Source organism: Engraulis encrasicolus, unplaced genomic scaffold (genome assembly GCF_034702125.1).
Source record: "Engraulis encrasicolus isolate BLACKSEA-1 unplaced genomic scaffold, IST_EnEncr_1.0 scaffold_93_np1212, whole genome shotgun sequence".
Lineage (NCBI taxonomy): Eukaryota > Metazoa > Chordata > Actinopteri > Clupeiformes > Engraulidae > Engraulis > Engraulis encrasicolus.
Genome location: NW_026946291.1, coordinates 144606 through 214859, shown reverse-complemented (window position 1 = coordinate 214859; position 70254 = coordinate 144606). Strand labels below are relative to the sequence as shown.

At 42.8% G+C, this 70254-nt stretch overlaps 3 protein-coding genes, 4 non-coding genes and 2 pseudogenes across 7 annotated transcripts; 6 read left to right on the top strand and 3 right to left on the bottom strand.

Moving 5' to 3' along the window:
- Nucleotides 1-10453: 10453 nt before the first annotated feature.
- LOC134445032 (uncharacterized) lies at nucleotides 10454-11755 on the bottom strand. Its single transcript, XM_063194163.1, has 2 exons — nucleotides 11070-11755; nucleotides 10454-10678 (listed from the first exon to the last, which is right to left on the bottom strand). Exons 1-2 carry the CDS (start codon nucleotides 11604-11606, stop codon nucleotides 10454-10456), a joined length of 762 nt encoding a protein of 253 aa, XP_063050233.1. The 5' UTR covers nucleotides 11607-11755.
- A 3172-nt stretch (nucleotides 11756-14927) lies between these two features.
- LOC134445038 (5S ribosomal RNA) lies at nucleotides 14928-15050 on the top strand (annotated as a pseudogene).
- Nucleotides 15051-15602: 552 nt separating this feature from the next.
- Nucleotides 15603-15721, top strand: LOC134445036 (5S ribosomal RNA). The gene has a single exon (XR_010034166.1). It is a non-coding gene; the product is annotated as a 5S ribosomal RNA (ribosomal RNA).
- A 556-nt stretch (nucleotides 15722-16277) lies between these two features.
- LOC134445037 (5S ribosomal RNA) lies at nucleotides 16278-16396 on the top strand. Its single transcript, XR_010034167.1, has one exon. It is a non-coding gene; the product is annotated as a 5S ribosomal RNA (ribosomal RNA).
- Nucleotides 16397-18037: 1641 nt separating this feature from the next.
- On the top strand, nucleotides 18038-18156 carry LOC134445035 (5S ribosomal RNA). The gene has a single exon (XR_010034165.1). It is a non-coding gene; the product is annotated as a 5S ribosomal RNA (ribosomal RNA).
- A 537-nt stretch (nucleotides 18157-18693) lies between these two features.
- Nucleotides 18694-18812, top strand: LOC134445033 (5S ribosomal RNA). Its single transcript, XR_010034164.1, has one exon. It is a non-coding gene; the product is annotated as a 5S ribosomal RNA (ribosomal RNA).
- A 531-nt stretch (nucleotides 18813-19343) lies between these two features.
- LOC134445034 (5S ribosomal RNA) lies at nucleotides 19344-19457 on the top strand (annotated as a pseudogene).
- Nucleotides 19458-25848: 6391 nt separating this feature from the next.
- On the bottom strand, nucleotides 25849-27128 carry LOC134445031 (uncharacterized). Its single transcript, XM_063194162.1, has 2 exons — nucleotides 26443-27128; nucleotides 25849-26073 (listed from the first exon to the last, which is right to left on the bottom strand). The coding sequence occupies exons 1-2, from the start codon at nucleotides 26977-26979 to the stop codon at nucleotides 25849-25851; spliced, it is 762 nt and encodes a 253-aa protein (XP_063050232.1). The 5' UTR covers nucleotides 26980-27128.
- A 2485-nt stretch (nucleotides 27129-29613) lies between these two features.
- LOC134445026 (glycoprotein-N-acetylgalactosamine 3-beta-galactosyltransferase 1-A-like) lies at nucleotides 29614-40696 on the bottom strand. Its single transcript, XM_063194160.1, has 3 exons — nucleotides 40346-40696; nucleotides 32933-33597; nucleotides 29614-30446 (listed from the first exon to the last, which is right to left on the bottom strand). The coding sequence occupies exons 1-3, from the start codon at nucleotides 40587-40589 to the stop codon at nucleotides 30282-30284; spliced, it is 1074 nt and encodes a 357-aa protein (XP_063050230.1). The 5' UTR covers nucleotides 40590-40696; the 3' UTR covers nucleotides 29614-30281.
- Nucleotides 40697-70254: the final 29558 nt, after the last annotated feature.

The following is a 70254-nucleotide window of genomic DNA, read 5'->3' as shown; positions in this document are numbered from 1 at the left end:
TGGGAAGCCCGGGGAACGGGCCATGACCCCCCCAAGTCCCTATTGCTGATCCCGGGATTAAGCACGATCCTGGGCCACCTGCTGGACGATCCTGGTACTGCAGGTACTTTAAAAATGTTGCAAGATTCTATGGTCGAGTGGGTAGAGCGTTGGTTTACCATTCATGAGATCACAGGTTCGAGCCCCTGTCCAGCAAGTTGAAATCCATACATCAGCAGATGTATAATCCCTTAGACTGTTTGACTGAATAATTGTAGTTGAAAGGTGCAAACCCTTGTGTTCAAATGCAGTTAATTGCAGGGAACTATAATACAGGTAAGTATTCTTATTCATCTTTTTGGACCCTTGATTTCAGGCTAAGTTTTAATTTCAGGTAAGTATAATATTCTTATTCAACTTTTTGGACCCTTGATTTCAGGCTAAGTTTTAATTTCAGGTAAGTATAATATTCTTATTCATCTTTTTGGACCCTTGATTTCAGGCTAAGTTTTAATTTCAGGTAAGTATCGCACTCCAGTTAGATTCAGGTAAGTATAATACAGGTAAGTATTGTTATTCATATTTTTGGACCATTAATTTCAGGTTACGTTTTAATTTCAGGTAAGCATTGCACTCCAACATAGGTTCATGTTACAAAAAGTTACATGATATTTTTAGTCTGTAAAGCAGTTAATAACTGTTAACCCTCCTGTTATCCTTGGGGTCTATTTGACCCCTTTTAATGTTTAACACCTGAAAAATACATGAAGTACATATTTCTTCTGCCTCATCTTTGATGACTTTTCCTAAATAGATGGGATGAATGTGAAAAAAGTGAAATTTCAACAAAAATGTTTTTCCTAAGTGCTGTACACATTTTGGTTACATCCGTGTTCCTTGGGGTCAATTTGACCCCAATTGTTTCAAGTGTATAAAACATGAATGGAACATCCATATTTTGCAAATACATGTTAAAATGTGTTTAGATAATGTGAAATACATGAAAATAAGCTATTTAGCCATGTTTCTTCTGAACATTTTGCTTTTGTTTGGCCCCTGATAACTAAAATATATCAATGACATGGGGGAGGCCTAAAACTAATTCACGGCAACATTTTGGACAGTGGTGGCTATACAGCATTGACATTTTGACAAAATCCACCCACTGAACCTTGTTGTACCTACAGTACCATCATGGCACCCACCATAGCAACCCCCCTACCCCCCAGCCCTGTACCCTAGGAGCTACTTTGTACCATACCACTACACACACACGCTAGCATAAGATGGGTCACATATAGTCAGCATTGCTGTGCATGCTGTTCTGTGCCCAGCATACATAATCATAAGTGATGTTATATTTGAAGAGAAGCTCAATGATTTTGATCCAAATATTGAAATGAACTGTTCTGATGGTGACAAGCCGATGTACTTCTTTAGATGGATGCGATCTCAAGGTTTGTTGCTATGTTGAGAGATATAATGATGCTATTCTTCTCCTCTATTCAGTATGGTGTTCCAAATTGACATAGTTGTCTGCAGCATTGGTTATAAACTGGTGCTACCTGACATAGAGAAGGCAGGAACAGCAACAGCTGTAACTTTTGTGAAGGACATACACATTGACGTCCATACCACAAGTTCTCCAGTGGGCATACATAGTGAATAGAAGTAAACATACAATTTGCTAGCCCTGTTCCTTCAAACATTACCCCACTACCATGAACATGTAATATGTCTACAAGGAACACATGCTCATTTTTGCTTATGCTTTTTTATGCTCCTTATACTTTTTTCCTTCACACTAATTCAAGCGTAGAAATAATGTAGAAAACAATGATTTTCTATGATGTTCCCGAAACTCTTGGTTGGCAATGTATCCATGTTCTTACCTAACTATTATACTTGTGTTATAAATATACATTCAAACATTCAAGACTTAAAAACCCTCTGAAGGTTTGGGAAAATGTCTATTTCTTTTAGGGTCAAATTAACCCATACGGTAATAGACAGATAATATCCTTGATAATCAAATTTGTTTTTTCTTTTCAAATGTTATAAGTAATAGAAATTCATATTTAGGGAGTATATGGAGCCACTAAAATTTCAATAATATGTATCCATATGTTTTTAGACCAATTAATGACATTTTATTGCTATTTTTTCTCATTTTCGCCTAGTCATGGATTAAGTTTTTTTGGTGTGTGGGCTATGTGTGGGGGTGCTAGGATATATTTAAAGGACTTTTTATGTCACCAACAGAGCAATAATACATATCTGAGACATAAACATGTGCCAAAGTGTTGTTTTCTACTGATTTTGTAGACATTTAAGTGGTTGGGGTCAAATTGACCCCAAGGATCACGGATGTTCCAAAATTTGAGGGTAACAGGAGGGTTAAGTATTAATCGAATAAAAAATTACCCTTTTTACACAGTGAGTGTAAAACACTTAATTATGGAATTGTTATGTAAAAAACAGGTAATAAGCAGAGCCATTTTCAAATGCAATGAAAATATTTTATTGACACCACAGGAATGAAACGTGAAATCAAACATGACGTGAAGGATCCCAAATGCTTGATGCAAAAGGTAACAGGTAGATATGAATGAACATTTTATATGAACATTTTGTACGAAACACACGAATTACAATACAACATGTATGAAATGTAAAAACAACACACAAATAAGTTAACCCTTTAATGCATAAGTCATTGGACTCACACTAACGCATAACATGGGTCTAAATAGACCCGCATTCATTTCCAATGTATTTCTGAGCATTAATCATGTATTCTCTCACACAACTTCTAAAACCAATACATTTTTTCCCATAATTCTTCTAAAAGCAATTACATAGGTGGTCCTTAATTCAAAAAAGTATTTTTAAAAATGCTCTTATATTTTTATTTTACAAATAAACATGAATTTGGAATTAAATCACTAATTTCTAGACGTGGACCGAAAATGGCCCACATTCATTTCTAATGGAAGTCTAAATCTTTCACTATAATAACTTCCACAATTAATGTATTTTAATAGCTAATGGATTAAAAGTTGTGATTTTGGCTGTTTTTAATGCACAAAATGGGTGTTATTTTTGTATCTTATATAAATAAACACACAAATAATTTCCCCCATTATTGCAGACATAGCCTAAGTCTGAAGTGTTTCACGTTAGGAAATAAAATATATTTAAAAGGATTCCAGTCAGGAACAAATAAACTGTTTTTGACCACTGTTGACCACTGCTGACATATTGGATTTAAGCATTCCAAGTCATGCATATTTGTGTATAAGAGACGGTGTGATCGGAGGAGCCCAATAGCCTAAATCAGGGAATAATTAATGTGCATAATTATTAGGCAACTTTGCTTTCCTATGGGAAAATATGCCACAAAATACATCTAACAAAATCCAAAAATACTATAAACAATTTTGATGTCTTCCAGATGGGTGTGGCTGTCTTGAAATATTGGTCACATCCGTCTAAACAAAGCCATCAGTGTCACATGACATGAGCTCACAAAGTCACTACCAGATTTAGAAGAATTGAAGATGAAACTACCACAAAAGTATTACCTGCAGAACTGTTCAATTCCAGAACTGAAACCTACATTGATTGTCCACAAGAACATTGTATTCAGCACTCAGAGACATGGCCAAGGTAAAGCAGGCCACAGACCACTCAACAAGAAACTTAAGTCAAGACTGGGTCAAGAAATGTCTTTAGACAGTTTTTTTCAATGGTTTTATGAACTAGTGAAGGTGACTGTTAATGGACCAGGTAGATGAGTCTATGGCTAGATCAGCAATGTGCACACTTACATGAGTTCCTGAGTTCCACTCAAATGCCAGCAAATTACAGCATAAATAACATGGTCTTCAAAAAATGCAAATGTCTTCCTCTCAATGATCCAGCCATGGGCTCATCCACCCTGTCTGTCAAGAGTCACTTTCCCAAGTCCATATAGGCCTAACTTTGAAAACTCTGTCCCCAGGTATTTTTGACCCAGTCTTGACTTAATTAACTTGTCTAGTGTCATCCCTTCTTACCTTGGCCATATCTCTGAGTGCTCAATGCCCTGTTCTTCTGGACACTTGGTGTAGGTTTCTGTTGTGTAATATTATAGGACTTTTCTGTGGTAAAGTGACCAACGTCTTGCCAATTTCACGACAGCCACATCCCTCTAGAAGACTTCAAAATTGTTAATCGACTTTTCAGAGTTTGTTAGATCTATTTTGTGGCCCATTTTCCAAGAAGAAAACAAAGTTGCCTAATAATTATGCACACCTGATTTAAGGTGTTGGGCACCGTCGACCACAGCCCCATATTTTTATACAAATATGCAGGCCTGGAATGCTTAAATCCGATAGGTTTTCAAGTTAATATAGATTCCTGTTGGAAAATAAGCATAAAAAGACAATATGGTCAAAAAACATGTTTGCCTAATAATTCTGTATATAAAAAAATGAATGCGGATCATTTTTGACCCATGTGTGTAAATATCATATAATTGTATAAAAAGATGTCTATTTCAAAGAATAACCATAAAGTATTTGAATTAAGTATTAATGTTGGGAGTTAATACTCCATAAATGACAAAAAGTTGAATTTTTAGTAAAAGAATCAAAATCCTTTCTCAATATGGCTAAGAGACATTAAGCTTGTGATAAAAATTACATAGGAAATGAATGCGGGTCTATTTAGACCCATGTGTCTAAATATCATATAGTTATATAAAATGACTTCTATATCAAAGAATAACCATCAAGTATTTAAAATAAGTATTGATGTTGGGAGTTAATACTCCATAAATGATAAAAAGTTGGACTTTTAGTAAAAGAATCAAAATCCTTTTTCAATATGGCTAAGAGACATTAAGCTTGTGATGAAATTACATAGGAAATGAATGCGGGTCTATTTAGACCCATGTTATGCGTTAAAGGGGTAGTAACCAAAAAAAAGTGGTTTTTCACACGCAAAAAGTTATGATGCATAAAAATAAATTAAGTCATCTAAGGGACAAAAACAAGACAATTGAGGAATTCATGGAGTGCTGAGTAAGAAAATTGTATTCTTACAAAGATATAGAAATTTTAAACTCAGCCGGGTCTATTTAGACCCATGTTATGCGTTAAAGGGTTAATTAAGATTTTAAAACAGTTTCACAGTATTTACATCAATGCCACCACATCATTGTGTGTGTGTCAGTATGGTGTGTGTGTGAGTGAGAGAGAGACAGAGAGAGTATGGTGTGTGTGTGCGTGTGAGTGTGACAGACAGTCATTGCAACCCACAATCCTGGTACTGCAAGATGTTGCAAGATTCTATGACGTGAAGGATCCCAAATGCTTGATGCAAAAGGTAACAGGGTAGGTATGAATGAAACAAGTATATGAACATTTTGTATGATCACATAAATTACATGACAACATGTATGAAATGTAAAAACAACACACAAATAAGTTAAATAAATATATACATTATAAACATTTAAAACGTTTTTGAACAATTTCACAGTATTTACATCATTGTGTGTGTGTGTGTGTGTGTGTGTGTGTGTGTGTGTGTGTGTGTGTGTGTGTGTGTGTGTGCGTGCGTGCGTGTGTGTGTCAGTACAGCAGTCAATGCACTGTGTGATCATAAGGAAAATATACATTTTAAAACATTTTTACAGTATTTACATTGTGTGTGTGTGTGTGTGTGTGTGTGTGTGTGTGTGTGTGTGTGTGTGTGTGTGTGTGTGTGTGTGTGCGTGCGTGTGTGCGTGCGTGCGTGCGTGTGTGTGTCAGTACAGCACTCAATGCACTGTGTGATCATAAGGAAAATATACATTTTAAAACATTTTTACAGTATTTACATTGTGTGTGTGTGTGTGTCAGTATGTGTGTGTGTGTGTGTGTGTGTGTGTGTGTGTGTGTGTGTGTGTGTGTGAGAGTATGGTGTGTGTGTGTGTGTGTGTGTGTGTGTGTGTGTGTGTGTGTGTGTGTGTGTGTGTGTGTGTGTGTGTGTGTGTGTGTGTGTGTGTGTGTGTGTGTGTGTGTGTGTGTCAGTGTGAGTGACAGACAGACAGACAGTCATTGCAGGTTTAGAGGGTGGCTCTCCTCTTCTCCAGCTCCTGGTCCACCACACTTTTAAAATGTTCGTAGCTGGTGAACGATACACCTTCAAAGCCAGGTGTGGTAGACATGTTGGTGGAGGGGCAAAAGGTGAAGATTTTCTGGCTGCTTCCAGCCACCTTGTCTTTAGAAGGGGTGTATTTCTTCCTCTGCCCCCCACACTGTGGCACCTTACAAGCCCCACAAGGCTTATTAGACTTGTTGGGCATCACGGGTTTCACAGCGGGAGGACGAGGTGGGAGGACAGGGAGGAAGACTGGGTTGGTGGATGGCAGCAACCTCACTGATGGAGCCTGCGGTTGGGTTGGCAGCACCAGGAGGACAGGGGCTTTTGCCACGGCAGAGGGCACGAAGGATGCGGTGGCAGGCTTGGGCTGGATACTGCGGTGTGACGGCCCTGGTTGAGAGTCTGGCTGTGGCTCTGGCTGCAGTTGTGGCTCTTCAAAGTCCAACCTGTAAAAAATAAAAGAAAACACACACACGCACACACACACAAGCACAATACTGTGAGTATCATATACTGTAATACAGTGCAATACAGTACAGCTCTCCACAAAAAAATAAACGGATAAAGTAAGTGAAGAGCTTACCTCCGCTTTTCGCCACGCCTTTTGCCAGCGACATGGTGAGGCTCCTGGTACTGCACCTGAGGCCTGTCTGGTGGTGGCAGTGACGACGGCAGGGCAGGGGCATCAGGCATTGGTTGGCCTGACAGGACATCACGGTGAGTCTTGACTCTTGGCCTGACCGTTGCCCTGAAGTTGGCCATCTTCTCTTCCCTCCTGAAAAAGTTGCCGATGGACTTGGCATTGACGTTGGGCAGCGGGATGGCGAGGCTGCCCAGGACCGGGTCGTCCCTCACTCTGTCTGCAATCCTCTTGTATTGACCTTTGATGGACGAGGTCAGCTTGCTGGGAGAGGAGTGGAATTTGCTGCAGGTGGGATGGTGCTGCAGCATCTTTATCAGGAGGTAGAGAAGGCGGCTCTCCTCGGTCACCTGCGCTGCTTGGGGGTACCTCATCCAGCCAAACTTGGTCTTCTGGGCCGCGCTGGTCTCTGGCGTGTCGGCTCCGAGGCAACGGCCAAAGAGGGTGTAGCCCCACCTCGACTCATACTTCTTGGCGAAGTTGGCGCCGGAGCGGTCGTGGTCGTGGAGAGCGGCAGCAGCCGTGGCGATTTGCTGCCTCAGCGCGGCGGGCACGAGGTGGTGGTGGTCGCTGTCGTCTGCCAGCTGGAGGAGAAGCGACGCAAGGGCCTCCACTTCCTCTATCCCAGGCAGATGGAGATGGCGTTGGCTGGCCAGGACATCCTGCAAAGCGGGGTCGTCCTCTTCCTCCACCTGCTCGGCCTGAGTGAGGACCACGTGCTTCTCACAGACGTGGTCTATGGGGTCCTCCTCCGACATGCCTCCGACACCTTCGTCAGCCTGCTCGTCCTCCTCTTCCTCTTCCTCGCCACTCTCCTCAGCAGCAGACTCCCCTTTCCCCTCCTCCTCGTCCTTCCTGCACTGCTCCTCCTCAGCTGAAAAACATTACATTGTGTTGAGTTACATTGTGATTAGTAGCGACGAGCAGACAGTTAGCGGGCAGGTGATTTTCGTATATATTGTTGTGTGATGAAAAATGCTGTACCTTTCTGCGCGTAGTAGTGCCTCGCAGTGAAAGCGGTGGACTGGCACAAGGCATACTCCACGCCGAGCAGCTCCTCCTCGTCCGGGTGGTGGTAGTCAGCAGGGTATGGCAGAGGCGCAGCGAAATTCGGCTCCAAGATGTGCTCCTTGCCGAAGAGCAGCTCCGCCTGGCGATTCATGCGCTGGATCGTCGCAGCGTCCACACAACTGGTCTGACGACCACGCCCTCCGTCCACGCGAAGGGACTCCATCCTGGCGTTCCACTGGACGGCGAAGGCGATCAGGTACACCTGAAACACATTGCATGTAACACATTTCTGGCGTTATTGTAGTTGAAAATGAAAGTTGCTCTTCTTTAAGCATAATGTTGTCTATTTGTACATAACATTCTTGAAAAAATCTAATAAACAAACATTTAGAAAAAAAATAAAGCGTTTTGTTTTCATTACTCACTTGAAATGGCATGATGCCGCATCTGTTAGATGGTATGGCGTGGACTAGATGGGAGTGCAGCCCTTCCAGGGAATTGCTGCCACGCCGGCACCTGTACCTCTGCAGCTTCACGCCATTCAGTGTCACCGTCCTCACTGCCACGTACAGTGGAACACCAGGGGGGTCCTGCAAAACACAACACACAACACAGCACGAGGTTCATGATTACTTTGGCCAATCCAATCTAATCAAAATGTGTCTATACATGGCCATACTTGTATCTGTCTTGACCCATTCACAAATTAACTTGCCTGCATGCATCCCAGGTGTTTGCTCGCCGTCGCCCAATGCGCATCCACGGCGTCTGCGGACTTGAACAGGGGGATGCCGTCGATGTCGAGGCCTGCTGGTCCCTTGAACTCATCAAGGATGGAGTCCACGGTCGCAGCAGTCTCCTGTAACGCACAGGTGGGAAAGGTATAATTAGAAATGTTATTCATATAACACAGCTTTATTACACACGATGCGTTTCTATTACAAACTTATTACAAATAGTTACCTCGACACCCCTCGTGATGCGCCTCACGTAGCTCTTTATCTGCGACGGCTTGAGGAAGGCGAGCATCTGCTGGTCCGTGTGGTTGGCGTACAGTTGCTCGTTGCCCTTCCGCACCGCCTGGACCAAGAGCAACATGTCCCCCTTGTTGTAGGCCAACACCGCCCCCGCCATGGCACTCATGAACACGCCGTACTTGGCGTGGCTCTGCTTTATCACAACAGCATCCCAGCGGTGCAGCCAGTGCCTGATGTCGAGGCGGACCACAGTACCCCTCTTCACCCAGTCACTGAAGAGGGTCTCCAGGAACGATGAGCCACTGTCACTGAAATGACATGGAAAAAAAATAGCATGCATCTACAAAGTATCTATGCAGTAGTGTTTCACTAAAATAACTTGTCATGTGTTATTTAAATTATCTGAATTAATTATTTTAAATATCATTACATTGTGATGAAATATCAGTGTGCTATGGTGGAATTAATTAAATTAAAATGTACCGGCAGCAGTTGTTGTCGGCGTAGATGACTCTCGGGGCTGGAGCGTTGGCACGCTCGAAGCGAGCCACAAGACCCCTGGCCATGCGTGCATAGCAGCTCTCGGACTCAGCTGCCACCACCACCGTCGTCAGGAACTGACCCCACTCGTTCAGGACGCTGGTGAGGTACTGCATCGTGCCCTGGCCCTCCCCGTAGATCTTCTTCAGGATCTGTTATAAAACAGACCAAATCAAAACACACACATTATTACATTATTACAATGTCACTAGTTAAGACACATCTGTATTTTTTTTTTTTTTACCATGACATGATGGCTGCGTGCATACCTTTCTTGTGCCGTCTATGCAGAGGATTTCTCCAGTCATGCTGAGGATCTCGCTGCGGTACACTGGCATCTTCTCCATCTCCATGATGAGGTGTGCTCGCCTCAGCACCCGGGCAGATGGAAGAGGAGACTGGGGAATGGGAGGGGTGTACGTCCCTGCAGGCCTGGCGAAGGCGAGGATGCCCTTCTGCGAGGAGGATGAGGCTGCCGTCGACGAGGAGCCAGCTGTGTGCGCGTCGTACAGGAGAGTCTGGTACAGGTCACGCCGCTCGATGTACCACTCGTCGTGGCCCTGTTTCAGCAGCCGCTGCACCTTGCTCATCGACACGGCGTTGAGGCGGTCGCTCAGCAGAGTCACCACTCCTCTGTCGATGGCGCGCTTCCCACACAGAATGGCGGGGAACATCCGTCTCACGGCAGGGGCGAGGCTCATCAGAACTTTAGGACTGTAGGCCAGCCAAATGTACTGCTGCTGCTGATGGTGGTCTTCCTCCTCCTCGTCGTCGTCCTCCTCCCCCTCGATGTCGCGTGCCACCGACACACGCCTCACCTTCTCGCAGTAGGAGCACTTTAGCTTCTCTGTCAGGAGGGTGTAATAGGATGTCATGCCACACACCTGCCTGGCATAGCTGCCGAAGCCCTTCCTCTCCAGGTACTCCCCAGGCGGCGCAGGGCAGTTGGTGTTGGGGCAGGGAATCATGGCCTTCATCACACCGACGGGGCGCCAGAAGAAGGCAGGCGTGGTGAAGAAGGCGAGCATGCTGGGAACTGCTCCCCTGACGGACACAGGCAGTGGGGGCGGGTGGAACTCCATCTTCTCCTTCAGCAGCTTCCTCTCCACAACGTCACCTTTGGCGTTTTTGTAACGTGATGCCCTCTCAAACAGGCCGTAGGCCTCGTTGGTCTTCATCCATTTGATGTTTGGGAGGGCGATGCCAAGTGCTTGGGCAGATGAGGGTGGCTCCTCCCAGTACCTCTGCCAACCCTCCAGGTGGATGCCGGAGGACACAGAGGGCTGCTCCTGCGATGGTGGCACGGCAGGCTCCTGGCTGGCAGCTGCGGCTGGGGTGAGCTGTGCCACGGTGGTGATGTGGGTGGTGACAGGGACCTGGGACTCATCCAGGAGGTGTTCTGCAAAGCACACACACACACACACACACACACACACACACACACACACACACACACACACACACACACACACAGAATTGAGATGATTATGAGATGATTTTAAATGAATGTAACATAATGACAGAAGTAAAGAAAAACATTATGAGTTTAAGCTGCTCTAGAAGGGATACAATGGTAAGCATAATAACATTACCTGCCACAGCCAATAGCTCGGCATCACTGGCGTAATTGGAGCCATGCTGGGAGAAGGATGCCACAGCTGCGCCTGTCTTTTCCTGAAAAAACAAAAAAAACAAAAAAAAACAACAGTAAGATCCAGACATCATGGTTTTGAAATAGTGTGGATTATCACTCACATGTACATGTACAAATGTTAACCTATTTAACTTACCTTCAGCTTCTTGTCAACTAGACAGGTGACAGAGGGGAAGTTGTGGACATACTCCTGCAGGCGCTCCTTCTGCCACTTCAAGAGGTCATTTAGCTCACCCTGGTGACTATATTCTGCCAGTATCCAGGCCACCCAACCAGCGTCATTCTCCAGCAGCCACCTGAAAGTCTGCCCGGCGTACTTGCCCCAGGTGATGACGAGCTGGCCTCTCCACATCTCTCCCCCTCCGGCCTCTCTGGCAGCAGCCTCTGCCTTCACGGGGTCCAGCCAGGTCGGGTCCACCTTCTTGTTGGGGTTCTCCGCCTCAGCCTTGGCAGCTGCCGTGCACCTCAAGCGGGCCTCTCCCGGTTTGTACAGGGGGATGTTGGGGTACTGGTGCTGCTTGCTGTGCAGGTCCAGCTGGGGTTGGGTAGCGAAGCTCTTCCCACACTCCTCACAGGCATGCTGCTTGGGAAAATGGAGCTTTGTGTGCCGTGTGAGGTTCGACTTGAGAGTGAACTTCTTATTGCACACCTCACATTCATAGAGGCTCTCCATTCTTTCTGGTAATGTAAACACAGGTAATAGGGATCAGTGATGACTGTTCATTTAACTTTCCAACAAGTGACTGTGACAAAACTTTTAAACATGGCTTATTTACAGTCAGTAGTCGTCATATGAATGAGGTCAAAGCAAGACAGCCAAGTTATTTATTTAAACTGGATGACAGTATTTTAGTTACACAACACAGCTGTTACAGTGGTTAGCTTACTGTACAGCGGGCTGTCATTAGTTCAGTCTAGCAACATTTCAAAGCTAGAATTAGTCACCCAATACAGTATTTCATGCAATCACATCCTTTCCCTCAACAGACATAATCTTCACATGATACATGATCGCCTCTTTGATCACGTAGCGAACATAACATCTGGCTACGAGACGCTTTAAAAAGCAGTCGGCGCCTGTCATTCAGTAGCATCATTATGACGAACAAAACAAACCATTACCTCAATCCTGCAACATTTTCAAGCTAGGATAAGTCATCGGATACAATATGTCAAGCGATGACATCCTTTCAACTGAAACAATGTTCATAATATGATACATTATCGGCTCTTTGATCACGTAGCGAACATTGTAACATTAAGCTACGAGGGGCTTCGAGACACTCGGAGACCGTCAGTCAGTAGCGTCATTACAACCAAAAAAACAAACCAACGAATTAAAAACAACATCGTGAAATGTCATGAAACATGTAGCCAACATTTGATAGTGCTGTCAAACATGTTTTTCAGACAAATGTGTTAATCTGCTCATCTGTTTTCATACGTTTTCAGAAGGCTGTCACTAGCTAGTCCCACTGACAGATAAGTGAAGTAGCCGAGGAAACGAACATCATTTTGACATAACATGGGTCATTTCCATCAGATAACAGTGCACCAACCATGTCATTTACATAAATATTGTTAGGTAAAAAGAAAGTTTCTCTTCACGATCACTATTTTACTGACGGCTGTTTACTGACGGCCGCTATTGACATCAATGAAGCGCGCTAACTGAACTTGGTGGCTAAATGTAAACAGCAGTGTTTTTTAAAATCGGCGAATCCAATCACTTGCCAAAATACCTAAATTGTGTTGAAGATAAGAAAATAGTTTACCTCAGGTAACTGGTAAAAGTGAATCCACGTCTTCAAATGTCAAACGATGTCGCTGAATCTGTCGTAATTATTCTGAGGGATCGTAGGCTGACCTGAGAACAGCTTCGGCTGCTGTATGACGAGTCCACAACAGAGGTCTCTGATTGGCCGATAGCTGCTCAACTCTGCACAACAGGGCTCAATGATTGGCTTGCCGTTCCTCAACTTTGCACAACAGGGCTCAACCATTGGTCGGTTGAGCAGGCTTTAGGGACTTGCTGGAGAATTCGCCTGGGAATACCAGGTGCTGTAAGCTTTTCATTTTTCTTGCTGTCACACATTATTAACACTTAGGAACTTTTTATGCGGGACCGAAAGGCAAAAAGACGCATTTTGGACCTTTTTTGCCCCCCCCCCCAGTGGGAGAAAAAAAACCCTAAAGAGATGTTGATTTGTCTTTCTAGAGGCAGTCAGTGGATTTGGTACTTGTACGATGATGTTGAAAGGAAGTTTTGTTGCAATGGTGCAAAAAAAAAAGTCAAAAAGACGTTTTTTGGGGCTTTTTTGCCCCCCCACCCCAAAAAGGTAAGGAGAAAGTATTTTGGGCCTTTTTTTGCCCCCCTCCCCGGGGAAAAAAAAAAAAAAGCTAAGGAGATGTAGAGTTGTCTTTCTAGAGGCAGTCAGTGGATTTGGTACTTCTGACATGCTGTAGAAAGGAAAGGAAGTTTTCATGCAATGAAGAGAAAAAGGTCAAAAAGACGTTTTTCGAGTCCCTATTTTTTGGCACTCTTGTATTTGACATGTGGGCAAAAGACTGTGATTTAAAAGAATCTGGCTCTGGCCTCAGCCTTTGACTTACGGCCCTACCCGCTGAGCAGCCTGATCTCGTATGGATCTCGGAAGCTACAGCAGCGTCGGGCCTGGTTAGTACTTGGATGGGAGAAATCCGCCTGGGAAATACCCGGTGTGTTAAGCTTTTATTTTTTTCTTGCTGTCACACATTATTTACACTTAGGAAATTTTATGCGGGACGGAAAGCAAAAAAGAGCTTTTAGGACCTTTTTTGCCCCCCCACCCGCCCCCGATGGGAGAAAAAAAACACCTAAAAGAGCATGTTGATTTGTCTTTCTAGAGTGCAGTCCAGTGGATTTGGTCATTGTGGCTGATGTCGAAAGGAAGTTTTGTTGCAATGGTGCAAAAAAAAAAAAAAAGTCAAAAAGACGNTTTTTTGCGGCCTTTTTTGCCCCCCCCACCCCAAAAGGTAAGGAGAAAGTATTTTGGGCCTTTTTTAGCCCCCCTCCCCGGGAAAAAAAAAAAAAAAAAAAAAAAAAGTTGAGAGATGAAGAGTTGTCTTTCTAGAGGCAGTCAGTGGATTTGGTACTTCTTGACATGCTGTAGAAAGGAAGTTTATGCAATGAGAGAAAAAGGTCAAAAAGACTTTTTTCGGTCCCTATTTTTGGCACCTTGTATTTGACATGTGGGCAAAAAGACAGTGCTTTAATAAGAATCTGCTCTGGCCTCAGCCTTTGCTTACGGCCATACCACGCTGAGCACGCCCGATTCCTCGTCCGATCTCGGAAGCTAACGGCAGCGTCGTGCCTGGTTAAGTTACTTGGATGGGGAGACCGTGGGAATTTACCAGGTGCTGTAAAGCTTTTCATTTTTTCTTGCTGTCACACATCACACATTATTTACAATTAGGAACTTTTATGCGGGACGGGAAATTCTAAAAGATGCTTTTTGGACAATTTTTTGCCCCCCCCCAGTGGGAGATAAAAAAACAACCCTTGAGATGTTGATTTGTCTTTCTTAGATGGCAGTCAGTAGGTTTTGGTACTTGTCACATCCATTTTTTATGGCATGATGTCGAAAGGAAGGTTTTTTTGTTGCATTGGGTGCAAAAAAAAAATAAAAGTCAAAAAGACGTTTTTTGGGGCCTTTTTTGCCCCCCCACCCCAAAAAGGTAAGGAGAAAGTTATGTTTGGGCTTTTTTTTGCCCCCCTCCCCGGGAAAAAAAAAAAAGAAAAATAGCTAAAGGAGATGTAGAGTGTTGTCTTTTTCTAGAGGGCAGTCAGTGGATTTGGTACTTCTGACATGCTGTAGAAAGGAAGTTTTAATGCAATGAGAGAAAAAAGGTCAAAAAGACGGTTTTTTCGGTCTCCTATTTTTGGCACCTTGTATTTGACATGTGGGCAAAAGGACTGTGCTTTAAAGAAGAATCTGCTCTGGCCTCAGCCTTTGCTTACGGCCATACCCCGCTGAGCACGCCGATCTCGTCTTCGATCTCGGAAGTAAGCAGCGTCGGGCCTGGTTAGTACTTGGATGGGGGGAGACCGGCCTGGGAATACCAGGTGCTGTAAGCTTTTCCATTTTTTCTTGCTGTCACACATTATTTAACTTAGGAACTTTTTATGCGGGACGGAAAGGCAAAAAGACGCTTTTTGGGAAACCTTTTTGTGCCCCCCCCCCTGTGGGAGAAAAAAACCCCTAAAGAGCTGTTGATTTGTCTTTCTAGAGGCAGTCAGTGGATTTGGTACTTGTGGCATGACGTCGAAAGGAAGTTTTGTTGCAATGGTGCAAAAAAATAAAAAAAAAGTCAAAAAGACGTTTTTTGGGCCTTTTTTGCCCCCCCACCCCAAAAAGGTAAGGAGAGAGTATGTTGGGCCTTTTTTTGCCCCCCTCCCCGGGGAAAAAAAAATACAAAAAAAAAGCTAAGCGGGAAGATGTAGAGTTGTCTTTTCTAGAGGCGCAGTCAGTGGATTTGGTACTTCTGACATGCTGTAGAAAACGGAAGTTTTAATGCAATGAGAGAAAAAGGTCAAAAAGACGTTTTTCGGTCCTATTTTTGGCACCTTGTATTGGACATGTGGGCAAAAGACTGTGCTATAAAAGAATCTGCTCTGGCCTCAGCCTTTGCTTACGGCCATACCACGCTGAGCACGCCCGATCTCGTCCGATCTCGGAAGCTAAGCAGCGTCGGGCCTGGTTAGTACTTGGATGGGAGACCGCCTGGGAATACCAGGTGCTGTAAGCTTTTCATTTTTCTTGCTGTCACACATTATTTACACTTAGGAACTTTTTATGCGGGACCGAAAGGCAAAAAGACGCTTTTTGGACCTTTTTTGCCCCCCCCCCCAAGCGGGGGAAAAAAAAACCCTAAAGAGATGTTGATTTGTCTTTCTAGAGGCAGTCAGTGGATTTGGTACTTGTGGCATGATGTCGAAAGGAAGTTTTGTTGCAATGGTGCAAAACAAAACAAAAAAGTCAAAAAGACGTTTTTTGGGGCTTTTTTGCCCCCCCACCCCAAAAAGGTAAGGATAAAGTATTTTGGGCCTTTTTTTGCCGCCCTCCCCGGGAAAAAAAAAAAAAAAAGCTAAGGAGATGTAGAGTTGTCTTTCTAGAGGCAGTCAGTGGATTTGGTACTTCTGACATGCTGTAGAAAGGAAGTTTTAATGCAATGAGAGAAAATAAATTTTAGGGAAAAAAATAAATGTCAAAAAGACGTTTTTCGGTCCTATTTTTGGCACCTTGTATTTGACATGTGGGCAAAAGACTGTGCTTTAAAAGAATCTGCTCTGGCCTCAGCCTTTGCTTACGGCCATACCACTTTGAGAACGCCCGATCTCGTCTGATCTCGGAAGCTAAGCAGGGTCGGGCCTGGTTAGTACTTGGATGGGAGACCGCCTGGGAATACCAGGTGCTGTAAGCCTTTTCATTTTTCTTGCTGTCACACATTATTTACACTTTTGGAAACTTTTTATGAGGGAACCAGGAAAGGCAAAAAGGAAGCGTTTTGGACAATTTTTGCCCCCCCATGTGGGAGAAAAAAAACTCTAGAGATGTTGATTTGGTTTTTCTAGAGGCAGTCAGTGGATTTGGGTACTTGTGGCATGATGCGAATAAGAAAGTTTTGTTGCAATGGTGCAAAAAAAAAAAAAGTCAAAAAGACGTTTTGTGGGCCTTTTTTGCCCCCCCACCCCAAAAAGGTAAGGAGAAAAAGTATTTTGGCTTTTTTTTTGCCCCCCTACCTCCCAGTGGAAAAAAAAAAAAGGTGAGGAGATGTAGAGTTGTGTTTGTAGAGGGAGTGAGTGGATTTGGTACTTCTGACATTACTGTCAGAAAGCGAAGTTTTGTTAATGGTGCAATGAGAGAAAAAAGGTCAAAAAAGACGTTTTTTATGCGGTCCCTATTTTTGGCACCTTGTATTTGACATGTGGGCAAAAGACTTTTTTTTGTGCTTTAAAACAGACGCTATTTTGCTCTTGGCCTTTTTGGCTTACGCCATACCCGCTGAGCGACGCCGGAGAAAAAAAAACCTCGTCCGATCTGGAAAGCTACAGCGTCGATTGAGTTAGTCTTTCTTGGATGGCAGTCAGTGGATTTGGTACTTTTCATTTTACATGCTGTCACACATTATTTAACTTAGGAAGTTTTCATGCAGCTGAGAGAAAAGGTCAAAAAGACGCTTTTTTCGGTCCTATTTTTGGCCCCCCCCCTTGTATTTGACATGTGGGGCAAAAAAACTGATGCTTTAAAGAATCTGCTTGGCCTCAGCCTTTGTCTTTCTAGAGCAGTACCCGCTGGATTTCGTCGATTACTTGTGGCCATTAAGCCGCGTGTCGGGCCTGGTTAGTACTAGGCAGATGGGAGACTCGCCAGGGAATACCAATGGTGGCAAAAAAAAAAAAAAAAAGTAAAAGACGTTTTTTTTTTTTTTTTTTCTTGCTTTTTTTGTTTTTTTTATTTTTTTTTTTTTTTCACACATTATTTACACTTGGGCCTTTTTATGCCCCCCCACCGCCAAAAAATGTAAGGAGAAAGTATTTTGGGCCTTTTTTTGGCCCCACCCCCAGTGGAGAAAAAAAAAAAAAAAAAAAAAGCTAGGTAAGGAGATGTGATTTGTCTTTCTAGAAGGCAGTCGTAGTGGATTTTTTTGGTACTTCTGACATGCTGTAGAAAGGAAGTTTGTATTTTTTAATGCAAAGAGAAAAAAAAAAAAGAAAAAAGGTCAAAAAGACGTTTTTATGGGGCCTTTTTTGCCCCCCCACCCCAAAAAAGGTACAGGAGAAAGTATTTTTGGGGCCTTTTTTTTGCCCCCCCTCCCCGGGAAAAAAAAAAAAAAAAAAAAAAAAAAAAAGGCTTAAGGGAGATGTAGAGTTGTCTTTCTAGAGGCAGTCAGTGGATTTGGTACTTCAGGCTGACATGCTGTAAGAAAGGAAGTTTTACATGCAATGAGAGAAAAAGGTCAAAGAAGACGTTTTTCGTCCTATTTTTGGCACATTGTATTTGACATTGTGGGCAAAAGGAAAGGGACTGTGCTTTAAAAGAATCTGCTCTGGGCCTCGGCTTTGCTTACGGCCATACCACGCTGAGCACGCCCGATCTCGTCCGATCTCGGAAGCTAAGCAGCGTCGGGCCTGGTTAGTACTTGGATGGGAGACCGCCTGGGAATACCAGGTGCTGTAAGCTTTTCATTTTTCTTGCTGTCACACATTATTGACACTTAGGAACTTTTTATGCGGGACCGAAAGGCAAAAAGACGCTTTTTGGACCTTTTTTGCCCCCCCCAAGCGGGGGAAAAAAAACCCTAAAGAGATGTTGATTTGTCTTTCTAGAGGCAGTCAGTGGATTTGGTACTTGTGGCATGATGTCGAAAGGAAGTTTTAATGCAATGGTGCAAAACAAAACAAAAAAGTCAAAAAGACGTTTTTTGGGGCTTTTTTGCCCCCCCACCCCAAAAAGGTAAGGAGAAAGTATTTTGGGCCTTTTTTTGCCCCCCCCCCCGGGGAAAAAAAAAAAAAAAAAAAAAAGCTAAGGAGATGTAGAGTTGTCTTTCTAGAGGCAGTCAGTGGATTTGGTACTTCTGACATGCTGTAGAAAGGAAGTTTTAATGCAATGAGAGAAAAAGGTCAAAAAGACGTTTTTCGGTCCTATTTTTGGCACCTTGTATTTGACATGTGGGCAAAAGACTGTGCTTTAAAAGAATCTGCTCTGGCCTCAGCCTTTGCTTACGGCCATACCACGCTGAGCACGCCCGATCTCGTCCGATCTCGGAAGCTAAGCAGCGTCGGGCCTGGTTAGTACTTGGATGGGAGACCGCCTGGGAATACCAGGTGCTGTAAGCTTTTCATTTTTCTTGCTGTCACACATTATTTACACTTAGGAACTTTTTATGCGGGACCGAAAGGCAAAAAGACGCTTTTTGGACCTTTTTTGCCCCCCCCCAAGCGGGGGAAAAAAAACCCTAAAGAGATGTTGATTTGTCTTTCTAGAGGCAGTCAGTGGATTTGGTACTTGTGGCATGATGTCGAAAGGAAGTTTTGTTGCAATGGTGCAAAAAAAAAAAAAAGTCAAAAAGACGTTTTTTGGGCCTTTTTTGCCCCCCCACCCCAAAAAGGTAAGGAGAAAGTATTTTGGGCCTTTTTTTGCCCCCCTCCCCGGGGAAAAAAAAAAAAAAAAAGCTAAGGAGATGTAGAGTTGTCTTTCTAGAGGCAGTCAGTGGATTTGGTACTTCTGACATGCTGTAGAAAGGAAGTTTTAATGCAATGAGAGAAAAAGGTCAAAAAGACGTTTTTCGGTCCTATTTTTGGCACCTTGTATTTGACATGTGGGCAAAAGACTGTGCTTTAAAAGAATCTGCTCTGGCCTCAGCCTTTGCTTACGGCCATACCACGCTGAGCACGCCCGATCTCGTCCGATCTCGGAAGCTAAGCAGCGTCGGGCCTGGTTAGTACTTGGATGGGAGACCGCCTGGGAATGGGCCATGACCCCCCCAAGTCCCTATTGCTGATCCCGGGATTAAGCACGATCCTGGGCCACCTGCTGGACGATCCTGGTACTGCAGGTACTTTAAAAATGTTGCAACATTCTATGGTCGAGTGGGTAGAGCGTTGGTTTACCATTCATTAGATCACAGGTTCGAACCCCTGTCCACCAAGTTGAAATCCATATATCAGCAGATGTATAATCCCTTAGACTGTTTGACTGGATAATTGTAGTTGAAAGGTGCAAACCCTTGTGTTCAAATGCAGTTAATTGCAGGGAACTGTAATACAGGTAAGTATTCTTATTCATGTTTTTGGACCCTTGATTTCAGGCTAAGTTTTAATTTCAGGTAAGTATAATATTCTTTTTCATCTTTTTGGACCCTTGATTTCAGGCTAAGTTTTAATTTCAGGTAAGTATAATATTCTTATTCCTCTTTTTGGACCCTTGATTTCAGGTAATGTTTTAATTCCAGGTAAGTATCGCACTCCAGTTAATTTCAGGTAAGTATAATAGAGGTAAGTATTGTTATTCATCTTTTTGGACCATTAATTTCAGGTTACGTTTTAATTTCAGGTAAGCATTGCACTCCAACAGGTTCATGTTACAAAAAGTTACCCAATTGGATATTTTTAGTCTGTAAAGCAGTTAATAACTGGTAAATATTAATCGATTAAGCCATGGCAACACATGAATAAAAAATTACCCTTTTTATACAGTGAGTGTAAAACACTTAAATATGGAATTGTTATGTAAAAAACAGGTAATAAGCAGAGACATTTTCAAATGCAATGAAAATATTTTATTGACACCACAGGAATGAATGATTAGACATGAATGAAACAAGTATATGAACATTTTGTACGAAACACACAAATTACAATACAACATGTATGAAATGTAAAAACAACACACAAATAAGTTAATTAAGATTTTAAAACAGTTTCACAGTATTTACATCAATGCCACCACATCATTGTGTGTGTGTGTCAGTATGGTGTGTGTGTGTGTGTGTGTGTGTGTGTGTGTGTGTGTGTGTGTGTGTGTGTGTGTGTGTGTGTGTGTGTGTGTGTGTGTGTGTGTGTGTGTGTGTGTGTGTGTGTGTGTGTGTGTGTGTGTGTGTGTGTGTGTCAGTATGGTGTGTGTGTGTGTGTGTGTGAGTGAGAGAGAGACAGAGAGAGTATGGTGTGTGTGTGAGTGTGAGTGTGAGTGTGACAGACAGTCATTGCAACCCACAATCCTGGTACTGCAAGATGTTGCAAGATTCTATGACGTGAAGGATCCCAAATGCTTGATGCAAAAGGTAACAGGGTAGGTATGAATGAAACAAGTATATGAACATTTTGTATGATCACATAAATTACATGACAACATGTATGAAATGTAAAAACAACACACAAATAAGTTAAATAAATATATACATTATAAACATTTAAAACGTTTTTGAACAATTTCACAGTATTTACATCATTGTGTGTGTGTGTGTGTGTGTGTGTGTGTGTGTGTGTGTGTGTGTGTGTGTGTGCGTGCGTGCGTGTGTGTGTGTCAGTACAGCACTCAATGCACTGTGTGATCATAAGGAAAATATACATTTTAAAACATTTTTACAGTATTTACATTGTGTGTGTGTGTGTGTGTGTGTGTGTGTGTGTGTGTGTGTGTGTGTGTGTGTGTGTGTGTGTGTGTGTGTGTGTGTGTGCGTGTGTGTGTGTGCGTGCGTGTGTGTGTGCGTGTGTCAGTACAGCACCCAATGCACTGTGTGATCATAAGGAAAATATACATTTTAAAACATTTTTACAATATTTACATTGTGTGTGTGTGTGTGTGTCAGTATGTGTGTGTGTGTGTGTGTGTGTGTGTGTGTGTGTGTGTGTGTGTGTGTGTGTGTGTGTGTGTGTGTGTGTGTGTGTGTGTGTGTGTGTGTGTGTGTGTGTGTGTGTGTGTGTGTGTGTGTGTGTGTGTGTGTGTGTGTGTGTGTCAGTCAGTGTGAGTGACAGACAGACAGTCATTGCAGTTTTAGAGGGTGGCTCTCCTCTTCTCCAGCTCCTGGTCCACCACACTTTTAAAGTGTTCATAGCTGGTGTACGTCACACCTTCAAAGCCAGGTGTGGTGGACATGTTGGTGGCGGGGCAAAAAGTGAATATTTTCTGGCTGCTTCCAGCCACCTTGTCCTTGGAAGGGGTGTACTTCTTCCTCTGCCCCCCACACTGTGGCACCTTGCAAGCCCCACAAGGCTTATTAGACTTGTTGGGCATCACAGGTTTCACAGCGGGAGGGCGGGGTGGGAGGACAGGGAGGAAGACTGGGTTGGTGGATGGCAGCAACCTCACTGATGGAGCCTGCGGTTGGGTTGGCAGCACCAGGAGGACAGGTGCCTTTGCCACGGCAGATGGCACGTAAGATGCGGTGGCAGGCTTGGGCTGGATACAGCGGTGTGACGGCCCTGGTTGAGAGTCTGGCTGTGGCTCTGGCTGCAGCTGTGGCTCTTCAAAGTCCAACCTGTAAAAAATAAAAGAAAAAACACACACGCACACACACACACACACACACACACACACACAAGCACAATACTGTGAGTATCATATACTGTAATACAGTCCAATACAGTACAGCTCTCCACAAAAAAATAAACGGATAAAGTAAGTGAAGAGCTTACCTCCGCTTTTCGCCACGCCTTTTGCCAGCGACATGGTGAGGCTCCTGAAACTGCACCTGAGGCCTGTCTGGTGGTGGCAGTGACGACGGCAGGGCAGGGGCATCAGGCATTGGTTGGCCTGACAGGACGTCCCGGTGAGTCTTGACTCTTGGCCTGACGGTTGCCCTGAAGTTGGCCATCTTCTCCTCCCTCCTGAAAAAGTTGCCGATGGACTTGGCATTGATGTTGGGCAGCGGGATGGCGAGGCTGCCCAGGACCGGGTCGTCCCTCACTCTGTCAGCGATCCTCTTGTACTGGCCTTTGATGGACGAGGTCAGCTTGCTGGGAGAGGAGTGGAATTTGCTGCAGGTGGGATGGTGCTGCAGCATCTTAATCAGGAGGTACAGAAGGCGGCTCTCCTCGGTCACCTGCGCTGCTTGGGGGTACCTCATCCAGCCAAACTTGGTCTTCTGGGCCGCGCTGGTCTCTGGCGTGTCGGCTCCGAGGCAACGGCCAAAGAGGGTGTAGCCCCACCTCGACTCATACTTCTTGGCGAAGTTGGCGCCGGAGCGGTCGTGGTCGTGGAGATTGGCAGCAGCCGTGGCGATTTGCTGCCTCAGCGCGGCGGGCACGAGGTGGTGGTGGTCGCTGTCGTCTGCCAGCTGGAGGAGAAGCGACGCAAGGGCCTCCACTTCCTCTATCCCAGGCAGATGGAGATGGCGTTGGCTGGCCAGGACATCCTGCAAAGCGGGGTCGTCCTCTTCCTCCACCTGCTCGGCCTGAGTGAGGACCACGTGCTTCTCACAGACGTGGTCTATGGGGTCCTCCTCCGACATGCCTCCGACACCTTCGTCAGCCTGCTCGTCCTCCTCTTCCTCGCCACTCTCCTCAGCAGCAGACTCCCCTTTCCCCTCCTCCTCGTCCTTCCTGCACTGCTCCTCCTCAGCTGAAAAACATTACATTGCGTTGAGTTACATTGTGATTAGTAGTGACGAGCAGCAGACAGTTAGCGGGCAGGTGATTTTCGTATATATTGTTGTGTGATGAAAAATGCTGTACCTTTCTGCGCGTAGTAGTGCCTCGCAGTGAAAGCGGTGGACTGGCACAAGGCATACTCCACGCCGAGCAGCTCCTCCTCGTCCGGGTGGTGGTAGTCAGCAGGGTATGGCAGAGGCGCAGCGAAATTCGGCTCCAAGATGTGCTCCTTGCCGAAGAGCAGCTCCGCCTGGCGATTCATGCGCTGGATCGTCGCAGCGTCCACACAACTGGTCTGACGACCACGCCCTCCGTCCACGCGAAGGGACTCCATCCTGGCGTTCCACTGGACGGCGAAGGCGATCAGGTACACCTGAAACACATTGCATGTAACACATTTCTGGCGTTATTGTAGTTGAAAATGAAAGTTGCTCTTCTTTAAGCATAATGTTGTCTATTTGTACATAACATTCTTGAAAAAATCTAATAAACAAACATTTAGAAAAAAAATAAAGCGTTTTGTTTTCATTACTCACTTGAAATGGCATGATGCCGCATCTGTTAGATGGTATGGCGTGGACTAGATGGGAGTGCAGCCCTTCCAGGGAATTGCTGCCACGCCGGCACCTGTACCTCTGCAGCTTCACGCCATTCAGTGTCACCGTCCTCACTGCCACGTACAGTGGAACACCAGGGGGGTCCTGCAACACACAACACAGCACGAGGTTCATGATTACTTTGGCCAATCCAATCTAATCAAAATGTGTCTATACATGGCCATACTTGTATCTGTCTTGACCCATTCACAAATTAACTTGCCTGCATGCATCCCAGGTGTTTGCTCGCCGTCGCCCAATGCGCATCCACGGCGTCTGCGGACTTGAACAGGGGGATGCCGTCGATGTCGAGGCCTGCTGGTCCCTTGAACTCATCAAGGATGGAGTCCACGGTCGCAGCAGTCTCCTGTAACGCACAGGTGGGAAAGGTATAATTAGAAATGTTATTCATATAACACAGCTTTATTACACACGATGCGTTTCTATTACAAACTTATTACAAATAGTTACCTCGACACCCCTCGTGATGCGCCTCACGTAGCTCTTTATCTGCGACGGCTTGAGGAAGGCGAGCATCTGCTGGTCCGTGTGGTTGGCGTACAGTTGCTCGTTGCCCTTCCGCACCGCCTGGACCAAGAGCAACATGTCCCCCTTGTTGTAGGCCAACACCGCCCCCGCCATGGCACTCATGAACACGCCGTACTTGGCGTGGCTCTGCTTTATCACAACAGCATCCCAGCGGTGCAGCCAGTGCCTGATGTCGAGGCGGACCACAGTACCCCTCTTCACCCAGTCACTGAAGAGGGTCTCCAGGAACGATGAGCCACTGTCACTGAAATGACATGGAAAAAAAATAGCATGCATCTACAAAGTATCTATGCAATAGTGTTTCACTAAAATAACTTGTCATTATCTGAATTAATTATTTTAAATATCATTACATTGTGATGAAATATCAGTGTGCTATGGTGGAATTAATTAAATTAAAATGTACCGGCAGCAGTTGTTGTCGGCGTAGATGACTCTCGGGGCTGGAGCGTTGGCACGCTCGAAGCGAGCCACAAGACCCCTGGCCATGCGTGCATAGCAGCTCTCGGACTCAGCTGCCACCACCACCGTCGTCAGGAACTGACCCCACTCGTTCAGGACGCTGGTGAGGTACTGCATCGTGCCCTGGCCCTCCCCGTAGATCTTCTTCAGGATCTGTTATAAAACAGACCAAATCAAAACACACACATTATTACATTATTACAATGTCACTAGTTAAGACACATCTGTATTTTTTTTTTTTTTACCATGACATGATGGCTGCGTGCATACCTTTCTTGTGCCGTCTATGCAGAGGATTTCTCCAGTCATGCTGAGGATCTCGCTGCGGTACACTGGCATCTTCTCCATCTCCATGATGAGGTGTGCTCGCCTCAGCACCCGGGCAGATGGAAGAGGAGACTGGGGAATGGGAGGGGTGTACGTCCCTGCAGGCCTGGCGAAGGCGAGGATGCCCTTCTGCGAGGAGGATGAGGCTGCCGTCGACGAGGAGCCAGCTGTGTGCGCGTCGTACAGGAGAGTCTGGTACAGGTCACGCCGCTCGATGTACCACTCGTCGTGGCCCTGTTTCAGCAGCCGCTGCACCTTGCTCATCGACACGGCGTTGAGGCGGTCGCTCAGCAGAGTCACCACTCCTCTGTCGATGGCGCGCTTCCCACACAGAATGGCGGGGAACATCCGTCTCACGGCTGGGGCGAGGCTCATCAGAACTTTTGGACTGTAGGCCAGCCAAATGTACTGCTGCTGCTGATGGTGGTCTTCCTCCTCCTCCTCGTCGTCCTCCTCCTCCCCCTCGATGTCGCGTGCCACCGACACACGCCTCACCTTCTCGCAGTAGGAGCACTTCAGCTTCTCTGTCAGGAGGGTGTAATAGGATGTCATGCCACACACCTGCCTGGCATAGCTGCCGAAGCCCTTCCTCTCCAGGTACTCCCCAGGCGGCGCAGGGCAGTTGGTGTTGGGGCAGGGAATCATGGCCTTCATCACACCGACGGGGCGCCAGAAGAAGGCAGGCGTGGTGAAGAAGGCGAGCATGCTGGGAACTGCTCCCCTGACGGACACAGGCAGTGGGGGCGGGTGGAACTCCATCTTCTCCTTCAGCAGCTTCCTCTCCACAACGTCACCTTTGGCGTTTTTGTAACGTGATGCCCTCTCAAACAGGCCGTAGGCCTCGTTGGTCTTCATCCATTTGATGTTTGGGAGGGCGATGCCAAGTGCTTGGGCAGATGAGGGTGGCTCCTCCCAGTACCTCTGCCAACCCTCCAGGTGGATGCCGGAGGACACAGAGGGCTGCTCCTGCGATGGTGGCACGGCAGGCTCCTGGCTGGCAGCTGCGGCTGGGGTGAGCTGTGCCACGGTGGTGATGTGGGTGGTGACAGGGACCTGGGACTCATCCAGGAGGTGTTCTGCAAAGCACACACACACACACACACACACACACACACACACACACACACACAGAATTGAGATGATTATGAGATGATTTTAAATGAATGTAACATAATGACAGAAGTAAAGAAAAACATTATGAGTTTAAGCTGCTCTAGAAGGGATACAATGGTAAGCATAATAACATTACCTGCCACAGCCAATAGCTCGGCATCACTGGCGTAATTGGAGCCATGCTGGGAGAAGGATGCCACAGCTGCGCCTGTCTTTTCCTGAAAAAACAAAAAAAACAAAAAAACAACAGTAAGATCCAGACATCATGGTTTTGAAATAGTGTGGATTATCACTCACATGTACATGTACAAATGTTAACCTATTTAACTTACCTTCAGCTTCTTGTCAACTAGACAGGTGACAGAGGGGAAGTTGTGGACATACTCCTGCAGGCGCTCCTTCTGCCACTTCAAGAGGTCATTTAGCTCACCCTGGTGACTATATTCTGCCAGTATCCAGGCCACCCAACCAGCGTCATTCTCCAGCAGCCACCTGAAAGTCTGCCCGGCGTACTTGCCCCAGGTGATGACGAGCTGGCCTCTCCACATCTCTCCCCCTCCGGCCTCTCTGGCAGCAGCCTCTGCCTTCACGGGGTCCAGCCAGGTCGGGTCCACCTTCTTGTTGGGGTTCTCCGCCTCAGCCTTGGCAGCTGCCGTGCACCTCAAGCGGGCCTCTCCCGGTTTGTACAGGGGGATGTTGGGGTACTGGTGCTGCTTGCTGTGCAGGTCCAGCTGGGGTTGGGTAGCGAAGCTCTTCCCACACTCCTCACAGGCATGCTGCTTGGGAAAATGGAGCTTTGTGTGCCGTGTGAGGTTCGACTTGAGAGTGAACTTCTTATTGCACACCTCACATTCATAGAGGCTCTCCATTCTTTCTGGTAATGTAAACACAGGTAATAGGGATCAGTGATGACTGTTCATTTAACTTTCCAACAAGTGACTGTGACAAAACTTTTAAACATGGCTTATTTACAGTCAGTAGTCGTCATATGAATGAGGTCAAAGCAAGACAGCCAAGTTATTTATTTAAACTGGATGACAGTATTTTAGTTACACAACACAGCTGTTACAGTGGTTAGCTTACTGTACAGCGGGCTGTCATTAGTTCAGTCTAGCAACATTTCAAAGCTAGAATTAGTCACCCAATACAGTATTTCATGCAATCACATCCTTTCCCTCAACAGACATAATCTTCACATGATACATGATCGCCTCTTTGATCACGTAGCGAACATAACATCTGGCTACGAGACGCTTTAAAAAGCAGTCGGCGCCTGTCATTCAGTAGCATCATTATGACGAACAAAACAAACCATTACCTCAATCCTGCAACATTTTCAAGCTAGGATAAGTCATCGGATACAATATGTCAAGCGATGACATCCTTTCAACTGAAACAATGTTCATAATATGATACATTATCGGCTCTTTGATCACGTAGCGAACATTGTAACATTAAGCTACGAGGGGCTTCGAGACACTCGGAGACCGTCAGTCAGTAGCGTCATTACAACCAAAAAAACAAACCAACGAATTAAAAACAACATCGTGAAATGTCATGAAACATGTAGCCAACATCTGATAGTGCTGTCAAACATGTTTTTCAGACAAATGTGTTAATCTGCTCATCTGTTTTCATACGTTTTCAGAAGGCTGTCACTAGCTAGTCCCACTGACAGATAAGTGAAGTAGCCGAGGAAACGAACATCATTTTGACATAACATGGGTCATTTCCATCAGATAACAGTGCACCAACCATGTCATTTACATAAATATTGTTAGGTAAAAAGAAAGTTTCTCTTCACGATCACTATTTTACTGACGGCTGTTTACTGACGGCCGCTATTGACATCAATGAAGCGCGCTAACTGAACTTGGTGGCTAAATGTAAACAGCAGTGTTTTTTAAAATCGGCGAATCCAATCACTTGCCAAAATACCTAAATTGTGTTGAAGATAAGAAAATAGTTTACCTCAGGTAACTGGTAAAAGTGAATCCACGTCTTCAAATGTCAAACGATGTCGCTGAATCTGTCGTAATTATTCTGAGGGATCGTAGGCTGACCTGAGAACAGCTTCGGCTGCTGTATGACGAGTCCACAACAGAGGTCTCTGATTGGCCGATAGCTGCTCAACTCTGCACAACAGGGCTCAATGATTGGCTTGCCGTTCCTCAACTTTGCACAACAGGGCTCAACCATTGGTCGGTTGAGCAGGCTTTAGGGACTTGCTGGAGAATTCGCCTGGGAACACCAGGTGCTGTAAGCTTTTCATTTTTCTTGCTGTCACACATTATTTACACTTAGGAACTTTTTATGCGGGACCGAAAGGCAAAAAGACGCTTTTTGGACCTTTTTTGCCCCCCCAAAGGAAAAAAAAAAACCCTAAAGAGATGTTGATTTGTCTTTCTAGAGGCAGTCAGTGGATTTGGTACTTGTGGCATGATGTCGAAAGGAAGTTTTGTTGCAATGGTGCAAAAAAAAAAAAAAAAGTCAAAAAGACGTTTTTTGGACCTTTTTTGCCCCCCCACCCCAAAAAGGTAAGGATTAAGTATTTTGGGCCTTTTTTTGCCGCCCTCCCCGGGGGAAAAAAAAAAAAAGTTAAGGAGATGTAGAGTTGTCTTTCTAGAGGCAGTCAGTGGATTTGGTACTTCTGACATGCTGTAGAAAGGAAGTTTTAATGCAATGAGAGAAAAAGGTCAAAAAGACGCTTTTCGGTCCCATTTTTGGCACCTTGTATTTGACATGTGGGCAAAAGACTGTGCTATAAAAGAATCTGCTCTGGCCTCAGCCTTTGCTTACGGCCATACCACGCTGAGCACGCCCGATCTCGTCCGATCTCGGAAGCTAAGCAGCGTCGGGCCTGGTTATACTCTGTTATTCTCTGTTATTCTCTCTCTCTCTCTCTCTCTCTCTCTCTCTCTCTCTCTCTCTCTCTCTCTCTCTCTCTCTCTCCTTTGCTCTTTGAGTTATGTGACATCTCTGTACCACAAGGAAACATCTCTGCCTAGGTCGTCCTGGATGGGTTACCACTTTGCTGAACTATGACCTTGGATGTTTAGGCTACGTGGAAGCTATACATCAAGATAGACGCCAGTAGGGCCTACGGAACAAGGGGGAGACAAGACCATATTTGTCCCTCATATATAGTTTTACATATGCATGATAGGAAAGATTACTTGTTAGAATGAGACAATAAAGGCTTCGCCCCACTGCTGGTAGACCCGGGCTTGCAAGGAATCTGTAACCATCTCTGTGAGTGCAAGACCCCCGAGCTGCTTTCAGATTTAAAATGCTACCTCTGTTTCTGTGTGTGTTCTTTCAGGTCAATTTGATAAGGTAATAGAGTGAAATTGTTAAGGTGATATGTGAAATTATTCACAATATCATTGTTATTTGTCACTTTTACAGCTGATTTAAAAAACGGGTCGAAACCGACCCATGAACACCGGGCATGGTAATAGGAAATGAAGACAAGGCATGGGATACCATTTACCCTCCTTTAAGATGGTGAGCACTGCAGATTTTATTGTTAACCGCTGGAGAAGTTACTATGTGGAGACAGGAAGTATTCCACCCAGCAATTTCTGAAGTGAATACAAAAGGCAACCCTATTTAACCATTTCCTTCCCCCAGGGCATGTCGTCAGCTTCTCCTGTGCACATGGGGTCTCCCATGGCCAGATGCCCACTGTCCATTGTCTTGTTGTCCAGCGTATGCAATTTCATATTTGTTTTTCAGCAGCCACACCAAGTAGATGCACATGTTTCCAATAATGTTGAGTGTCCCGTGACCCATTACAGAAAAGCTTACACACAAGAATATGTCACTATCTGTGGACTTCCCCAGCCAAATCATAAGAATAAAATGACAATATAATATAGTAATAGTAGAAGGTTCATAAAACTAACATGAAAATAAAAAAAATCTCCATTCTCCATCCTATTATTTAATCTCTTTCTATTCTAAAAAAATATATGATGTTTAAAAGGTTGTTCATGTAACCAGAAATGAAACCCAATCGAACATGCATGGGGATTTATTTTTGGTGTTAGGATTAAACTGGTGAGTTGGCACCAAAATATGGCAGAGAAATCTACGGGGCATATTGAAGAGTGAAGTGCGTGAAAAGCGGCACTTTTAACCCCCACCCCTCCCCCCAGTCTGGATAGGGTTAAGTCTTTACTGGGCCAACAAGGCCAACAAGGGGCGGGGATGGCCGGTAGCGATAGCGGTAGCCCCAGGGCCGCAGGTGGTTGGTGAAGTACTCCAGAGTTTGCATGAGGACACTGTCCACGTAGTGGAAGGATACGGCCAAGTCAGAGCAGCACTGGGGACCCTACAGGGACCAGAGGACACACACACACACACACACACACACACACACACACACACACACACACACACACACACACACACACACACACACATGCGCGCGCACACACACACACACACACACACACACACACACACACACACACACACACACACACACACACACACACACACACACACAAACACACACACACACACACACACACACACACACACACACACACACACACACACACACAAAACAAAAGTGGTTCACAGGAATGTCACTTGGTGGAGAATGAAATTTGATTACAGCTCCAATTCTTGAAAGTTTGGCAAAAGCATGTCCCATTCATTAAAATGCTTATTTTGTTCAATTCAGTTACATACGAACTCCAGCTGATGATCAAGTTACGCAACCCACCACCCATAAAACCTGCTGAGAGTATGAAGACAGAATTGTAGCTGTTGTCAGTATTAAACAACTCTTGCCTCTCAAACTATTAATGACATGAATCAAAAGCACCCTTCATAGATTTTTTTTGTCCATCAAATCACATGCAAGGTTTTTTGATAAGGAGCCTTATTCGAAAATATGTCAGTTATGATGGCAGATGGTATCGTGAAGACAAAAGAGAAACATACCAGCAGGTGAGAGTCATGTTATGTCTACTTTTCTTGAGTAGGCTTATTCATTATCATCAGCTCATTCAGAGCTGTTTGAATCATTTTTTTTTTACCATCTGAGCTTATCATTCAGGGATTGACACTTCTACAGCATAGCATATCATCAGCATTCCAGATTCTCATTAATAGCAACAGCTATTGTGCATGTACTTTATGGTGTAATGTAATTGTACAGAAAATAGAAATGGAACGATAACACTTTATTTTAGGGATACATCTATTGGCACTAGTATATACAACATTATTGTCTGTGTAAGTAACTTGTAAGGCGTGTACTAAGCAAAATCAGAGAGTTGTTAGACATTTATTTGCAAATGTCTTGTTCATGCACAATAAGGGATTTATAACCAATATAACCTTAGTAAGGACTTAGTAGAACTAGATTTCTCCTTTTGAGTAAGACGTAAGGACTAGAATAACAGGAAGCATTATACAGCAAGGATTGGAAGTAAACTTCTTAATGACAGTGGGGTGGTGAGATGTAATTTTTTCATACACCAATTAGTTTTAATTGTAAAAACCCTACAATAAATGCAGAATATAACGATGAGTAATAGTTTGGAAGCGAAACTAAGCTATTCCTTTGTGATAAATAAGTTAATGTTTGAGAAACCTAGCTCCAAGAAGGACAGTGCATTAAGGGTATGCCCTTAGTTAGAAATGCAATGCATGGCCAATGCAGCAATGATGACATTTCTGTCGGTACGTACATGGCAAATTGTTTGGTTAACAACGAAATTGCATGAGTGAGTGGAGGATCTAAAGATGTGGGTTGGCTCAGAGCTGGGTAGGTTGTCTGTAGGCTAAGATTGCGTACTCATTATGCACTGCACTTCTTGAAGCTAATGTTCTCAAACATTGACTTAATTATCACAAAAGAATAGTTAAGTTTCGCTTCAAAGCTATTATTATAATGTTCTGCATTTATGTTGGGGTTTTTACAATGAAAACTCAGTGGTACATGAAAAAAAATGTCATCTCACCAAACCACCGTCATCCTCACCAAACCACCGTCATCGACAAGTGTACGTTCAATCCCTGCTATATAATTGCTCCTGTTACCTTTCAATGATATGAACAATAAAAGTTAGATGTCTCAGCTGAATATAAAGTCAGTAGCAAAAATATCCTTACACTTTGCTGATCAGGGGAGCTAGGTAGTGCAGGCCTGGGTAATGGGTTAGGTAGTGCAGGCCTGGGTAATGGGTTAGGTAGTGCGGGCCTGGGTAATGGGTTAGGTAGTGCGGGCCTGGGTAATGGGTTAGGTAGTGCGGGCCTGGGTAATGGGTTAGGTAGTGCGGGCCTGGGTAATGGGTTAGGTAGTGCGGGCCTGGGTAATGGGTTAGGTAGTGCGGGCCTGGGTAATGGGTTAGGTAGTGCGGGCCTGGGTTAGGTAGTGCGGGCCTGGGTTGTGTGGGGGCCCTAGATAATGATGGGGACCTTTGTAGTGCAGGGGCCCTAAAAACCACCTGGGATGAGCAATGCATCACTTTAGAATAGGGACCCTTATTCCACATCTGTTTTCTTACTGTTCAGGGTTTGTTCACACAGTGTGTCGGGAGCTTCTACACATTGTATTTTGCCACTTACTACTTACTAATAAATAGAAATATAGGCTTACTGGTCCTTACTAAGGTCATATCAGTATTACATCCTTAATTGGGCATGAACAAGACATTTGTGAATACATGCTTAACAACTGTCTGATTTTGCTTAGTACATGCCTTACAAGTTACTTACACAGGCATTAATATTGTATGTATTAGTGATAATAGATGTGTCCCTAAAATAAAGTGTTACCAATGGAACTTAGTAGCTACTTGCCTCCGCAGGACGGTGGAAATTTTCCATCCAGTACCAGTGAGTCTTGTCGAACTTTCTCGTCAGATGAAACTCAGGGGCAAGGGGGTGAAACGTGTCTCGGTGCAGTGTGTCCCTGGAATCACCTGGTCGAACCCCAATCTTCTCCATACACCGGGCCAAAGCCACGTCCTCCTCGGGCGAGGTGTGGGTGCACATTTTGGTGCTGAAGGCCTTCACATAGCGCTGTAATGCTTCCTTGCTTAGGACATAGCCCGCGCCGCCACTCATGAAGCCTTGCTTGACGTGGAGTTTGAAGTGTTTGCCGAAGTATACGGGCTGTGCTGGCGTGTGATTGGAGAGGATCCAGCGCAGGTTGTCCACCGCCACAAAGGTGTCGTCGTCAGCCTTGAGGAACCAGTCGGCCTCGTCACCGTGCTTCTCCAGGATGTAGTGGAAGGCGCGGATGGTCTTCCAGTAGAGCTTGTGTCGTCCTTCCCCAGTGCCCAGGCCTACAGCCGGCAGATTTGGGTCATTTACGGAGCTCATGAAGACCACCCGGTTGCAGCGGCGGCTCCACGTGGCCTTCACATGGAGAGCTTTGGTCTGATGGTTCTTGGGTGCCGTCATCACCCAGCAGAGAATACGCACTTTCTTGTACAGCTCGTCCGCTACATGGCTGTCTTTTCCTGAGGCAAAGGATAGGGGACACAAGAAGGACAGCTAATTCAATATCTTTCAGAAGATATAAATGTGACTCATCACTACAAATCTTCCAGAATCTTCACCAGAGATTGACAAAGGACATGGACATAAGCCAATTTATAATCACTGTCACTCTTGATGGTCACAAGCCTGAATCAGCTCACTCATTTTAACCCTATGTGGCAATTGTCCTTTCAGAATCAAAGAGAAACGGCATCAATTTCATTACTTGCAGAAAAAAATGTGAGTGAAGAAATGCAACTCTTGCAAACCATATGCATCTTGAGAAAGGCAAACTATATAAACCAAATGTATTTTACAATCACTGCTACTGATAGAACTAAGGTACCCTGAGCATGGTACCATCCCGCCACACTGCTCACTTGGGGTGCTGTTTGGGGCTTTCTCCTTGCATGGTTTTAGCATACATGCAATTTCGTTACAATTCAAGTTCGTTACAAGTGTCATTTTGGTTTCCATGTCATAACAATAGCCCTCCTCTCGTCTTCGGGTCGTCACCGACCCGTTTTCAACTTTGACAGTGTAAGGAGGCCCTTATGTTTAGTTTCTTGTGGAAAGGCTTTAGCCACCTCTATTTTAACGAAATGAAGCAAAATATTTTTTTTTCATAAATTCTGTAATGCTGTATCAAAAAATATAGCACTTTTGGTGTTCGGGTCGTTTTTGACCCGGTTCGTAATAAGTAGCTTATAGAGCAATCATTACAGCCAAAACTGAAATAAGAAATTAACTGCTAGGTAAAATAGTAATTGCCAGCTCATCTGCCAATCATTTGAGCTCATGGGGCAGCATGACGTCATGAGAATATACAGGTCCTTCTCAAATATTAAGCATATTTTGTTAAAGTTCATTGTTTTACCTCATAATATAATGATAACAAATAAACTTTTATTTGTTTTACATACATTGCAAACCAACTGAAATATGTCAGGTCTTGTGTTGTTTTAATATTGATGATTTTGGCATACAGCTCATGAAAACCCAAAATTCCAATCTCAAAAAAATAGCATGTCATGAAAAGATTGTCTAAACAAGCTATTAACCTAATCATCTGAAATTAATCAGTGATGCTTAGCTGTCAGCTGTATTTGTTCTTTGATATGGTCACCCACACTTCCCTATTGATTACACTCCATAGATTTCCATACCAAGTTTTTCTAATTTTGTTACAAATCTTATTCTAATTGTCAAGAATAATAATAAAAATATAATATAATAATAATAATAATAATAACAATAATAATAATAATAATAATAATAATAACAATAATAATAATAATAATGAGTATGAGTATAATAATTAATAATAATAATTATTAACAATAATAATAATAATAATAATAATAACAATACTAATAATAATAATAATAATAATAATTATTATTATGATTATGATTATTATTATTATGATTATGATCATAATATTAATAATACATGTTTTACATACATTGCAAACTAACTGAAATATTTCAGGTCTTGTGTTGTTTTAATATTGATGATTTTGGCATACAGCTCATGAAAACCCACAATTCCTATCTCAAAAAAATAGCATATCATGAAAAGATTGTCTAAACAAGCTATTAACATAATCATCTGAAATTAACCAATTAACTCTAAACACTGGTAAAAGCTTCCTGAGGCTTTAAAAAGTCTCAACCTTGTTCAATAGTCAAAACCGCAGTCATAGGTTAGACTGCTGACCTGACTGTGTTTAACATTGAAGTCAATGGCAGTGGCATTGCTTGAGGGTTATGACAGCCCAGATATCAGTGATGCTTAGCTTTCAGCTGTTTTTGTTCTTTGATCTGGTGACCCACACTTCCCTCTTCATTACACTCCATAGATTTCCATAGCAATTTTTCTAATTTTGTTACAAATCTTATTCTAATTTGCCAGACAGAACATTCCATTGACTTTCAATGGGGTTTCATTTCTGGCAAATTAGAATTATTCTAATGGGGGGTCATTTCAGCATATGGATCAATTTAGTCTGGGCATAGTTCAGCATGCTCTCATTTAACAATGGCATAGTGTATCTAAGTAGGGTTCTAAAAGTATTTTGACTATTGTATGACAAGACAAAAGACGTAAGGAGATTAAAAAAAAAACTGTTTTTGCCTTTCGGAGTCTAATTTTGTGTAGTTTTCATATTCAAATTATTCATTTGGACCATAGTCACACTTTCACTATGTATGATGATGATTTGCTAAAGATTGGCTATGAAATAGTTTATAAAAATGTGCTAACATGGTATTTGAATGTGCCAAATACATTGCAAGCCCAAACTAGTAAAATATAGCCTTCAAATAACACTCACAGTTTTCTGTTTACATATTGAGCATTATTTACTTGTAATAAATAAACAAGTATGACTCTACAGTGACTGTTACCCTATATCACTGCAAAGGTAAACCTCAGCTAGAGTGTGAATCCATATGAGGGCTGACAAGTGTTTACAGGAAATTTAACGAAAACAACAATTCATTTTCAGGGTTATATAAATACAATGTGAGGTGGCTAGCATATTTTCTCTGTGCCTGTGTCCCATTTCCAGGGTGAACAATTTGAGAGAAGATATACAATCACACAGGTTTTAGATCATGTATTTGATGACAATGAGGAGGAGGACAAAGGTTGGTGATGTTAGAGGTTAGATTCCGCAATATGGATGAGCTGTCATGCCTCACCTGCAGGAAATCACTCTGCCCACAGCACTGGAGTAACATTTTGCCATGCGTGCGCACGCGCACGCACACGCACACGCACACGCACACACACACACGAGTGTGATGCATTGGTTTGGCTTGTCCCATGCAGTGTGCCCCATCATCTATGCTTCCGGGGGTGGGGTTCCTTACACAGGGACACCTATCATTCCTCACTTGATATTACACCTGACACACAAGTACACAGGTACTCTTCAGATGGCCTCAATCAGCCATTCCACTTCTAAAACCATTTTTAGTGAAGGGGAGTAGTTGCCCCACTGGGACTCAAACTCAGACCTACTGGGGTAAAAAACTGGGACTTTGACCACTACACCACAGAGCCAGGCTTGATGGGAGAGTCAGCACACATCCACAATGACCACTCCATCACAGTTCCTTCATTAAAAAAAAATCATATTTCCCTTGATTCTCTATGGTAATTATATACGGGTCGAAAACCATAGATGTAACTATTGTGAATAAAATGAAAAATAAAAATGTGAGACAAAAAATGTTTTTCAAGATGTGTTCTACTACTGCACAGTGATATCCAGGTAGCAATAAATCTGTGTAATTTCCTATATTACATCTTAGAGGTTACTTTTTCATTTTTTTAACAATCGAAATTAAGGGGTAGGTGTACAAAACAAGAACCTTAAACCCTTGACAAAACATTAAAACCAATATTTCCATAAGAGAGGGAAGCCTAAAGGCCAGTCAAGCCATGAGAAAAAAGAATGGTGAAATATCATTGTTATTTGTCGCTTTTACAGCTGATTTAAAGTGGTAGTTCGCTGTTTTAGACATTAAGCTCTCTTTGTGTGACTTCTGGGGTGAAGTAGAGATGTTCTCATCACAATTTTGACATTTGGTGCTGAACGGAGCATTTGGGTATCCAAGACTGCAGCCCCTCCACCTTTACATTGACTCCAATAGAGCACTCAAGCAATCGATTATAAAATGGCATTAAACTTTTTTTTGAGGAGACATGGAACTCACCGTGTGGTCAGTGGTAGACAGCGATAAATTGACCCGAAAATTGCAGCGAAATATGCCTTCTAACTGTTGTTTAGCATTTGGCGGACCTATTTTTCCCCAGACGCCGTTGCATAGCAGTAGACATCCAGCCAGCGATAGTGTGTTGTTTATGTAGACATCAAGGAGCGAGGTAGAACGGCTATCTTTGAGCGGGACTGCCTACAAAAACTACAGCTTGCATACAAACCATAGATAGTAACGTAAACAAACGCACCCCCATTTCCGGTCGCGCGGAGTAATACTAGTCAAACCAATACAATCAATGAAGACGGACAATAATGAATATATCTTCTCTGGAAGCGTATTTCGTGGTGATTTTCAAGCCAATGTATCGCTGCCCACCTCTGACCACTCGGTGAGTTTCATGTCTCTGCAAACGAAAGTTTAATGCCATTTTATGATCGATTGCTTGAGTGCTTCATTGGAGTCAATGTAAAGGTGGGGGGGCTGCAGTCTTGAATACCCAAATGCTCCGTTCAGCACCTAATGTCAAAATTGTGATGAGAACATCTCTACTTCACCCCAGAAGTCACACAAACAGGGCTTAATGTCTAAAATAGCGAACTACCACTTTAAAACACAGGTCGAAACCGACCCGTGAACACCGGGCATGGTAATAGGAAATGAAGACAAGACAAGGGATACCATTTATTTTAACCCTCCTGTTATCCTCAGATTTAGGTTACATCCGTGATCCTTGGGGTCATTTTGACTCCAGCCACTTAAATGTCTACAAAATCGGTAGGAAAAAAAAGCCCTGGTTTATGCCTCAGATATTTACTGTTGCTCTGTTGGGGACATAAAAAGCCCTTTAGATAAGTCCTAGCACCCCCACACACAGCCCAAACAACTAAAAAACTAATTCATGAATAAGCGAAAATGTGCAACAACGCCCAAAAGTTGCCCTGAATAAGTTTTGGGCCTCGTCCATATCATACATATTGTTAGTTATCAGAGCCCTAAATACAGCAAAATGTTCTGTTCTAAATAACTTGTGTTCATGTATTTTACATAATTTAGACAGATATGAACATGTATTATCAAAATATGGATGTTCCTTGTATGTTTAATACACTTAAAATAATTTTGGGTCAAATTGACCCCAAGGAACACAGATGTAACCAAAATGTGTATAGCACTTAGGGTAAACATTTTTGTGGAAATTTCACTTTTTTCACATTGACCCCATATATTTAGGAAAAGTCAAGAAAGATGAAACAAAATAATTATGTACTTCATGCATTTTTCAGACGTTAAACATTGAATGGGGTCAAATAGACCTCAAGGATAACAGGTGGGTTAAGTGCACATTGTTTTTTTTTCTGAATCTTTCAGATTAAAATCATTAATTTGTTTATTCCGGGCGAAAGACGCTCCCTATTTTAAAGCGCTATTATTTTTAGAACATGAGCCTATATTATTTTTGGGCCAATAAAGTAATACGTCACACACAAACATGACCATTACAGAGGCTATATGACTACAGTTTCCAAGACTTCAGTACAGTGTGCATGTTGAAATGTGGTCATGAACCTAAGAGACATGCAAACCACACAAAGAGCAGCAGTGTGCATCATTCCTGCTAATTGAACGAGGTGCCGTCAATTATCCCTTACCTTTTTAACGTAGACCTAGGTCTAGAGAAGGGCTATTTACCTCTCAACACAAATATTGTTCTGTATGAGAGAAGCACCTTCTAATGGCGACACCTGGAATCGTGTCTACAATTAAATTGTGGGCGTGTTTAAATTTGAATATCGGAGGGAGGGGGGAACCCCACCCCACGCCAGCTGAAAACCAGTCGCACACCAGCTGAAAACCTTTTGCATGGCCTGGGAAAATGTTAATGACTCTGACTGTAAGTCACAGCTTAAATATTCTTTACAAAACAGTCAAAACAGTAATCACTAACATGTGGTGTTGACAATGTCTTGTGGTCAATGTCTTTGTTTTGTTTTGTTTTGTTTTATTTTTAAATAATTTTGATTTTTTGTTTGGCTGGGTGCAGGAAGGTGAGTGTGTGTGTGTGTGGGGGGGGGTTGAAGGGAACATGCCATATGAGTGATTTTTTGTTTATTGTTTTAATGTGATTTTTCTTTTGGTTTTGTTTGCTTTACTTTATTATTCTATTGTATTTTATTTTAATGTTGACTAAAGGGTTAGGGTTAGGGTTAGGGTTAGGGTTAGCCTAAGGCTAGCTCTGGCACAGTGCATGAAATGGAAACATTTATGTTTTAATTGTCCCAATAAACTGACTTGAATTGAATATCTAGCCTGTGCATTAATCCAGCCCTGTGTCCAAGCCAATATGACATTACATACAGTAGAATCTGGTGATGGTTGTTGGTAATGGTAGGTATTCGTGAAAAAGAGTACATTTCATATCTGAGCAGGCAGCATAATGTGAAACAGTAAACTGGTCGTTTTAGATTTTCTGTTACATTTCTATTAGATGCCTGTTACAATGATGCTTAAAATGATAACAGTAAGCTATTGCTCATCTAAAAGGTAAGTGAAATGAATAATGTGTGTCCTTACTGTTCCTTTCCAGAACCTATTTCCAACAACAACAAAAATAATAAAAATACATAAATAATAATTATAATTTTAGAGAGAGAGAGAGAGAGAGAGAGAGAGAGAGAGAGAGAGAGAGAAGAGAGAGAGGGAGAGAGAGAGAGAGAGAGAGAGAGAGAGAGAGAGAGAGAGAGAGAGAGAGAGAGGTATATGAATATATTGCACCTAAGGTAAATTTACATTTAGAATTAAAAAGTTAAGTTTAAATAAAATTCCATCTTAATATTTAGTCAAAGTGCTCCATTAAGGTTTATTTATGAATTTCCATAAACATCATGGAATTACCTTACATTCACATAACAAGATTAAAACAAACAACACAACAACAACAAACAGTGTTGATTTTGAGGTTGATTATTTTTTGATTGCAATCAGACATAATGTGCTGTACCTTGTTTTTTTGGATGTCTGAGGTTGATCAATGCTGCTCCCTCCGCCCTCCAGTCTTTGCTGAGCGTTGTGTTTCCTGCCCCCTGAGGCTGCAGGATGAGGCCTGGATGTTCAAACCACACTAGCTGCAGGAGGTAGAGGGTGCAAGAACCCACGATGAAGCCCAGGAAGAAAAGACATCGCGAGCCATGGCTCTTCATGACCTCCCTCTCTCCTCCCGTCTCTTCTTTATTCCCAGGACTCATTGTGTGAAGTTGGGGACAGCAGCAATATGACTTCAGGGAAGAAGCACACAAAAATACAGGGAGGTACAAAATGACGTGGCAGGTGTCATTGTTCAATGTCAGGTATCTGTGGACATGATTTGGGTGGAATGCTAACCTACTGGTAAAACAGGTGACATTCACGAACAAGATTTGTCTTCTATGTATAGGCAGGACCGGTCGTAAGCTTAGGCAAATATTTGCTAATGTCAACTAGAATGCGCAGTAGTGCCAGAAATTGGGGAGAGAAAATGTCCACTATTTTGTATTAATCGTTCTGTTGTGTTTTGGTCATTTTTGACCGTTTTCAAGTTTAAGTGTAAAAAAACCTACACTTTCCTTTTAACATAAAGTTACATCTGTGGTGTTCAGTTTAAAATTGAGCCAGCAGACACTTTTGGCTGTTATATGCATTTTTGAAAAGCTGTTGATAGCCCTTTGCCTTCAGTTTGGTAATTCATAGCGAGAAAAATATATTTCTTGCCTTAACATTTATTAGCTAGCTTTTTCATCATGCAAATCCAAGATGGCCGCTGGGCCGTCCCATAGGCTATAGTGTGTCATATCTCTTGCTGTGAGAGGAGTACAGCTGTATTACTGGTTTCAACTCATATGTTTAAAACAACACAGTGCATCGTGTCCTTTCTTTGTGTAAATTGGGTCATCATTTTGTGTTTTTGTAAAATGCAGATGAAAAGCAGTTAGTTACTTGACCTTAATGTGACTGCTTGCGTGGCTGTGAGGCAAAGACTTGCGGATGCCACAGCTTCACATGCGCACACAACAGAATGCATGGATCGGTCACTTTGCGCACACAGAGGGAGAGTGGATATATGCAGTTGAATATGAATAGGCACCTCTGCAATGTATCATACAGAGGGAAACAAAATCTTGATTTTGACATTCAAAACACAGCCATGATTAAATGCCATCACGCTTACCATTCACCGGTCTTTGCTCTTCAGTCATTTATGATAGTGATGTGTAGACCGGCATTTGGTTACTGCATTTAATGGGGGATTTCGGGAATATGTTTGTGTTGAGAGGTCTTTTCCTACTCTGAAAGTGCCATGTTTGACATTGACGGCCTAGGGTTAGGCCTACTACTTCATTCATCCTTCAAACCCATCCTGCACATCTTTACACGCCATGGTGATAATGGCAATCCCTGACCTTTTAGCCTAAGTTGCGCGTAAAGACGTGTTGCCATGAATACGACATAAACCTCCTGATTTGTTTTAATAATTTTCAAGTGTAATTAGGGCCCGAGCACCGGAGGGTGCCAGGCCCTATTGTTCTTGCTTTGTTTTTTCTTCTTATTAATATTTGTCTCCTCCCCACATGTCTGGCCATTTTTGAGGTGGTTGCCATGCGTAACTTTGAACGAAACTTGGCACAGGTGTTGGATGTGGTGGCACGATGGACTCCAATAAAGCTCAGTCCCCAAATCGGCCCACGGGCTCAGTAACGCCCCCTGAAGTCAAGGGTCTATGGGGCGGGACCGGCAAAAAGTTGAAGCTACGGACTCCAATTTTTTTGCTTGTATACCTCACTAAGACAAGCAAAAAGGTCTTTAGAAGCTGGCCACACCCTCGGGGCCTAATAACAATAATAATAATTAAAGCTGCAAGCGGCGATGACGGGCCCACGCACATACATTGCAGGGGCAGGGCATGCCACCTAGCATGTTGCTATGTCCCCACCCCCCCAAAAAAATGGAGTCTCTATGACGTTCGGTTCACAAGATATTGAAGAAAAACTAATTAGCATGAATTAGCATTAACAATAAGCAATAGCATTAACATGAGTAGCGTGTTACTATGAACCCCCAAAACAAAAATGGAGTTTCTATGACATTCGGTTCACAAGATATTAAAAAATGACATTTTTCCTGCAGTTCCTTTTCCTACCACATGGTGGCGCTATACCAGATTGCCATTTCAGACATATAGAAATGTTAGTATTCATTATATGCATACATGTGTGCATTTGCACTGTTTAAAAACACTCCAAACCAGGGCTGGACTGGGATCTGAAAAGGGCCCGGGCACTTTTTGACGCCTGAGGGCCCGACACCGATGCCTATCGGTATTTATGACATTGTATATAATATAGCCTATTAAAAAGCTCACACGAAAAAATGCTTCATCACTACTCACAATAACCTTCTTGGGGAGATGGTCACAGTGTACCCTCATGTTCCCTTCATCCTGCTGAGTATGTTTGAGGGTAGGAGATAGAGAGAGGTGGACAACTAACTATTTTCCTGATTATTTTCCTGGCCAGTGAATCTCAATATAAAAGTATTCATACCATTTCCCTGAAGCAAAAACTGAAAACAGGTCCTACAGACACAAACACCTTAACATTGATAAGCAAAGTCATATTTCACACACACACACACACACACACACACACACACACACACACACACACACACACACACACACACACACACACACACACACACACACACACACACACACACACACACACACACACACACACACACACACACACACACACACTAAAATTGCCAATCCAATGATTAAATGCTTTCCAGAACAAAACGTGTTTGCATGGATAAAAAAGCCAATCCGTGACCACCACAGGAAAATTCAACTTATGAAGGCCCTATAAAATATCACATTTCCAACGACAAAGTTAAGCTACATGTTTCAGCTATTACAATAAAGGGAGCGCGTAGGCGTAGCAGCGTCAGCGATTCACAAACAGCACGGAAAGACGCCTTCTTTCTTCATCTACCATGCAAAGAGGCAGATAATGACATGACATTAGGAAAAGATTGCGAAAAATACATTTAGTTTAAAACCATAGTTGCAAAAGACACGACAAGCAATAGACTAAAACAAGATATTTGTTGGATTTGAGAAAGTGAACGTGGGGATGTGCCGTAATTAACATGTAGGCCTGATAACAAGACACATAGCACAGGTGGTTGTGACAGGCAGCTCACACACGTAAAGAGATATGGAAGATTTCTCGCGCAAAAATACAAAGAAGTTTAAGAAAATAAATCAATACATATTTGTGACTGATTTGAACGAGTGGGGAGGGACGACAAAATCAGTTTCAGGCAATAGACTACATGGGGAAAACGCTGAGGCGGTGAGCTAATCTGCCTGGCCAGCCAGGGTACGGTAGTTCTTGGGTAGAGGGCAGACTACCTTCACTTCAACACAGCATCTCATGACAGTTCAAGGCAAATGGAAGATTTCTATGTGCTGGCGCAACATTACAAGACAAGTGCATGGGAATGTATCAAATGGGTATTGGGCACAAATAACCATGACTGATTTGTCAGGATGACAATTTGGTCCGAGGTGATGAAAGGGATGGGAAATTACGAAACACCGGAGCGGCACATAGCTACACTAGCTGGGTGTGTTGAAGGGGCTAACCTCTCTCTTCCTGGCTCACGTCTCGTAGGTCTCGTCTCCTATCCGTCTCTCGTACCTCCCCTGCTCGAACCATCTCGCCCGCACTGTTCGCCCGCCGCCGCCTCCTCCGCCTCTCATTCTGCACCACCTTGCACTCGTTGATGCACTGGCGGCCCTACTGTCCCAACCTGAGGTCGAGCTGTGTGATTCACCACACCTCCCACGTTCACACGGGAGCTACCGGTCCGGAGCTCGAGCTGGTGGTGCTTTTAGCTTTGAACAAGTCAGTGATTTTAGCACATTTTGTCCCGTCTACTTTTAGTTTTAGTTTTCGCTTTTCAATGGCCAGTCCTTTCTTTCTCCATATAGCGCCCTGTATCCACCGCTCCACCACCAGAGTTTTTATTAACCGAATAGCCACCATCCAAGTCAACGAAACTTCGGATGATGATGCATTGCTGACAGTCAGACTAGTTGGGTCGAGCGAGTGAGGGCATGCAGGGAGGGGCGGGCCTTTGAGAAGCAGTAGCCTAAATTTCATTGGACTAGGCCAATGTGCCTCAAGAGAAGCATCCAATGAGCCCCGATGTGTCATTTTTTTTACCGTCACAGACAAAAAAATAATGTATATATTTTTTTATTATTATTTCGGGCTCTCGAGGGCCTGGAAGACGCGAGGGCCCACCGGGCATTGCCCGGTACACCAGATGGCCAGTCCAGCCCTGCTCCAAACTGAAATGGTGGCTAAGTTCCTGTTTTAAAATTAGATACCTAAATTCATTGAGCCGCCATCTTGGCAAATTACGAGATGAGAAAAATTCCTTCGCAAAATATCATCATCAATGCCTTGAGCTCATGTACACTGAATATGAAGTCAATACAAAAAACGGTGTAGGACAAGTACGTAAAATTCCGAAAAAAAAGCCAAAAAAATGCCAAAAAAGTCAAAATATCTCACCTCCTGTTGGGCGTGGCCAAATCCTTGTATGGACTTTATTGTTCGCCTTAGTGAGAGGAAACAAAGAAAGTTGGCGTCTGCGCCTTGAACTTAGATATTCACACCCTTAAATGAATACTTAGTTGCAGCACCTTTGGGCTTCTCTGGGCTATTCCAAAACCTCAATCTTATTCTAGTGAAGCCATGCTTTTGTAGACTTAGGCGTGTGCTTAGAGAAATTGTTGTTCTGAAAGATTAGTTCCTTTGCATATTCACCTTTCTACCAGGGGGCCAGAGGTTTTGTGGCACTACCACGGCCCCTGTGGAAATGTTCATAATTCCCTCCTCCCTAATGAGGGCCCCAGTTACAGCTGAAGAAAAACAGCACAAAAGAACAATGCTGCCACCACTATACTTCATGCTAGGTATGGTGTTATTGCGTTGATGTTTTGCGCCAAACATACCCTTTTGAATTATGACCAAAAAGTTCAATCTTGGTGAGGTACATTTTGCAAAAAATACTTCTGTAATCTCCCAAATGCATGTGGGAAGATGTGTTATGGTCAGGTGAAACCGAGGTTAAACATTTTGGACATAATTCCAAAAGGTATTTTTGGCACAAAACATCGCCGCAATAACACCATACCTAACGTAAAGTATGGTGGTGGCAGCATTGTTCTTTTGTGCTGTTTTTCTTTAGCTGTAACTGGGGCCTTCATTAGGGAGGATTGAATTATGAACATTTCCACAGGGGCTGTGGTAGTGGCACAACATCTTCGGGCCCCCTGGTAGAAAGGTGAATACGCAGAGGAACTAATCTGTCAGAACGACAATTTCTCTAAGCACACGCCTGAATCTAAAAAAGAATGGCTTCACCAGAATAATATTGAGGTTTTGGAATGGCCCAGACAAGCCAAAGGTGCTGCAACTAAGTATTAATTTAAGGGTGTGAATATTTATGCAACCATGTTAATTGAAGTTTTTTATTTTCTATTGTTTCCATTCAAAGCTTTATGCTTGTTTCTCAATTGCATTGTACAGGTTAATAGTTTAGATTGAAGGTGGAAAAAGCTGTGAATTTATTTGTATTTCTGTCATTTTTTTACATCACAAAAACCTGACATTTGAGAAGGGGTGTGTAGACTTTTTGAAGGCACTGTATGTCCGATTTGTGTACCAAGTGAAGTAAGTGTCCGAGCACCGGAAGTACCCGAAAAATGGCCTAAAATAGCAGACAACTAAGGAGAATAATAATAACAATCCTATTGAAAACAATAGGGCTTCGCACCGAGAGGGCGAAAGGCCACAGTGTGGCCCTTGCACTTCGGTGCTTGTGCCCTAATAATAATAATAATAATAATCTGAGCAAGAACAATAGGGCCTTGCGCCTTCGGTGCTCGGGCCCTAATAATAATAATGCATTGGATTTATATAGCTCAATTCATGACACTCAAAGACGCTTTACAGATAGGCAACAGAAATATAAAAAAAAACATACCAACACTCAAGACATACTAAGACTCAATATAAGTACAAAACAGGGACACAACAAAATAGACGGCTGTGGAAAGTTAAGTCCATGATGAAATGGAACAATCGCGTTTGGTGGAGATGATAAGCTAAACCCACGACTGGAGCAGTGATAGAAGGCCGTGGGGATACGAAAATCCAGAGCCTCCCGTCATGGGGGGCAAGCTCGGCCGAGGGAGACAAGCGAACAAGCAGATGAAGTTCTTTTATGTAAACGGAGAAATGCCGTGGACAGGGCCGTCGAGATGCTGGTCAGGGAGGGAGGCATGCGAGCACGCTGTCAGTCAACAGAATCCAGACGCGTGGCTGGACACCACGAGACAGCACGGTGTAGTAGTTGTTGGTGCAGCCAGCAAACCGGGGACGACACAAGTTGGTGAAGCCAGCAGCCACGCTGGTTCAACAGTAGTACAAACTCCCTGGAGCAGCATTGGAAGTGGCGTCTGACGCAGCGATGGAAACAGGTGTTGTTGTGCAGCTCTCGGAGCCACAGCAGCGGGCCAACGCCGAGTAGCAGGTAGGCCATGACGATTTGCCCACAGCCAAACGTTGGTGACCATTAGGACTATAGAAAACATACGTGAAAAGACTAGCCTACATGGAGGCACTGGTGACCATTAGGACTGTATAAAACCTAAGTGAAAATCCTAGCCTACATGGAGGCACTGGTGACCATTAGGACTATATAAAACCTAAGTGAAAATCCTACATGGAGGCACTGTGGTGGAGTCACAGCTTTGTGACAAATGCACCCGAGCTGAGGCGAGACACTCCGAGCATTTCCGAAAACTTCATCGTGCGTCTTAACTTACCTGGTTGGAATTTCATCTGACTTAAGCCGGGCATACACTGTGCGGTATTTTCACTCGTGGGTCTTAAGCTTCTGCTCACACTGCACGATGGAATTTCATTGTTTAAAAGTTCACAATTCACGACTCACGTCCTAACACTACACGAGCCGACAGTCGGATGCGAGCGAAATGCTTCCACCGTACGACGCGACAGGCACGTTTCCCCGGTCTGCAGAGGGGGGAACATGCGCACCTGAGGTGGAGATGAGGTCACGCTCAACAGCGAATCGCACGTCCCTATTAATTTGTGCATGTGAAGTGTCAAATCGGGTCGTAGCACTGCTTTAATTGTGCGATTTACGCACGAGCCACGACTCTCAAAAAGTCGTGCGAGTGCCAAATCGGGGCAAAATCGGGGCAAAAGTCGCACAGTGTAAGCCCAGCTTTACTTCGTACCTACATCAGACCACGTTGGTCTGAGGGTTTCGAGAAATCAGAGTTGTTGGCATGTTGTTGTGTCGGACTTCGTTCGGACTTACTTGGTCCGAAGGCCAATTTTGTTCGGATTCGAGAAATCTACCCCAGGATTTGAATTCTCAAAACTCTACACACAAATATACCAAAACTCACACACAACGGGCAAAACTCCCCACTACCACCGAAAAATGCATGGCTTGTCTCAATGTACTCTCTTCTAGAAAGGCAATTTTGTTTTCAAATGACAGACACAAGCAGTCATCACAGGGACCTCAATGGAAATAAGTCTTCGGACTTTTTGTTAGTGTACATCCCTATTTATTTATCTTTCAATGTATGGTTATTGTTGCTGTACAAAGTTTTTACATCTAATAGACTAAATAAATTAATTCATTTATTCATTCATTTTAAATCCACACTAATATGAGCCGTTGAACACTAATGGTCATATGGTAAAACACTATACTCAGCTTGACACACCGTAGAAACTAATTTTGTTTAGTGTTCCACTTACTGAAGAGGGTATTTTTCTGTTGTAAAACACTGAAAAACACAATATTGTTTTCAGACTCTGGGTACACAGATGTGTGGCAAAAAATATATATTTATATATTTATCTGACATCGGAAAAAAATCACACTAATTTGCTGTAAAATATTGGGTAACCACCTGAAAGAGATCCTGACGGACTCAGCAATTCTAGACATTTTAGTAATTGGACGGGGGACATCGACCTGGGAGTGATCACCCCCGGTCGGACCTCTACTGACGAGGATTGTACAGTGCTTAAGTGGTCGAAACGGCCTTGATGACGCAGTAGACACACTGCTGATGATAGATGTCCCAATATTGCACGCTTTTTTTTTTTTTTTAAACTACCGTGAATAGCTTATTTCAGTTGACTTACAATTTTTACATTTTCCCATAACAACACACTATTTTTTCCTATTGGGTTGATCCCTCCAAACTGGTTAATAACCAACAACCCTCCACATTCTCCTCTCCACGCCAACTCGTATCACAATCCTGAACATAAGAGGTCTCTGTTTTAAGTCTAAAACCTTTAAGAATCTATCTCGGAGCTAAAGGATTACATATTAGTGGCAAAGCATCTTCCCTCGTTCTGCCTTAACTCCTCTGAAAGCTGTTTCGCTTTTCGGGAGGGCGGTTCGTTGTAATTTCATACATACCTAACCCTTCTCCTTATGGCCCAATGAACCAGACTACAAAGCGGCGATACTCAAAAACACTTCCTGACAAACTTTTTTTTAGAACGTGCTGGCAAGTCCACACAGACGTTTTCTGAATCGTATCTGCCTAGTGTAAAACATACTTGAAATTCGTGTCGATCCGTCAAGCTTTAGTGGATGTTTTGTCAAAAGAGACTGCAATGGGAAGTTTTTCAACGGCTCTGACAAACGGGCGCTTTCTGACATTAGGGAATGTCAAAAGGTCAAATGAGAATGGATGACGCCATATGGGACCATTTTGACATTTCGGAGGCCGGCCTGATGTTAATTTGTTGGTCTATTTGTTTATTGGCATCGATAAATACATTCTGACAAATGAGAACATTTTGACTTTTGGGACCCTCAAAGGGTCAACAGGTCAACAGGCCATGACTGGCATCGAAATATGAACAAAAAAAAAAAATTGTCAAATGGGAACTTTTTTCCACTCTGGGAATTTTATTGGATGCGTTTAATAGTTATAATACATTATTGTACTCATTTGTAAGGTATACTACTGTCCCTTCCCTTTTCTCGTTCAGAATGTCAAACGTAAAGTTAGGTTGCAGCCCGCCTAGAGGCCGTTAGCCTACATTGAAAAATGCCCCTTTTGACGCACTCGGGGCAAAGAGACGTTTAAAACGCATCCTCTCGCTTCTCTCGACGACCTTTCCTTGAGATTTTCATTTTTTTCTGTGGATTCAAAAAGGTATAGTATTTTTTAGGCCCATTTCAATGCTCTGTTTGAGTTTTGGGCCCTTTTGGGCGACAGATTCAGACAGCAATGAGTAGAGAAACGTGAAAAGGGAAGCTTTACTGGCGACCATTTTGGAACGCGACATTGTAGAAAGATTCCGTCCATTTCCACGCGTCCGGGGTAACGCCCCTCTTAAAACGGTGTCTCTACTACTTTCCCCCGATGTTTAATAATGAAAAAGCATGATTTTTCTTCAACTCCAACAGTCAGGTCTCAGTCCCCTAACTCCGTCTTTTCTGACCTATGTGACCTTTTCCTGCTGGCAGACATAGGCCCAGACTCAGTTGGGACTGAGTTTTTGGAAATGGCTCCAAACTGGAATCTGAAGAGCTGAGACAAGTCCCCAGGCCGTAGGCGACCCAACCCCCCCCCCCCCCGATTCAGAAAACTCCGTCCTAATTTCTTCTAACTAAAAATCTGAAAAAATGCATTCCGGGTCCGGGGGCGTGTCGAGATGCTCGAAATGACCTAAATCGCTCTTCAGGCGGCGTTCCTCGGATGCGTTTTTGTCGTTTTGCCAACATCCAGTGCGGTACGTCGTAGAGACTCCGCGATGCTTTCCCCCAGATGTAATCTGGGGTCGAGAAACACGCCCTTCTTGGTCACGTGTCTCCGACCTCCCATTCAACAGTTACCAAAAATCCCCATTCAAACTAATGGGAGAATTGATCTTTGAATAACTCTAGAACGAAACGTTGCACGTTTCGGCAGCCTCAAATTAGGGTGCCCGCCGAATTCGGGGTCGAGGGGACCTCGGGTTGCGATTCCGCGAGTCCATTTCCACTCGCGGTCGACCCTTAGACCCAAAGCGCCAAATCTGGCCAGGAACGAGCTAGAAACCTATATGTGGTGTCCTAGCGTTCGGGGGGACAAGACGATTAAAATGCATCCTCACACGTCTCATATTTTTCGTATTTTTCGAGGCGTTAGGCCTTCAAAGTGTTACGGGGTGCGGTTTCGGATAGGAATGTCGTAGAAAGTTTCCGAAATGTTCCACGCGCTCGGGCCGATGAGGCGATTCAAACGCACCCTCGTTTGGCTCTCTAAGACCTTTCCCTACAAAGTTTCTTTTTTTGCTTTCTATGGTTTATGAGTAAATCTGGATTTATTCATTGTAGGCCTCAAGGCAAGGCCTAATCGGCTGCCATTTTGGATAGGAATGTCGTAGAAAGGTTGCGTAAAGTTCCACGTGCTCGGGGTGATGAGATGATTCAAACCAAGCCTCTTTTGGCTCTCTAAGACCTTTCCCTACAAAGTTTCTTTGTTTGGGTTCGAATGCAAAATTTAAGTCAACAAAAATATGGGGGGGGCATGGGGGGGTCCAGGGGTTTGTTTACGTGTCCGGAACTACGTTCAGGAACCTCAGTCTGGGGGGGGGGTGGGGGGGGCGGGATGGTCCGGGGTGGGCCAGGGTGTGTTTACAAGTTCGGACCTACATTCTGGAAACTAGGTCGGGGGGGGGGGTTGGCAGGGGGTCCCACGGTGTGTTTACAAGTCCGGACCTACGTTCCGGAATCCAAGTCTGGGGGGGGGCCCAGGGGGCCCCCAGGGTGTGTTTACAAGTTCGGATCTATGTTCCGAAAACTAGGTCTGGGGGGGGGGCAGGCAGGCCCCGGGGTGTCTTTACAAGTGCGGACCTATGTTTTATCAAATTGATTAATTAGTGGATGAATGAACGAGTGACTGTACATTAATCCTCTCGGCGCCAAAGGTTTTTGCCCAAAACGGATAGAGCCTGACAATTAATGAGACAAATATTGAGGATGACCCAAAGTTTATTTTAGGAGTAAATTATCCCATCTAATTTGCATATTATGACGTCATATGGTGTCGGCCATTTTGAATTTATAATGAGTTATTGCATATTTATGCATATTTTTTAAATATTTTTCATCATTTATTTAATTTAATTTATAAAATTTCCCCAGACACCTTCACTATTATGTTCTGTGCATACATTTAGGTCTAGATAGCAAAAATTGTACACTAAATGTGTAATTTGTAACTAATGTACAATGTAGCACAGTGACAAACACAAGTGAATGGAAGGTTGCCGTTTTGCCTGTAGGGGCTGGTCTATGAAGGTGACAAGTTTTTTTTAGTGCATGGAAACCCTTCACAGCAATGCCCAGCATACAGATTCAATCCACACTAGGGGTATTATGTGTATTTTGTCCATCTGTGGGTCTTTGAACCAAGGAAAGCAGGCCTACAGTAGCCTACAGTAGGCCTGTCAGCGTACACCCTGAAGGACTCCGGGTATGGACTACATTTCTAAAAACTTGTGCAAATACCTATTCAAACCAAGTGTTACATTTACTGATATAGAAATAAGTGATAGAAAGGAACCTGTGTGTGTGTGTGTGTTTGGGGGGGGGTAACCATAGGCTATCGCCCATGTCATTCTGATGCACCAAACCCCAGCTGGTATCACCATTTTCTGTTGCTAATAGACTCAGTCAGGTCGCAATTTGACATAGTTATTACTATTATTATATTATTAGAATAGCATTGCTATATATTTAGACCTGCAGACGGCACAAACAGTGTCGAGTAGCGTGAACTGCGATTCCAATTTGCACCGAGTAGAATGGGCACGAGACCTGTGTCTCAGGCGCCTATACCACTCAACATCCCCCGCTGTTGGCAGGAATATGCACACTTCTTTTGTCTTCATTTACTTTTCTACTTAGTATACAAGCTCTTCTACAAACATCCCGACCCCTGTCACCCTGCAGGTGTTGACTATTGAGTCTGTAACAGGCAAATTACGACGCGCTTCCTCATCCCCCGTTGCAATGAACGTCGCCAGCATAGCGACAGTATACAAAGCAGCACGCAATATTTACCTCGCGTCTTGATCGGAAAAACCTTCCCTTCCTCATTATATAAGTCTCCTGCAGAAACAAACACTTATATTGTGTACTTACAAGTGAATGAATGAAGGGTTTTCCTGTTACAGTCCCCATGATCGACAAATAGGCTATTGATAGTCTCCCTCAGGCACCATAGCATGGGAAGTTCTACTGCGGCAGAAAATACACTCCTGTTTGTATATTACCTCATTTAGGGGCGAAATATATGATGAATACATATGTACAACCATGACAAGTTACCATTTGAATGCATTTGGTCGTTTATTCAGTAGAATTATCCACGTAATGTCACTGCAGAGTTGCTTCCGTCTTTCGAGTTGTTTCACAGGGGAGGAGTTACTTCCGCAATGAACACGGTTTGTAGTTTTGTAGTTTTCTTAAACAAAATACCATATAAGGCGTCCCAATGTGTTTAGAACTGAAGTAAAACATGTCTGCCACCTATAGAGGTGGAAGTTGAACTACATTTGATATCCTATTTGAAAAAAACGACCGTTTTATACAATACGGCATCTCGTCGACAAAAGTCGCCTGTGGCGCCCAGAGGGTTAATATAGGATTTGGTATGTGTATGTATATTGCCTGTCTTCTTAGATTGAATGAATGCTTGGATGAATGGATAGGTTGTATTTTAAAACAACATTAAAACATTTTTTATATTTTACTTTAACCCTCTCAGCGCCACAGGTTTTTGCCCAAAACTGATGATTTTGACATGTTATATTCAAAAGGCTGTGGCTTAACATGGGTAATAGATAGAGCCTGACAATTAATGAGACAAATATTGAGGATGACCCAAAGTTTATTTTGGGAGTAAATTATCCCATCTAATTTGCATATTATGACGTCATATGGTGTCGGCCATTTTGAATTTATAATGAGTTATTGGATATTTTTGCATATTTTCAAAATATTTTTAATAATTTATCTAATTTAATTTATAAAACTTCCCCAGACACCTTCACTATTATGTTCTGTGAATACATGTTGGTCTAGAAAGCAATAAATTGTACACTAAAAGTGTAATTTGTAACTAATATAGTGCAACAATGTAGCATAGTGACAAACACAAGTGAATGGACGGTTGCCGTTTTGCCTGTAGGGACTGGTCTATGAAGGTGACAAGTTATTTTTTAGTGCATGGACACCCTTTACAGCAATGCCCAGCATACAGATTCTATCCACACTAGGGGTATTATGTGCATTTTGTCCTTTTGTGTGTCTTTGAACCAAGTACAGCAGGCCTACAGTAGCCTACAGTAGGCCTGTCAGCGTACACCCTGAAGGACTCTGGGTATGGGCTACATGTCTAAAAACTTGTGCAAATATCTATTCAAACCCAGTGTTACATTTACTGATATACAAATAGGTGATATAAGGAAAGTGTGTGTGTGTGTGTGTGTGTGTGTGTGTGTGTGTGTGTGTGTGTGTGTGTGTGTGTGTGTGTGTGTGTGTGTGTGTGTGTGTGTGTGTGTGTGTGTGTGTGTGTGTGTGTGAGTGTGGGGGGGGGTCGGTGTTTGGTTACCTAGCCTATATCGCCCATGTCTTTCTGATGCACCAAACCCCAGCTGGTATCACACTTTTTGTTGCAAATAGACTCAGTCAGGTCGCAATTGGACATAATTATTACTATTATTATATCATTAGAATAGCATTGCTATTTATTTAGACCTGCAGTCGGCAGGAACAGTGTCGAGTAGCGTGAACTATGCTTCCGTTTTGCACCGAGTAGAATGCGCACGAGACCTCTGTGTCTCGGGCGCATACTCCTCTCACTCCATCCCCCACTGTTGGCAGGAATATGCGCACTTCTTTTGTCTTCATTTACTTTTCTACTTAGTATACAAGCTCTTCTACAAACATCCTGACCACTGTCACCCTCCAGATGATGAATATTGACTCTGTAACAGGCAAATTACGACGCGTTGCATCATTCCCCTGTCGTTGCAATGAACGTCGCCAGCATAGCGACAGTATAGCCTACAAAGCAGCATGAAATTACCTCGCATGTCGATCGGAAAAAACCTTCCCTTCCTCAATATACAAGTCTCCTGCAGAAACGAACACTTCTATTGTGTACTTACAAGTGAATGAATGAAGGGTTTTCTTGTTACAGTCCCCATGATCGACGAATAGGCTGTCGATAGTTTCCCTCAGGCAACAGTAACATGGGAAGTATAACGCGGCAGAAAATACACTCCTGTTTGCATATTACCTCATTTAGGGGCGAAATATATGATGAATACATATGTACAATCATGACAAGTTACCATTTGAGTGCATTTGGTCGTTTATTCAGTAGAATTATCCACGTAATGTCACTACAAGGCTGCTTCCATCTTTCGCATTGTTTCACAGGGCAGAAGTTACTTCCGCAATGTCCGAGGTTTGTAGTTTTGTAGTTTTCTTAAACAAAATACCATATAAGGCGTCCCAATGTGTTTAGAACTGAAGTACTACATGTCTGCCACCCAATGGAGTGGAAGTTGAACTACATTTGATATCCTATTTGAAAAAAACGGCCGTTGTAATCAATACGGCATCTCGTCGACAAAAGTCACCTGTGTCGCCCAGAGGGTTAAAAGCCCTTCTAGGGACGGGCATTGGAAATTAGCCTATGGCTACAAATGCTATGATACTTATCTGTCATGTTGTTGTACAGCCTACATGATTTGTATTTGTCCCTACTCAAATAAACCATAACTGAACTGAACTGAATGTTCCGGAAACTCCGTCCAGAGCCACCGTGGATCAACAGCGCCCCCAATAGGTCAATTCACTGACTATGCTAAGATAAAATTCAGACGGGCCTTCCGGAAACCTTTTTCCGGAATCCAGAACAGTGGTTTCCGGAAACCAATTCCAATGAATGGATGTGACCCGATGTTATCCATATCAGTGGTCCCCGGACGGAACTCAGGTCTTTTCTATTCATTGGATTCCGGAAACCCCGTCCGAATCCTAATGGCGAAAAATGTTTAAAACAGCAATAAAATTTCAGTGATTCATCTAAAACAGGTTAACAGATATTATTGGAATTTCAGTTGCCCCACATAGGCTACTCCCTAAATATGAATTAATGTTATTTATAACATTTGAAAAGAAAAACAAATTTGTTTATCAACGATAGTAACATCTATTATTGTCCTCTGGGTCATTTTGACCCCAGAAGAAATAAAAAATATTCCCCAACATACAGGAAGAGTTGTATAGGGTATTCAAAATTGTATAACATACGCGTATTAGTTAGGTACCAGCAGAGATACATTGTCAATCAAAAGACCTTTTGGAATATCATTGAATATCATAGGATCATATGAACATTATAGGATTTCAACTATGCTGGAAGTAGTGTGTACATAATGAAGAAAAGGTTTATGTAGCTCCCATGGAACAGGTGGGGGTGTATATGGTGCAATGTATTGTCTATGAATGCAAATGATTAATTGACTTTAGATTAGTTGTCGAGCAAGAGGTTGCTCGATCAAAATGTATGTTTAATCGCTAGAGGGCGCTAGAGACTGTTGAGTAGTTCTAGTTCTAGTCCTATTCAAATCTATGGTGCGCAGATTTTATCTATTAAATCATCATTGCAACTTCTAGAGTTCTTGTGGGTTTTTTGGAGATGTGTACTTGAATCTGTGATTATGCCAAGCCCACTTGTGTAAGTTGTTACTGTTTGAATTGTGAGAAAAACGATCTTTCAAGACAGGCAAATGTCACTGCAAGCAGCATTTCACTGTAGGTTTAAGCTTGCTATGTTAGCTCAGCGTGCTAACTAGCGAAATTACAAATGTAGTCATTTCAAATTGTGAGATGTAATTTTAATCACTAACACCCTGTCAGATATCAAGACTAGTATTAGCTGAACTGGGCATGGTAGTATATGACCATACATGAAGAGGAGCACCATCCTTTCAATTTCAGGTGAATCCATGTTAGCTGTACAGTGAGGAGAATAAGTATTTGATCCCTTGCTGATTTTGTTGGTTTGCCCACTAATAAAGACATGACCAGTCTTTCATGTTAATGATAATATGTATTATAATATGATGAGACAGAATACCAAAAAGAAAATCCAGAAATTAACTCTGAAGAATATATATTAATTGATTTATATTTCATTGAGGGAAATAAGTATTTGATACCCTGCCAACCATTAAGAGTTCTGATCCCGCAGATCAAATGGCACTTCCAATCAACTTGTTATCTGAATTGAACACACCTGTTAATAGTAACCTGCACAAAAGACACATTGAATCTGCAGAATTAGTCCATAGAATCAGTCAATCAATCAAACTAAACTCGCCAACATGGGACAGACCAAAAAGCTGTCAAAGGATGTCAGGGACAAGATTTAGAACAACAAGGCTGAAATGGGCTCCTAGATATTAAGGAGCAAGCTGTTGGTGCATTTCTTCCCAATTTTAGGACATACAAAATGATCATCAATCATCAATCTTAGGCCTGTCTGTGGTTCCATACAAGATTTGACCTTGTGGGAATTTAATAACCAGAAAAAAAAAGAGATAAAGCACCTTAAAACTGTATGGGAGGAGCTAGGAAATGATCTCAAGGCAGCTGGGACCTCAATCACTAAGAAAACTATTGGAAACACTTAATACCACAACGGATTAAAATCCTGCAGTGCATGTATGGTACCCCTGCTTCAGAAGGAACCTGTTCAGGCTCACCTGAAGTTTGCCAATGAACATCAAACTGGATTAGGATATGATTGGGAGGTGCTGGAATCAGATAACACCAAAATCAAACTGTTTGGCATTAACACAACTCGATCTGTTTGGAGGAAGAGAAATGCTGCCTATGATCCCAAGAACAACACCTTCTCCAACATCATACATGAAAGTGGTAACATTATGTTTTGAGGTTGTTTGTCTGGCCTAGACACAGGACAACTTCACATCGTCAAGGAATGGATGAAGGGAGACATGTAAACGTACAATGCTGCATGCCAACCTCTTTCCCACCACCACTAGACTGAAGGTGGGTCATGGATTGGCCTCCCAATATGATAATAATCCATAATATACAGCCCAAGCAACGGAAGAGTAGCTCAAGTAGAACCACATTAAGGTCATGAAGTGGCCTAGACAGTTTCCAAACATTAACCCTATAATAATCCTGTGAAGGGGACAAAAGATCCCATTTGCCAAGCTACAGTCATACAACTTAAATGATTTAGAGATGATCTGCAAAGAAAAGTGGACAAAAATCATTTCTAATATATCCACAAACATTGTCATTAACTGAAAGAAACATCTGACCTCTGAATGAGAAAACAAGGGCTTTGCCACCAAGTATTTTGTCTTCTTTGACTAGAGGGGTCAAATACTTATTTTCCTCAATGGAATACAAATCAATTAAAATATATTCTTCAAAGTTATTTTCTGGATTTTCTTTTTGATATTCTGTCTCTCCATATTAGAATACATTTTATCATTGATATTATAGAATGATCATGTCTTTATTAGTGGGCAAACCAACAAAATCAGCAATGGATCAAATACTTGTTCTCCTCACTGTAAGTGTTGTTGTCATAGCACCATTCATTCTCAATGGAGCCTGATAGCTTATTAGCTCTCCTTACAGACAAAGGAAATCGTTTTTTTTTGTTCAGAAACGAACTTTGTTGACATTACTATGCATTATGGACAACAAAACACCACCCAAAAGATAGCATTTCTTTATTTTGAAGCGTATACAATTAAAATGCTTGTGGTTGATTATCATGCTGGCTGACACACCTATATGCAGACAAGTTCTGAGTCTGATCACATTTCACTCAACGTTGTCTGTCATCATATCTCAGGCAACTGCAAGGCGACATAGAGGGGGCGTGGGGCTGCTAGTTCACTCCTGGGTGAAACAAAGCAATGCAAAAGGTGGTGTGGAGATGCCATAGAAAACATGTCTGCTTTCTTTTCCTAATGCATAATTACTTGAGGAATATATAATATAATATAACATGATACAATAAAATACAATATGGGCTGAATGATCATAATGTAGGCCTAATTCTCATAATATAACAATATAGGTCTATACTTTTTGAACTCAGTGTTTTAACTATTTAGCTGATATTTTAAAAGGCCCTATGAAATTCAGGTGAAAAAACGGCGCTTATCAATTAATCGAAAGTCAATCGATAACACTATCAACTAATGATTAATGAATTAATCGATAATTTGCATCCCTACTATGAATTCTTTCCATACTGACTTTTTTTTCAGTTGCTCATTTTGTTGGAGAGAGAGAGAGAGAGAGAGAGAGAGAGAGAGAGAGAGAGAGAGAGAGAGAGAGAGAGAGAGAGAGAGAGAGAGAGAGAGAGATCTGACTTTGGTTAAATGTAAGTGTGTGCTCTGTATGCTGAATATACTGTACAGTGTGTGCAATGATGTGTGTAATGTTTTTTCTGTTTTTATGTTTAAATGCTGGACTGGACACCTTAATATCCCTCAGGATTAATAAATTACACTACTCTACTCTACTTTTTCAGAGGTCAATGGCACATGTAATTCACTGAATTTGAGATATAACTGAAATTGTCAGTAAAAAGTATAGTTGGGAAAGTGTACTGTTCTAACACTTTTGATTGGTAGTGTATATTGGATCAAGTACTACTCCTTTCTCTCATTTGCCATGTTCATCTACATGAGGCTCCAAACAGTCTCTCTTCAGGAACTGGTTTCTCTTCATTCAGGCCACTTATGATACGGTATGTTCCTCCCACCTACTTGGCCTGAGGTGATTTTGCGACTTATTGTTATGGGATGTTGTTCTATGACACTTGCCTGAGGATTAACATCTGACAGGTGGGGTGGCCTCACCTGGCACGCTATGTGGAACTCCTGCATTCTGTACATGTTGAGCCTAAGGGCACTTTCTGACATTCCCTCTGTGCAAATGATTCATAGCATGGTACTGTGTTTGTTTTTGAACTAAAGCTGTCTTGTCACCCCGGTGCACTGTCATCCAAGTTTTTTACGTGATTGGAGTCACAATAGCCTATTCATCTTCCATAGTTGTGTGGATGGTTACAAGAGGCATCTCAAATGATCAGTTAACCCCTTAAGGCGCGGCTTTATAAATTCATTGTTACCAGTATGGTAATGACCAAGTCGTGGTGCATTACTAAAGGGCCTGTGTTGTGTCATAGTATTGTAGGGCTATGGTAGTTACATTTCAATGTCTATTACAGCGTGCCTCAGGAGGTACGGCGCGCATTAAGGGGTTAATGCACAACGCGACTATAGATTGTGCACATTTTGATAGGCCTACCTTGGGGTACCATAAGTCCTTATATAATATAATAGGATGCATTGTGGATGTGGATTTTGTCAACTTTCTATTGCTGTAGTAGCAACCATTGCCCAAAAGTTTGCCTTTAATTAGTTTTGGCCTTTGCCCACATCATTAGAATTGTTAGTGTTCAGGGCTCTAAATAGAGCAAAATTTTCAAAAATAAATAAATAAAATAAAATAAATTGCTTATTTTCTTGTATTTCACATTATTTCACCCTCTGGGCGCCAGAGGTTTTTACCCAAAACTGATGATTTTGACAGGTTATACTCAAAAGGCTGTGGCTGGACATAGGTAATAGATAGAGCCTCCACATCTCCACTCCACATCCCCTCCACATCCCCCGCTGTTGGCAGGAATATGCACACTTCTTTTGTCTCCATTTACTTTTCTACTTAGTAAATAAGCTGTTCTATAAACATCCCGACCACTGTCACCCTCCAGGTGTTGAATATTGACTCTGTAACAGCAAATTACGACGCATTGCTTCATCCCCCTGCCGTTGCAATGAACGTCGCCAGCATAGCAACATACAAAGTAGCCCGAAATATTTACCTTGCGTATCGATCGGAAAAACCTTCCCTTCCTCTATATATAAGTCTCTTGCAGAAACAAACAGTTCTATTGTGTACTTACAAGAGAATGAATGAAGGGTTTTCTTGTTACAGTCTCCATGATCGACGAATAGGCCATCGATAGTCTCTCTCATGCACCAGTAACATGGGAAGCATACCGCAGCAGGAAATACACTCCTGTTTGCATATTACCTCATTTAGGGGCGAAATATATGATGAATATATACAGTGCCCTCCATAATTATTGGCACCCCTGGTTGAGATGTGTTAAAAGCCTTAAAATAAATTCAGTGTTTATTGCAGAAGAATACTGTCACACTGAAAATTTTAGGAAAATGTAGCCTTCAACTCAAATGAATTGTAGGAAGAAAAAAAATCCCTGACTAAAAAATAAATATTTTTCATTAAATCACCTGTTCCACAATTATTGGCACCCTTAACAATTCCCAGGAAATAAATATAATTGAAGCATTTCTGTCATTTCTACAGTAGTTTACAAAGTTTACCAGAGTATGTAGGAACATTTAATTAGTAATTCATCACTTCCTGTTTCCCTGGGGTATAAATATGACGTGACACCGAGGCCATTTCTCTTATCCACTCTTAACCCTTTGATGCGTTAGCGCCCCTAGCGGATGCGCATACGGGACATCAGACGATCGAAACAACAAGTACAAACATATTTGTATAAACAAAATGTTTCAGAAAGAAAATCGATACACACAACTAATAAACACACTTGGTTCTACAAACACAGAAAACCCAACGATTGTAGCTGCCACGGTTAGCTCATAATCCTCCATCAACCGCACGCTATGTTCATTGATAATGTAAACAAATTGTCCGACTTCGTCAAACTAACATCATGTATAAACATAATAGGAGCGTTTGAAACGGTCTGAAACCCCATGTAAAATTCATTTACACCACCATAAAGATATTCCTTAAGTTTGAAGACTTAAAGTTTGAATTTGATGTGTTATGAGTTTGCTTACCTTTAGGTGTTACAAGTGACTGAATTCCCTCATTGAAATAATCCACGGAGACTTCGACATTTTGATGATAATAAAATCCTTTATTCCTCAAAAACAAGGCTGTAGACTGAAGCATTAACTTGTTATCTGTTAGAATCCATCGTTTCTGTTCGCTAGATTTCATTATTTTTTGTGTTTGATTAACTTTTGTCAAGCGAGTTCTACACGCGAAATCTACTTCCGGGTTTGAACAAGGTTGCGTAAAATAACAATAGCCCAAACCATGGAGTTTAAAGGTCAATGATATCTTATTCGGCCAATAGTATTCGCCCATCTGGTTGACAAAATCAGGGGATTCCCCACGTTAGAGCGAAAAGCAAACGCGATTGGTCCATGCGTAACCATCATGTTCGGTTGCTTGTGTTTTGCCTGGCCATGTGCGTAAATGACCTTCTCGCAGTTGCGCATAGCGGTGTTTCCCGACAGCGCGAAATTTAAAAAACTCAGGAAGATGCAGCGTCGCTATTTTAATACGGATAAAGTCCTACAGCTGTTATTTGACGACGATATTGATGATGACATTGATTGTCTCAGTAATGGATATCCTGACAGCATGGACTCAGCTGAGGAGGAGCCGTTTGACGAGCGCATAGATCCCGTTTTGGACGTGTAAGTAGCCAACATGCGACTGCACACTAGCATTACTACACCGACTGTATGCACGCACCGATAGATAGATAGATAGATAGATAGATAGATAGATAGATAGATAGATAGATAGATAGATAGATAGATAGATAGATAGATAGATAGATAGATAGATAGATAGATAGATAGATGATAGATAGATAGATAGATAGATAGATAGATAGATAGATAGATAGATAGATAGATAGATAGATAGATAGATAGATAGATAGATAGATAGAAATGACTCGACTGTATATATAATAATAAGTTAGTTAGAACTTTATTTGTCCCCGTGGGGCAATGTATTGCACTCGCTGGCACAATACACATAAGACACAGTGAGACATAAGTTATAAGCAGACAAGCACATAGAACATAAAAGATAAAACACAACAATTGACATTCACACTAGTACACATTGGGTGGCTGCATAACTACTTGACCTCATTTAGTGCTTTTAATAATAATAATAAAAATAATAATAATAGTAATAGCAAATGTTGTTCTATATTATATGGTCATATAATAGCTATCCAAATTTACAGGGTAGCTATGCATATAATAGTTATATAGTTATATAGTGCATGCTGAGCATTGCAAATGTATAATACTATATGCACAATATAATACTGTTTGCACAATCACTATGTTGTCAAAATGGCAAGGTAGATGCAAGGTACAGCGTAAGCGCTGTAATAGTAGTTGTAAAGGTCACTACCATACTACTGCTACATGCATTTGAATGCTTACATATAAATATACATAAATACATCAATTTAATGTTGCTGCTCAGATCAATTCTTTGTTTGTCAAAGTGTTCACTGCAATGAAATACATGCAAATGGTCCTTATTGTAAGAAATAACATGTAGTATATATCTTCTTTACTTAGAGGGGAGTCTCCTGTAGATGTGGAGGTGGACAGTGGAGAAGAACAGAGCGGGACATGCCCTACACAAATTGGCAGATGAATTGGGAGCTTCAGAACATCTGGTGCAGGTTGCTGCAGCTTCTGCTGAAATACAGAGGCTGTCTGGAGATATCACAATACCTGCCACCACTTCTGCTGCTGCCCCTCCAAAGCCTTCCACCTCCACTGCTCCTTCTGTTGCCCCACCACAGTCTGCTAGTCACCGGCTACAGCCTGCCACGGCCACTGCTGCTGCTGCGGCTGCCTCCTTCTCCCGGCCTGCTGCCGCTGCCGCTGCCTCCTCGTGCCGCAAGCGACCTCCTGCTGAGACTGTCACCCTCTCCCCCTCCTCTCCTGCCCGCCGTCGCCCTCCAGTTGCCTCTGCTGCACGCTGCAAGGGTCCCTGCTGCTGCTGCGGCTGCCTCCTCCTCCCGGTCTGCTGCTGCTGCGGCTGCCTCCTCCTTATGGCCTGAAGCTGCGGCTGCCACCTCCTTATGGCCTGAAGCTGCGGCTACCTCCTCCTTATGGCCTGATGCTGCGGCTGCCTCCTCCTCCCGGTCTGCTGCTGCTGCGGCTGTCTCCTCATTATGGCCTGATGCTGCGGCTACCTCCTCCTCCCGGTCTGCTGCTGCTGCGGCTGTCTCCTCATTATGGCCTGATGCTGCGGCTGCCTCCTCCTCCCGGCCTACTGCCGCTGCCTCCTCGCGCCACATGCAACCTCCTGCTGTGACTGTCACCCTCATCCTCTCCTGCCCGCCGTCGCCCTCCAGTTGCCTCTGCTGCACGACGCAAGGGTCCCTCTCCTGCACGCCGTCGCCCTGTCCCACCGCAAAGCCAGCTGTGCAACACAGCAGATGACGACCCTGATGGTTGGCAAGACATTACTGTCGCTGATGTCAAGCCAACAATACTTCTTTTCTCCCCCTAACGCCGCCCAGAAGTCCAGCTGGACTTGCTCCAATCATACTCCCCACTGGACCTTTGTGTTCTGGCCAACGGGGCTCTGGTGTGCTTGCCTTGACTGACAATACAATATAGCAAACAAATTGAGAAGCGAAAAATGCATCGTTACAGGTACTATGGACATGCCCAGTCTTACTATGCAGTGTCACAGGAAGTATGACGTGCCCGGGCTACTTGTGTGGCCATTTTTGTAACTATAATAATATTACTAATGACTGTGTTTGTATAGTAGTGTTCGTTCAATCATGCAGATCTATCTATTTTAGAAGTCTGACAAAAACACACACACACATTTTGAGGTGTTCCAAGTCATACATCCTTGGGAAGCAACGTTTTGAGGAAAGGCTCCTTGAGGGAAAAACTCCCTTGGAAAATCATTTTCAGAAGACTGATCATATCTGAAAAATAGTACACAGTATGCATACATTCATATCCACTGCACCTAGCAAAAGCACAATGTGCAGTGCTTCAGTATAACAGTATATAAGTCTGGATAGGTTTTGGGCACGTTTTGGAGAGAGTGTGGACCCCTGCTGTAGAAAATACAGCTATGCTTCTCAATTAATCAAAAAATGGGTTTATATAGGACTAAATGTAAATGTAAGTGGAGTCACACTTGATTTTTATTGATATGACTGTTTTTGCCTTTGGGTACTTTTGGAGAGGTTTGGAGAGGTTGGGTAGACACTTTTGGGAACGCCTATGTCATGTAATGGATATTCTTTTGCAGCTCTTACAAACCTTTGTCTATTGCCTTCACATTTTTCACACATGTTGCCAACATATAGGTGCATCATGTCATGTAATTTTTTTGGACCTGTGCCACTCCTAAATAATTGTGCACTATAGAATCCAAATAAATCATAGGCGATTTTTGATTTTTTTACATTTTTACTGCTGTGCCAACTGTAATATTGAATTCATAATGTTCTCATTAAAACACTTTAACTCTTTGAACATGATGTCCCAAATGTATTCTGTTATGTGGTTCATACACTTTATAAATAGCATATGTAGAACCGGAGATATTCTACTGTACATAATAAGTGTCAAATATAGGCGGAAATTGCCATTTTTTGCATCTACATCAAAGGGTTAAACATGGGAAAGACAAAGGAACACAGCATACAAGTGAGGCAGATGTGCGTCGACCTTCACAGGTCAGGCAGAGGCTACAAGAAGATTGCCACTCAACTGCAGCTGCCCATATCTACTGTGAGAGGAATAATTAAGAAGTTCAAAACAACTGGAACAGTGGTAAACAAGCCTGGACGAGGACCCAAGTTTATTTTGCCACCACGCACAGTGAGGAGGATGGTAAGAGAAATCAAAATATCTCCAAAGCTCACTGTTACAGAATTACAACAAATGGTAGCATCCTGGGGTCACAAAGTCTCCAAATCAACCATCAGGCGCTGTCTACACGCCAACAAGCTGTTTGGGAGGCATGCACGGAGAAAACCTTTCCTCACCCACAATCATAAACGTAAACGTCTGGAGTTCGCCCAGCGGTATTGGGGCTTCAACTGGGACCGTGTGCTTTGGTCAGATGAGACCAAGATTGAGCTTTTTGGCAACAAACACTCTAAGTGGGTCTGGCGTGCCACGAAAGATGTGCATGCTGAAAAGCACCTCATACCCACTGTGAAGTATGGTGGTGAGTCAGTGATGCTGTGGGGCTGTTTCGCTTCCAAAGGCCCTGGGAAGCTTGTTAGGGTGCATGGCATCATGAATGCTTTGAAATACCAGGACATTTTAAATCAAAATCTGTTGCCCTCTGCCAAAAAGCTGAAGATGGGTCATCACTGGGTCTTTCAGCAAGACAATGACCCTAAACATACGGCCAAATCTACACAGAAATGGTTAACCAGACACAAAATCAAGCTCCTCCCATGGCCATCTCAGTCCCCAGACCTCAACCCCATTGAGAACCTGTGGGGTGAGCTGAAGAGGAGAGTACAGAGGAGAGGACCCAGGTCTCTGGATGATTTAGAGAGATTCTGCAAAGAGGAATGGCTGAAGATCCCTCTTTCTGTCTTTTCCCATCTTGTGAAACATTATAGGAGAAGATTAGGTGCTGTTTTGTTGGCAAAAGGGGGTTGTACAAAATATTAACACCAGGGGTGCTAATAATTGTGACACACATTATTTGATGTCAAATAATTATTTCTTTATGTGGGATTTTTTCCCCACTGAATAAATGCACTTGTATTGAAGGTTGGATTTTTCTCTTTTTTTCCATTAAGGGCCCATATTATTTAGAGAAAAATAATAATAATTGGAAGCTAAAAAACACATCTCAACCAGGGGTGCCAATAATAATGGAGGGCACTGTATGTACAATCATGACAAGTTACCATTTGAATGCATTGCATGTCACTACAAGGCTGCTTCCTTCTTTCGTGATGTTTCACAGGGGAGGAGTTACTTCCACAACAACATCAGCTGATTTTAAAGGATGTCACTCATCAACATCACAGTAACCCTCTGATGAAGACGGAAGTAACAGGTAAACGTTTATATGTCTCAAGGCAAAAGAAAATCTAAAGTGTTTAAGTTAAACAGTTAGACATAATGAACCTAATACATATATATCCAAGTAACTGTCTGACTCAATATCAGATCAAGAAAATGGCTTTAAAATGCTTGTATTGGCAAGTGTTAAAAACTGGGTTTTAGGTCTCAAAATTCTAGTTATACAATTCTACTGGGTTATTGTAGGACTTTAGCATCCAATGAAAATTGATATGACTGACTGGGCATTGTTACTTGAATTAAACAAAAAAAACACGCTTAATGAAATATGTGGGGCTATCAGCTGTGACGTGTTGATTTCAGGTGGATAGACAGCTGATATGGCTGTTGGACAACAGCTACAATTATATTTTTGTCAAGCACATAATTCTACATGTGTTCATGCACATAATTCTACATGTGTTCATGCACAGTTTTGATGCCCTGCACGAAAATAAAGAGAATGCATAAATGAGAAGGCGAATCCAAACGTTTGGCCTGTTCTGTATTTCCCATCCAACTTGGGTAATGCACATCAATTTTTTCATTTCTTATAACATTAACGCAAGCAGTCAGCCCTCAAAAACAGGATACATTACAAACAAATTTGCAGAGCATGATCTACATAAGGCACACAAGGAATGAGAAATAAAAAGAAGAAATAAAATGGAGGTGAAATGGGAATTGGTAAAGATGAAGGTAGCTATTTGATTTTAAATGCGATGATGTCACCAAATAAACAAAAATTAGCATAAATTAATGATAATTAATTAAGCTAATATTTTATTAGGTAAAGTTATGCTAATGTAATGAGACTAAAGCTGAGCTTTCACTGTACGACTTTTTGCCCCGATTTGTCACTCGCATGACTTTTTGGGAGTCGGGCCGATTTCTTGCTCAAGCCCAGGTCAAGCATGAGTCTCACATCGTGCAATTTACATGGGGTAATGACAAGCGATTTCACCTCACGATCGTGCAATCGTAGTGTCGCAAGAAAATCAAAACTGTTTGAAATCCTGGTCGTCGCTCGTGATTTGAGTGCTCAATTTGTCACTAAACATGCAAAAATTGACGGGGCAGCGCAAATAGCCCTGAGCATATCCTCATCTCCACCTCAGGGGCCTCATGTACGAAGCTCACTTACGGACAAAGTTGCCGTAAGTGGTGCATTGCGTCTTTGGCGGCACACAGAGGTATGCAGCGCAACTACATGTTTTGTACGCGGTCGGAAATATTGCGGAGATTCAGCCAGTTAACCCTCCTGTTGCCCTCAAATTATGGAATATCCATGGTCTTTTGGGTCAATTTGAAAAAAAAAAACGAATTTGATTATCAAGGACAGTATCTATCTATTACCATATGGGTCAATTTGACCATAAAAGAAATAGACATATTCCCAAGCATTCAGAATATTTTTTAAGTCAATTTGGAACAACAGAAGGAAGAAAATCACCATTATATCTCTCAACATAGCAACTGTGTTGCTACCCCCCATCTCTCATCTCTCTTTTCTAAACGATACTCTCCTCTACTCTACTCTACTAACCAACCTTGAGATTGCATCCATCTAAAGAAGTACAAGGGGTTGTCACCATCAGAACAGTCCATTTCAATTTTTGGATCAAAATCATAAAGCTTGTCTTCAAATATACCATCACTTATAATAATTATGTATGCAGGGCACAGAGCAGCATGCACAGCAATGCTTACTGTATGTGACCCATCGTATGCTAGTGTGTGTGTGTAGTGGGAGTGTAAAAAAAGTAGGGGTGCAACCCAGGGTACAGGGTTGGGGCAGGGGATGTTCACTCACGGAACTAGCTACTAGCCACAACTGGCTAACCCTAACCACAGGCCAGTGCAAAATGAATGGGTGTCAATGGAATTTTCTACCATTATAATTTTTGTGATTGTTTATAATTTTTTGTCCTGAAATATTAATATTAAAGTGGTAGTTCGCTATTTTAGACATTAAGCCCCGTTTCTGTGACTTCTGGGGTGAAGTAGAGATGTTCTCATCACAATTTTGGCATTTGGTGCTGCACGAAGCATTTGGGTATCCAAGACTGCAGCCCCCCAACCTTTACATTGACTCCAATAGAGCACTCAAGCAATCGATTATAAAATGGCATTAAACTTTTGTTTGAGAAGACATGGAACTCACCATGTGGTCAGTGGTAGACAGCGATAAATTGACCCGAAAATTGCAGCGAAATATGCCTTCTAACTGTTGTTTAGCATTTGACGGACCTATTTTTCCCCAGACGCCGTTGAATAGCAGTAGACATCCAGCCAGTAGGTAGCGATAGTGTGTTGTTTATGTAGACATCAAGGAGCGAGGTAGAACGGCTATCTTTGAGCAGGACTGGCTACAAAAACTACAGCTTGCATACAAACCATAGATAGTAACGTAAACAAACGCACCCCCATTTCCGGTCGCGCGGAGTAATACTAGTCAAACCAATACAATCAATGAAGACGGACAATAATGAATATATCTTCTCTGGCAGCGTATTTCGCGGTGATTTTCGAACCAACGTATCGCTGCCCACCTCTGACCACTCGGTGAGTTTCATGTCTCTGCAAACGAAAGTTTAATGCCATTTTATGATCGATTGCTTGAGTGCTTCATTGGAGTCAATGTAAAGGTGGGGGGGCTGCAGTCTTGAATACCCAAATGCTCCGTTCAGCACCAAATGTCAAAATTGTGATGAGAACATCTCTACTTCACCCCAGAAGTCACACAAACAGGGCTTAAAGTCTAAAATAGCGAACTACCACTTTAAGTTCGGAGCTAAAAATAATAAGACCCCATTTGAGTAGCGTTTCGATTATTTTGCGCCACTAGATTATTATATACTGGGTCACAAAGCTCAATTTTTATGGGGCCAAACCCATAAACATTAGCGCGATGCTAGCGAGTACAGGTTGAAATTTTCTAACCTGCTGTAAAACTACACACCTGAACGATTTGTCAATACAGCCTATTGTTAAACAACAGTCATAGTGCTTACCAGGAATGTTTTGTTGATGATATTTGTGACTGGAAATCGCAGTAGCAATGTATTTAGCATGGGTTCACCTTTCCATTCCATACATTTTCCCACACAAAGGACTGGCCTATGCTCGTTACTGCAGTATGCATGCAAAGCTAACTGGCTACAATGGGAACCAATGAGACTGAGCCTTCTCCCTGTTAGAGATTCTCTGGTTGGGGGAGGGGTTCTGGGGGTTGCCATGATGGTGCTGAAGGTGCAACAAGGTTCAGTAGATGGATTTTGTTAAAATGTCAATGCTGTAGTAGCCACCACTGCAAAAAATGTTGCCGTGAAATAGTTTTAGGCCTCCCCCATATCATTAGTATTTTTATTCATCAGGGCCCAATCAAAGGCAAAATTTTCAGAAGAAGCATGGCTAAATAGCTTATTTTCATGTATTTCACATTATCTAAACAGATTTTAACATTTGCAGGTAATTGGAGTGCTTCTGGGTCTTTACCCTTTTTCCTTGGTGCTCATCAGTGTAGGGGCTCTCAAACTTGGTCCAGGAAGACAGATGCTGAGGCACTCAAGGTCGCAATTTTTTTTTAAACTTTTTTTACTTTTTTTTATTGTAGCCAAATAAAAAAGTAAAAAAAAAAAAATAAAAAAATAATAATAAAAAAAAAATTGCAACCTTGAGTGCCTCAGCATCTGTCTTTCTG

Bases quoted from the DNA above. Each gene is read 5' to 3' on its own strand.
- LOC134445032 (XM_063194163.1), bottom strand. From the start codon at position 11,606: ATGGAGAGCCTCTATGAATGTGAGGTGTGCAATAAGAAGTTCACTCTC. The intron at 10,679-11,069 runs GTAAGTTAAATA...TGTGCTTTGCAG, and splicing joins TAGTTGACAAGAAGCTGAAG to AACACCTCCTGGATGAGTCC.
- LOC134445031 (XM_063194162.1), bottom strand. From the start codon at position 26,979: ATGGAGAGCCTCTATGAATGTGAGGTGTGCAATAAGAAGTTCACTCTC. The intron at 26,074-26,442 runs GTAAGTTAAATA...TGTGCTTTGCAG, and splicing joins TAGTTGACAAGAAGCTGAAG to AACACCTCCTGGATGAGTCC.
- LOC134445026 (XM_063194160.1), bottom strand. From the start codon at position 40,589: ATGAGTCCTGGGAATAAAGAAGAGACGGGAGGAGAGAGGGAGGTCATG. The intron at 33,598-40,345 runs GTACAGCACATT...CCTTTGCCTCAG, and splicing joins CAGACATCCAAAAAAACAAG to GAAAAGACAGCCATGTAGCG. The intron at 30,447-32,932 runs GCAAGTAGCTAC...TGGTCCCTGTAG, and splicing joins ATTTCCACCGTCCTGCGGAG to GGTCCCCAGTGCTGCTCTGA.